This window comes from Salvia splendens, chromosome 20, assembly GCF_004379255.2.
Source record: "Salvia splendens isolate huo1 chromosome 20, SspV2, whole genome shotgun sequence".
In the NCBI taxonomy this organism is placed as follows: Eukaryota; Viridiplantae; Streptophyta; class Magnoliopsida; order Lamiales; family Lamiaceae; genus Salvia; species Salvia splendens.
In genome coordinates, this window is record NC_056051.1 from 3,394,364 (window position 1) to 3,455,311 (window position 60,948).

General features: G+C 35.3%; 6 protein-coding genes, 2 long non-coding RNA genes and 1 pseudogene across 11 annotated transcripts; 6 read left to right on the forward strand and 3 right to left on the reverse strand.

The window, feature by feature from the left end:
• Positions 1–331: 331 nt before the first annotated feature.
• On the forward strand, positions 332–2,570 carry LOC121781996 (WAT1-related protein At1g43650-like). The gene is made up of 7 exons (XM_042179695.1): positions 332–537; positions 637–702; positions 774–890; positions 985–1,210; positions 1,303–1,461; positions 2,059–2,210; positions 2,300–2,570. The coding sequence occupies exons 1-7, from the start codon at positions 338–340 to the stop codon at positions 2,418–2,420; spliced, it is 1,041 nt and encodes a 346-aa protein (XP_042035629.1). The 5' UTR covers positions 332–337; the 3' UTR covers positions 2,421–2,570.
• An 11,913-nt stretch (positions 2,571–14,483) lies between these two features.
• Positions 14,484–16,595, forward strand: LOC121781186 (WAT1-related protein At1g43650-like). The gene is made up of 3 exons (XM_042178902.1): positions 14,484–15,447; positions 15,527–15,678; positions 16,306–16,595. Exons 1-3 carry the CDS (start codon positions 15,136–15,138, stop codon positions 16,469–16,471), a joined length of 630 nt encoding a protein of 209 aa, XP_042034836.1. The 5' UTR covers positions 14,484–15,135; the 3' UTR covers positions 16,472–16,595.
• Positions 16,596–26,461: 9,866 nt separating this feature from the next.
• Positions 26,462–27,980, forward strand: LOC121782779 (replication protein A 70 kDa DNA-binding subunit D-like). The gene is made up of 8 exons (XM_042180727.1): positions 26,462–26,582; positions 26,664–26,748; positions 26,828–26,952; positions 27,049–27,133; positions 27,249–27,366; positions 27,475–27,635; positions 27,739–27,859; positions 27,957–27,980. The coding sequence occupies exons 1-8, from the start codon at positions 26,462–26,464 to the stop codon at positions 27,978–27,980; spliced, it is 840 nt and encodes a 279-aa protein (XP_042036661.1).
• Positions 27,981–29,747: 1,767 nt separating this feature from the next.
• LOC121782323 lies at positions 29,748–30,972 on the reverse strand. Its single transcript, XR_006046294.1, has 3 exons — positions 30,736–30,972; positions 30,520–30,632; positions 29,748–29,790 (listed from the first exon to the last, which is right to left on the reverse strand). It is a non-coding gene; the product is annotated as an uncharacterized LOC121782323 (long non-coding RNA).
• A 1,681-nt stretch (positions 30,973–32,653) lies between these two features.
• LOC121782781 lies at positions 32,654–36,809 on the forward strand. Its single transcript, XM_042180729.1, has 4 exons — positions 32,654–32,754; positions 32,838–33,760; positions 33,857–35,002; positions 35,146–36,809. The coding sequence occupies exons 1-4, from the start codon at positions 32,654–32,656 to the stop codon at positions 36,807–36,809; spliced, it is 3,834 nt and encodes a 1,277-aa protein (XP_042036663.1).
• A 2,662-nt stretch (positions 36,810–39,471) lies between these two features.
• LOC121780822 (tubby-like F-box protein 8) lies at positions 39,472–43,439 on the forward strand. 2 transcript variants are annotated; one of them, XM_042178457.1, is made up of 5 exons: positions 39,472–39,624; positions 40,357–40,767; positions 40,906–40,993; positions 42,067–42,199; positions 42,536–43,439. In XM_042178457.1, the coding sequence occupies exons 2-5, from the start codon at positions 40,420–40,422 to the stop codon at positions 43,242–43,244; spliced, it is 1,278 nt and encodes a 425-aa protein (XP_042034391.1). In that variant the 5' UTR covers positions 39,472–39,624; positions 40,357–40,419; the 3' UTR covers positions 43,245–43,439. The 2 variants fall into 2 exon arrangements, with proteins under 2 accessions (XP_042034391.1, XP_042034392.1); XM_042178458.1 differs by having other exon boundaries at positions 39,615–39,733.
• Positions 43,440–43,575: 136 nt separating this feature from the next.
• LOC121780823 lies at positions 43,576–44,103 on the reverse strand. Its single transcript, XR_006046098.1, has 2 exons — positions 43,855–44,103; positions 43,576–43,714 (listed from the first exon to the last, which is right to left on the reverse strand). It is a non-coding gene; the product is annotated as an uncharacterized LOC121780823 (long non-coding RNA).
• Positions 44,104–49,526: 5,423 nt separating this feature from the next.
• Positions 49,527–55,279, forward strand: LOC121783005. 3 transcript variants are annotated; one of them, XM_042181035.1, is made up of 10 exons: positions 49,527–49,670; positions 50,777–50,859; positions 51,007–51,219; positions 51,295–51,419; positions 51,492–51,659; positions 52,150–52,434; positions 53,385–53,657; positions 54,082–54,369; positions 54,471–54,761; positions 54,900–55,279. In XM_042181035.1, the coding sequence occupies exons 2-10, from the start codon at positions 50,786–50,788 to the stop codon at positions 55,091–55,093; spliced, it is 1,911 nt and encodes a 636-aa protein (XP_042036969.1). In that variant the 5' UTR covers positions 49,527–49,670; positions 50,777–50,785; the 3' UTR covers positions 55,094–55,279. The 3 variants fall into 3 exon arrangements, with proteins under 3 accessions (XP_042036969.1, XP_042036971.1, XP_042036970.1); XM_042181037.1 differs by having other exon boundaries at positions 54,088–54,369; XM_042181036.1 differs by having other exon boundaries at positions 53,388–53,657.
• A 3,308-nt stretch (positions 55,280–58,587) lies between these two features.
• LOC121782814 lies at positions 58,588–60,654 on the reverse strand (annotated as a pseudogene).
• Between the last annotated feature and the right edge of the window lie 294 nt (positions 60,655–60,948).

The following is a 60,948-nucleotide window of genomic DNA, read 5'->3' on the forward strand; positions in this document are numbered from 1 at the left end:
GTAAAAGTAGATGCACCACCTCAAAAAGTTAGGTCGTTTGACGGTCAACATATTTATCATTTTTAGGCAGTATCCGAATCAGAATCCACATTTCACATATATCTGCGTAACATATCCGGCACAAGATTTTTCTTTTGAAAAACATTTCACCACGTTCAACAAGATAACATCGTGATATGTCTGGTGAAACAAGACACGAGTCTCATTAAGACGGATGGCCCCGACCAAAGAATGGTGGAGTGTGGTGAATTGGATGAGGGTTTTCTCTCTCTATATATACCTCAAAGCTCATGGTTCGATTCCCACACACAAAAAACCATAAAGAAAAGAAAACAAAATGGGGAAATTGAAGTTGGTGAGTATGTTAGAAGAAAATAAAGGTTGCCTAGGAATGATATTGGTGCAGCTTGCATATGCAGGCATGGCTATGTTCTCGAAAGCCGCCATCGATCGAGGAATGAACCCTTACATCTTCGTTGTTTATCGCCAGGCGTTTGCCACCATAACCTTAGCTCCATTCGCATTCTTTCTCGATAGGTTTATTTTGTTTTATTTACTTATTTGTTTCACATTTTTTTACCTAAAATTGTTCATCATCTAATGTTTGTTTTTTTACCATCCTCTTCTTATTTAAAGGAAGAACCCTGATCACCCTTTGTCGTACACCCTAATCTTGAAGATTTTCTTGAGTTCTTTCTTCGGGTATAGATGATTAAATTTTTTTTTTCACTTTACATTAATTTAAATAGTGTACTAATTAAATTTAATTGCAGCATAACTTTGAGTTCTAATCTATACTCATATGCAATAAACTATGTCTCCGCAACATTTGCTTCCGTCGGCATCAACACAATTCCGGCTCTCACCTTTCTCGTCGCGGTTATATTTCGGTATATATAATATACTTAACATAACAAAATTACACAATTTTATATTTTTATTAGTATTTTTTCTAATAATTTTGTTTTAAAAAAATGTTACCAGATTTGAGACATGTTCGATCAGAACTTCAGCTGGAATAGCAAAATTTGTTGGTTCGGGTTTGAGCTTATCGGGAGCAATGGTGTTTGCCTTCGTAAAAGGGCCTCTAGTTAGGTTGATGAAATGCTCAAATTCAATGAATTCTAAGGATTCCAATGAGAAATGGGTGCAGGGTTGCATGCTTATGCTTGCAGCCAATTTTATTTGGGCATCATGGTTTGTCATGCAGGTTAATTTAATTAATTTTACTTAATGTAAATTAATGCTATAGTTTGCTTTAAAAAAAATTTCACTAATTAATTAATTTTTGTGTGTAATTAGGCTCCTCTAGTGAAGAAGTATCCATCGAAATTCCGACTGATAATGTTGCAGTGCTTTTTTAGCTGCACACAATCATCAATTTGGGCATTGGCTATGGAGAGGGACATATCAAAGTGGCGACTTAAATGGGATCTCAATCTTTTCTCTGTCGCATATTGTGTATGTCTTCGTAAACCCACCTAATTTTGTTTTTAATCATTTAATTTTTTAAATTAAACCGGATCATCGCACCACAAATAGACTAGTTAATAGCATATGCACATATGATCATTTTAATTTACAAGGACAAATATATGATTTATGTCATATAGTAGTAGTATTCCCATATCCTATAAAAGATGTCTCACTTTTCTTTTTAGTTTGTACCACTAAAGACGTGACATTTCTATTTATAGAAATAATTCTCTCATAATAATATAAATATTATATTTTCTCTTTTCACCTAACACACAAAACAAAACTTCCTAAAATTTTGTGTCTTTCCGCACGTGTGACATCTTTTGTGGAATGAAGGGAGTAATAATTTTTAAATAAGCACGTGTTCAAATATTCCTATTCCTGAAGAAGGGTGTTTCAAAAGTTGGCCACATTTCACTGTGGAATTTCCACTTTCAACATGTGCACAAGTACCATTCAATCATATAACTCAAATAAATATACTACTTATGTAACCAATTGACTGTTGAGATGGAGTGTTTAATTTATGCAATTCTTTATAAATAATGGAAAGTAAATGATTAGAAAAAATGGGTGCAGGGAATAGTAGTGAATGGAATAAGCTTTTGGCTGCAGCTGTGGGCAGTGGAGAAGAAAGGGCCATTTTATGCAGCTGCATTCACTCCTTTGATTCTCATCTTCACAGCTCTCTTCTCTCTTTTTCTATGGAATGAGATGCTCTATCTTGGAAGGTTCATATACATACTCCTATGGTTTTTATATAGTATTTCCAACAATTCTTCTTAATTAATTTGTTGTCTTATGATTTTATTTTTTGCAGTTTTTGTGGAGCCATATTACTGATAGGGGGATTGTATTGCGTCATTTGGGGGAAGAATAAGGAAACCCAAATCAATGAAAACCAAGATAAAGTTGATGCAAAAGAGGAAATGGTGGTGTAGTGCACTAATATATCATGTTGATGTGATGTGATGTGCATTTGCCCCATTTTTGTTGATGTTACGTACCACCCTTCCCCTCATACTATATAATTTCTCCTCCCTATATATATTGGTGTTTGTGGTACTTCTTTATTTATATAGGATGTTTATATATGTCCCTCTTTTTTTTTCCTCGAAACTAAGAACCAAATTAAACTACTCTTATTTTGATTATGGTCTTGATAAGGGTTTTAATCTATACAAAATTAGATTTAAATACAGAAACGCAGAACAATATCATACGTATGACACTTTTAGGTCATAGTTGGTTAATTTTTAGGTCATGCTAACAAAGCAAGACCTAAAATGATCTTAGCATGACATCAAATCCAAATATTATAATATGACCTAAAATTGCTTAATTATGACTTTCTGTGTTTTTGGTTAATTATTGACCATTAGATCATCTAATCCTAGGGCAAAGATTTAGGCTGCATTTCTGGATTTAAATGCATTTTTATTTTGATCATCTCTCATATATATATATGTAAATCGATTCAATCGATCATCAGTTCACTGCCAAACCGACCCAGTCTTTACAATTTTAGTAACAGTTAATATTTCAATGATTTTTTGTCCAACCGGATCAAACAACACAATGATTTATGAATGAAAAACGATCGAACTAATTTGTTTGGTCCAATTTTAAGACACTGCTACCTACTATTAAGTCAGACAGATAATTCAAAAATTATCGTTTGAATTCTTAGGCTGCATTGAAGCTAGTTACTACTCCATTCATCTTCCAAAGATAACCCTTTTTTTTGTTATTTTAGTTCGCCCATCAAAATTAATCAATTTTTTTTAGGTCTCATTATCCAATTACCTACAATTAACTCTACTTTCTACTCTTTCTCTTTCATGTTTTATCAATTTCTCATTAAACCTACCTTGTGACATGACCAAAATTTCTTTTTCCAAGAAGACAATGGAGCTCTATCAATGACAGTAATTTACGAAATAACTGGGCTGGTGGACTATATTGGATCGTATAGTGAAGCCCAATAAGAAACAGATGCTCCAAATAAGGAAGCCCGTTTTCCTAGCCCAATTGATGCTTGTTGTTAAGAGAATCGGGTAGCAGGGTTATAAAATACTCTGTGAAACAAGTGTATTTTCTCATCAAATTCATAACGGTCCTACTTAGCTTTCAATTACTAAAATTTTAAATAGTTACTAAGAATAAAATTATGTAGTTTCCTGTAGTTAAGTATTAATTGATCAAACATATTTAATCTGTGCAGATTAATGTTTATATATTTATACATAGAGAAGATCTCAATATATTTAATTATTTATACACATTATACATATATATAACGTTCAAAATCAATTAAAAATTTAAGATGAAAACAAATTTAAGCAAAATTAAATATTAAAAAGGAAAAAGGGCAATCCTACTAATATCAGATCAGATGCATAGGGAAAGAAACCTGAAATTTTTAAAAATAAATCAAACTAGATTAGATTATTTTTAAATAAAAAATAAAATTTTATTTTGAAAATAAGGCAACGAAATTCCTAAAAAAACGGAGAATTCGTTTTCCATCTACAACCCTAAATTTAGGTATTATTGATCTTGGACTTTAAAAAGAACCATCTTTTTCTCCCTCTGTAATCTCCTCCCCCACTCTCTGGTACGTTGCTCAGTTTTCTTCCTCGACTTAATTTTGCTGTGTTTATATTTCTACAAATGTTGTGATTTTATTTATTGAATTTGTATAATAAATAGTTATAGACCTCCTAAACCTTGCAAACGGAAAAAAAATTTAGTTAACTAAGCAAAAAATGTAGAAACGAATTAGGGTTCTCTATTTTGTCAATTGTGGGGCCCGAAAGGAAATAATTTAGGCCAATATATTTCTTTCCTTGTGAGATATGTTTCCTAACTATAATTATGGTTCTTTTGTTTATAAATAGTGGTGCTCATTCATTGTAGAATTCATTCGAAAAGTAGTTTATATTTGTGATTGTCTGTGTTTTTTTGATATATTGTATTTTCCTATCGGATTAGGGTTTCCAATCGCAATTTCAATTCGCCACGATGTACATTCTAGCAGAGCTGAAAGTCCTAAACAACGATTTCGAGCAGGCAGAGGCACGTGTCGGCCTATTGTCACGCGAAAAATTGGAGCACGAACGACACCTCTGCGTTGCCAAGAGACTTTGATAGAACTTGAGGTTCTATCGATGCAAAAGAGCACGCGTACGACGGAAATTGATCGGAAAATATGATAAACACACCTAGTTGAAGTGCTAGGGTTTTGAGAGCCAAGGGTTGAGAAAAAGTGTTTTTTATTACTTTAATTCTCAAGACTCGATCTATGGGAATTCTATAATATATAGAATTCCCCCTGCTTGATTCGGACTTACGACTCGGGAAAGAATCAAGAAGAAAACCCAAGAAGATTGACACTAATCTATCCTAAACATAAAAGATATCGTTCAAAATAAAGAAGCAATAATAATTAAGTAAACTAGATCTTCTCTTCCTTTTTAGTGTGATACGTAGTCTCCGTATCGGACTGATTTGGAAGCTTCCCTTTTGGGCCTTTCTTTCCGTCCACTCTTCTTCTCGACTTCCTTGCGTGGCACGTCTTCTTCCGCTTCGTCCGGCAAGCTACTCGTCGGACTTGGTGATGGCGGTTGGATCATGCATGACGTGGAGTCCCTATCAACTCCCCCTCCCATGAAAATCGCCTTGTCCACAAGGCGAAGGTTCGGAAAATGCTTTCGTAGTAGCTGGGACCAGATGACTACTTCCCCAATACACCCAACGATAGCTAAAGGTCCATAGAAACATCGATCGAACATCGCTGCCACAAGGTGCTCGAGATGGTGCGGGTCATATGGACGGAGGATGAGTATAACATTGTCTCCAACTTGGAACTTTCCAGCAGCCAATAGGAAAACGGTTTGAACTCCCTCCCAATCTTCATTCGGACAAGGATCGCAAGCTCTACATGCCGTCGAAAAAGCATGACGCAGCTCTATAACCCCATCTCCAACTTGGATAACCTTGCCATATTTCCTTACTTTGACATTGTGGAAATCCCTCACAAGAACAGCCCGGCAGAGCATTTGTCTGTCCTTGATTAAAGTAGTTAAGGGAATATCACCATCTACCATATGAAGCTCAATCATAGCAGCTGCTACCCTGTCCCGGAAGAGCATAATCTTCCTTTGCGATAAAATGAGAAAATATACTACCGAATATGGGAGTTGGAGACAAGATAGAGGCAGTGGAGGTAACACTCGGAACAATCTTGATGTCTGTGTACCACTACTATCCCAGAAAACATCGATTAGTAGTTCATAAGTCACCGCACTCGGCCATAATCCATTCAAATTACTGGTGTGATGAACTTGCTCGTGGCAGAATTCACCCATTTCTGTAAAGGGCAAAGGACCTCCAGCATTCCCACAATTCGAGTTATTGTCCCCTGGCACCCTAATAGTTCGAGCTCCATTACCATGAACACAAGTATCATCCCCTTTTTTTTGAAATCCATCTCCAGAATTGCTTAAATAAGAACACATCTCCAAAGCTTGAGTGTTACAGCTCCCACAATGCCTCCAAGTCTCATAAATATCACATTCATTTGAAGGAGCTAACCAAGTAACATACCAGCTCTTCGTCTCATTGTTCAACTGGGAATGCAATAATCTCCCCAAATAAAGCAAGCCTATATTCAGCAATAGCTCATATTTGTTGTAGCATAAAGCATCAGAATGAACACTCACCTCACCAAACTCAATGAGGCCTAGAGAATGCAAATCTTGTACCTTAAACAACTGAAACTTGAATAATATCCCAATACGAGCAGTTACGAACTTCAAATCCATAGAATAATTCCCTAGAACACCAGAACTGGTCCTCACCTTGTTGAAACACGGAACGCACCAAACATAACTTTTCCCATGCGCATCCTCATGAGACCTATATTCACTTGTTTCTCTCATATAAATCGTGTAGTACGATGGATCACATCGCTGACGAATAGCGTTCGGAACCTTTATGAAATCGTCTCCGGGTTCAGCCACACAATTTCGAAGCATGATAGGATTTCCGCCCAATAGAAGTGCATCGTCGCGCGGGGGGATCAATCGGGCATCGTAAATGAGTGCTTGCACCAATATGAACAAGTGTAGACCACCGAAACAAAACAAATATGGTTGATTTGGCCAAGATTTCATAGCATTCACATAGGAAAGTGTAAGACGTTCCCCATATTGTGGATCCTTTACAGGTTGTGTCAGATTAATAGGACGAACAACTCCATAACTGGGGCCGCGTGTGTCGCTGGGGACAATATCGTCCACCGATTCCAGCACGGACAAGATTTTCTCATGAGCAACACCAGAATCCGCTGCCACATCAATCACTATATTTTGCAACACATTCGTATTCCCTACCGCTGGAGGTGATATTCTCAACTGAGAAAGTGAATCAGTGCAGAAATCAGCCTTGGTAAGACACTCGTCGTCCTCAATATCGTCGGCTGTGATGACGCCATAAGTAATATTCAACGCCTCACTACCAAGTTGGTCAATGAGACTGTCATTCGCGAGTTTTATATCCACAAAAATACTGTCCATATCACTTTCATTGTTCCCGCTATCCATGCTCATACACCCATTACCAATAAGTTGCTTGGGACCTCTCCCGTTAGCAATCAAAGGTTGAACACCAAACAAATTGTCACAAAATTCTGGTGAGAATACCTCTTGTGAGACCTCCTCATGTCGCTGCGGTGGTGGGCGATCAGGCTCCCGGTCCGCGACTGGGGGCGCCATTGTGTGAATGGGTTGTCGCTGATCTGGGCCGGTCCATTTCGTCCTCCTAAACAGGGAGGCTGTCTCCGCGTAGGGATCGTAAAAGTCGGGATCGAACCGCTGCTTTACATCCAACAATAAATCATCCCAGCTCTTATCAGCATTATTATCCGTCCAGTCTTCCAACCAGTCTGACGCCGGGTGATCAAACAAGTATTTCGTAAGATAAAGGCGATCAGATAGAGGCGTGTAGCAGTGGTTGTAGTACCTCTGTATATTACGAATCCACTCGACGACGTTCTCACCATCGAAACGAGGAGCATCAAAATGAGGGCGAGGGAAGGCCACTGGCACCACTCCTGTCGGCGGCTGTGTGAGCGACGTAGGCAATCTCCACCCGCTAGTGTCCGAAGGAAAAGCATGTGAGTTAGGCGGTTCGATCGTAGCTTTGTTGCTCGCGTAATCCTCATCGAAATTTGGGTCAAAACAATGCTTGACTGCCATCAAAAAATCATTCCAGCCCTTTCCCGTGTTGTTTTCCTTCCAATATGTTGCCCAATCGGACGCCGGTGGGTCAAATAAGAACGTGACGAGATAGAGGCGATCAGATTCTGGAGTATAAGAGTGATTGAAGTAGCTCTGGATCTTGTGAATCCAATTAGAAGCATCCTCACCTGTGAAACGAGGCGGCTCCATGCGAGGGCGGGGACTTGACTCCAGAGTGATGGTCGTCGGTGCTGTAGTCCGAGATGGCGGTGGTTTCCACACATGCTTCGCTGCCGGCGTCTCCGTAACCGAGCGATCTGGCGGTTCTTTATGTTTGTCTACTCGAACGTTTCTACTAGAAGCCAGGAATTCCAGCTTCCTAACAATTGATTCAGAACCAAAAAACTTTGGCAAGGGTGGGGGCTTCGAAACCATCAAATCCGGTGCCATGGTTATCGTGTGTTGAGGGAGAAGAGTAGTCAATGAAAGCACCAATTGATAGAACTTGAGGTTCTATCGATGCAAAAGAGCACGCGTACGACGGAAATTGATCGGAAAATATGATAAACACACCTAGTTGAAGTGCTAGGGTTTTGAGAGCCAAGGGTTGAGAAAAAGTGTTTTTTATTACTTTAATTCTCAAGACTCGATCTATGGGAATTCTATAATATATAGAATTCCCCCTGCTTGATTCGGACTTACGACTCGGGAAAGAATCAAGAAGAAAACCCAAGAAGATTGACACTAATCTATCCTAAACATAAAAGATATCGTTCAAAATAAAGAAGCAATAATAATTAAGTAAACTAGATCTTCTCTTCCTTTTTAGTGTGATACGTAGTCTCCGTATCGGACTGATTTGGAAGCTTCCCTTTTGGGCCTTTCTTTCCGTCCACTCTTCTTCTCGACTTCCTTGCGTGGCACGTCTTCTTCCGCTTCGTCCGGCAAGCTACTCGTCGGACTTGGTGATGGCGGTTGGATCATGCATGACGTGGAGTCCCTATCAGACTTCTTCAGCAGAACGAACGAGACCTCAAAGCGTCCAAGTGGACCCTGAGAGACAAGCTTTTAGTCCCGTTGGAGGTAGAAGTGTTGGAGCAGAGGCAAGAAGTATCCGAATGTAAAAGACAAATACAGCAGAAGAAGAGAGAATTCAAGGAAGCGAAAGATCAGGTGGCGGCGATTTTCAAGAAGCTGTCAGCCATCCGGGGCCGTATGATTTTGGAAGGGTCTGTGTATGTTGGATCGGTTAAAGATGTGGATTTTCTCGCTGCGCACAAAGAAAGACACGGCTTATACTGCGATATTGTAGCGTTGGATTATGCCGTGTTGGCGCGTGCCAAGGAGAAAAAATTGAGGTGCAGGATGGTAAATTAGATGTTGTTCATAGTTTTTGATTGTTGGTTGGATTGATAGAGAATCCACTTTGCTTAGATTTTACAAGTTTTTATGTTTGATGTGATCTTGTTCTTGTTTTAGGTTTTGATTAAGAATCATTAATAATAGGTTGATTTTTTTATATATTTGGACAATATTTTATGGAGAGAGGGAGTACTAGTACTCATACATTTAGGGCTTTCTTCTTTTTATTTGAATGACTACTTGTGCAGGATTCTTGCAATTCTTAAGAATAATACATCCATTGTATTATTATGATTAATTAATAGGGAATGAGTAATATTTTTCGATCAAGAAAATTTCACTTGAAAAATAACAACGAAAGCAATATACGACATATTTCTATATACAATATTCAAGTGAAACACATTTTCTTAACCAAGTATCTCTAAAACCTCTATTGTCTTGCGGATATTGTTTTTCAAAAATTTTGATTTTTGTTACGTTGATTTTAGATGACTGTGATACAAAGATATACTAACCGGATGTAATATAACTCAAAGAAGAATGGAGAAATTAAACGGAAATATACTGAATTGAAATTACAAAGAAGAATTCGAAACAATAAACCGTAAAGATGTAAGCCGAGTCGAGGAGTCCTCTTTCCGCAAGACGAGATACGCCCCGGTAGTGCTCACGGTTTGGCGTGTCGTCCCCAAAGATAAAACGACATATTTCTATATACAATATTCAAGTTTTTATGTGTGCCATGATGGTTTGACTGTAACCGCCGGGGGTTATTGACTGGTGCACTATCCATTGGGAGTTGAAGAGACACGACGCACCTGGACATGCTACACGACGGGATACACCGTGGACCGTCGGGACCTTTTGTCTCCCGTTATTCGTCGGGGTCCAGTGGGGACCTTTTGTCTCCCGTTGTGCATCGGGGTCCAGCGGGAACATGACGTGGACCAGGACCCGTAGGGGATAGCGTGGAGTTTGGGGTGGTCTAAAAAGAACAAGTGGGGCTTGAACCACGCTCAACGACCATCTCCAAAGAACAGCCCAAAGACCACCCAAAGACCAATTGCCAAGATCCAAGGCAGAAGGCACAAGGCACACGGAACCCAACACCCAGCGCCCGGTGCACGGGGCACGGTGCATGGTGCGCGGCTCGCGGCTTGCAGGCGGGCGGCAGCGGCGCGCGCGTGCGCGCGTGTGGGCTCTGTCACCCGTCTTGTTCCACTATAATTATTACACATAATAATTCATCTTATTAAATACTTCATCAAAGAGGTTTATCATCCCCGATGTGGGATAATTAACACTTAGTTAATTAATCCCTTAGTTTTTCCTATAGCTCATTTTTAGCTTTATTGTGACTAACTTTAATATATTATTTCTCTCACCGGGAATCGGATTTGAGAAAATGAATATACTACGGTCATCTACTCGGAACGTAGATCGACGCTATTGCATTTAATTTCACAAAATTAAATGTCTTGTAACATTTATTATTAGTCAAAGTCGTTTGACCAAGCACGATTCCAACAATCCCCCACGTGAGTAGAAATTGTCAAATGCATATGTATGCAGACACAAGCTCAACCCTCAAGAGGTATGTAAGCATAAGGATAGGTAGTTTTTGGCTTTGAACCATCCATAGTCAACACCATCGGATACACATGCGGACTAGTAGCGCTATGCTTTGAACTATTCCTCCACGGCGTGCACCGAGACAATGATGTTAACACTTAAACACATCAACCTCATCCGTTCTCACGTTTTGTGTCCATTTCAGGCCTTGGACACCACTTTGGATTCATAAGTGTATTGTTTGAAGCGGCCCCAATTCACACTTACATAGGTGATTCCTCATTAAGTATCTTGTCATACTTGGTCTCATTGAAAACTTCATCTCAACGAGATCCTTTAGGGATCATTAAAAGTCATAGACTTAACCTCACCACTAGGCAAGTTTTTCAACACTCTATTGCTCTCTAGGGAATAGATATAGATGAGTGTTTCACACGAACTCTCATAATTTAGTTTCCCCATTGAACCAAGTTCTTGGGATCTCCAGTCATCATGGCTGGGTTACCACTATGACAATTCTTTAGTTTGTAGATTTTAAACCCATTCACTCTAACAATTTATTCATTTGATCACGATTTAACCATATGGTTAGCGAATCCGCTAGATTACCCAATGACTTCACATAGTCAAATGTAATCACCTCTTTTGTGATCAAATGTGTCATGGTATTATGTCGTCGACGAGTATGTCGAGACTTACCATTGTAAAAGTCATTATTTGCCCTTCCTATAGCAGCTTAGCTATCACAATGAATCAACATTGGAGGCATCGGCTTAGACCACCATAGAATATCATCAAGGAATTTCATAAGCCACTCGGCTTCCTCACTAGCTTTATCTAAAGCTAAGAATTCCGATTCCATGGTTGATCGGGCTATACATGTCTGTTTCGTAGATTTCCACGAGACAGTACCCCCCAATAGTAAAGACATGTCCACTTGTTCAAAGTGAGTCTTTGTTATCGAATATCCAGTTCGCATCACAGTACCCTTCAAGTACCGGGGGGTATATCGAGAATTATAGCCCATGATTTTGAGTATATTTCAAGTACCTCAAAACTCTTACAAGAGCTTTCCAATGCTCCTTGCTTGAATTGTTCGTGTAACGACTCAACTTGTTCACTACGCAAACAATGTCAAGTCTATTGCAATTAGTTAAATACATAATGCACCCAATGACATGTGCATAATCTTCTTGTGCAACAGGCTCGCCCTTGTTCTTGCTCTAGTGAACATTGAGCTCTATAGGTGTCTCAGCCGACATGCTATCATAGGCGTTGAATCTCTTTAGTACTTTCTCAACATGATGAGATTGTGTCAAGATGATTCCTTTGAATTAGAATTTTTCATTCCAAAAATCACATCGGCTAGACCCATATACTTCATGTCAAAGTTTCTCTTTAACATGGTTTTCGTATAGTTAATCACTTAGGCGTTACTACTCATGATTAACATGTCATCAACGTAGAGACACACTATAACGTATTGGCTGGCACACAGATGATTGAGATTGGATCAAGTTATATGGAAGAGATAACTGAACCAGATGGACCAGTTAGCAAATGTCGTTGCCACTTGATCAAGACGATCTCGCTCTCGATCACCACCAAAGTAATTTATAAACTCCCAATTTTGCACTACTTTAACAGTAAAGCGGCAAGTTCGGGGTCGATCCCACAGAGAAGCTAGTGTATCAAGTGAGTGAGTAGTGAACAGGGGTTGGTTGCTGCCACGCTTTACTTTTGGGAGTTTTTAATTACTGATTTTACGCTAGACACAAAGTAAATAGTAATCACAATGACGAAAACAGAACAACTTCGATTTTATACTCAGCATCCAAACGAGTACAGCGAATATGCGGAATGTAAAAAGCTCGAAACTTTAACTACAAAGCAACTTGAAATTAGACTAAGCTAACACTTCGTAAAATATGAAAGCAAGTAAAACCGAGAAGATCCTCGGCAGGAAACTTGAGATAACGCCGACAGATATCGAGTATTCTGTAGCGCTCACTTTGGTCGCCCTTTAACTAAACGTTTCTCTATCTAAGCTATCTAGAGAACTGAACTAAACTAAACTAAAAACTAAAGACGGAAAGGTAAAAGCTCCCTTCAATGTCATGGGTGATCCATGTATCAATAAGTACGCCCACCTCCATGGATCCAATGGTTCCTGTCACACGAAACGGCCTAGACCGGCTGTTCCCGTTCAAAGAGTGCAAGTGAGATAGGTCTGCGTGATAACATGATCGTCCAGCAATTGGCACTCGGTATTCGGGTCTGTATCCTCATCATCCTCTTCCCCCCCACATAGCACAACAGCTTCACCGCACATACATGTCCAGGAACATATTTCTCGGGACAATGCCAACATAATCCTTTCCTCGATCTTTTAGATTTTTCCGCGAGCGATAATCTGATCGGCATGACCCTCGAGTTGGTCGATGGACTCCCAGACGGTGGCGAGGCAGAGCTACTGGGTGGTATACCCGCCGGGTTCCGGGAGTCCCGGCTCAGCCATTGCCGTTTCGGGGGTGCCGAGGCCTGCTGCGCCCGGTGCTCCTGACTTGCTGCTAATCGCAGGGCTAGCGACATTGCTTCTGCCAATGACTATGGTTGCAGTAACTCCACCGTCTCCTGTAGCAATTGTTTAAGACCCTCAATAAAAATTGGGATCAAGGACTCTTCCGAAAGGCCCTGTACACTGTCCAAATACCTCTCAAAGATGTTATGGTACTCTGCAACCGAACCAGTCTGTACCAACTTGGCAAGCGGACCCGTATAATTCTTAAAACTCTGAGGATCAAATCTGTGTCAGACGTCCTCCAAAAATTCAGGCCAAGTGACGTAGGGATTGTTTTTCTGATAGTTAAAGATCCATTCTGCTGTCGGCGGTTCGAACAACATAACTGTGTAATGCAATCTGTCCTCCTCGGGCATAAGTTTGTGATTAAAATAATACTCCACGCGGGATATCCAGTTTGTTGCATTAGAGCCGTCAAAGTGCGGCGCCCGCATAGTTACTCCCGTGTTATCATATCCACCCTGTCGAAAATTTGCCTGCTCCCTATGTCGAGGGCTGTCCCAGGCCGTTGGGCGGCGGGGAAGGGGATCCCCTCTCAGGCGCGACGTTGGTAGATCCCAACTTCCTCTCGGCGATATGAATCACGCCTTCTCTGTATATCACGTCGCCCACCCCGTGGTGGTCTCCCTCCGCGATAACCGACTTGATGTCTAGGGTTATAACCCTTTGGCGGTAAATAATTATCGCGATGTAAACGGTACTCACGATCGTCGAAATCATCATCCTCGGCAGAGAAATCGTCGTCCTGCATGGGAGGACCCTCTATATCATCCATCCGTCGGTCGGAATTATTCATATGCATCTCCAGTTGATCGAAACGTGACATAATCTTATCAAAGCCCTGCGTGAGAGGGTCGGCGTTCGCCTCCCCTTGGGGCCGTTCCACGTCTCGAATAATATCGCGCGATTGTTGCCGCGGTTGTCCAGCGGTCTCGCGATTCCCACCCCCAGATGGGCGGCGCGACGATCCCAGCCCTAATTCCGTCGCGTTGCCCCCAGTTAGCTGCGGTCGAGACGGGCTATTGACATCCAATACATCCATGAGTACAGGATGAAAGCACCGCTTGTTAAGCGGCTCCTGCCCTTAACGTGAAGATTCTGTCCAATTCACCTAAGTAACACCACGATTCCGGCGCCTTCGTCGAGAAGGTCGGCGGCTGAATTCGGTTCTGGCGCGAAGAGCTCTCTTCGTCGGCAGAGGATTAGGGTTTCAAGAGTATTACGCAAATAACTTGGGCAAATAATTCTTCATTCATTGAAAAGACGGAACAATGAATAGCCCTTTTATAATCTATGGACCCTAGGGTTGGTACGACCTATGCTAAACATCGGGAAATAACCAACAAAGAAAACCCGACGGAGCTTATAATACGCTCGACTCAAATAAGAGAAAATAAATAAAATTACCATATTGACTCAATAAAATACCAAAAATAAATAAATACCAAAAAGACTCAAACTAACTAAGGAGTCGGTTGGGAGGCTTCAACCGATCTCTCGGCCTCAGATTCCTGCTCGACGCTACTGCCGTCATCGGCGCTTGCGTCTCTCTCTCTCTGCCTTCCTCCTCTGGTTCCTCCCCCTCGGCTGGCACTGTCGTCGTCTGGTCGCCAGCCGCCTTCTCTGCTACGTTCTCCGTCGATGGGGTTGGTGCATTCGGAACATACCTCCATTTTTCTTTCTTCAATTCTTGTTTATTTAAAATCATCAAATTTGTTGCATAAAATTATAAAATATGGATCTTCAATTAACGATCATAGGAAAAAAATAATTCAATGTACTATCAACTCCATATGTGTATAATGAATATCTTGATTTGGGATCGAAAAGCTGAGAATAACGAAATGGCATGGATTAGCCAAAGTATTGGGCGCCATTTTAGGCATCTCCGGCACCATGGCCTTCACCTTCTTCAAGGGCCCACCTCTCTACTCACAATCAGCCCACCACCTGTTCGACGAAAAGCCTCACTCAAACCACGATTGGATCAAAGGCGTTCTCCTCGCCATCGCCGGCCAACTCTTCTACGCTATGTGGATCACTATGCAGGCTCCTCTCCTCAACCAATTTCCCGACAAACTGCGCCTCACGATTCTGCAATGCGCCTTCAGCTGCCTCTCGTCTACGGTCTACGCCGCCGCCATGGGGAGGCATCCCTCCTCCTGGAAGCTTCGATGGGATATTGATCTCTTATCCGTCTCCTATTGTGTATGTGAATTTTTGTTTTTTGATATAATCGATTTTGTGTCGTTTAAATAGCTTGATTGAAGAATGTGGAATTTTGCAGGGTGTGATAGTGACAGGGCTGAGTTATTGGCTGCAAGCTTGGGTTATAGAGAAGAAAGGGCCGGTTTTCAGCGCCATTTTCGGGCCGTTGGCGCTCGTTATAGCTGCTATCTTTTCCGCTATTTTCCTCAATGAAACTCTTTACATGGGAAGGTTAGTCGTTCGACCAAATGTGTCGTCATAAAACACAACTCAGATACACAGGCTATTACCTATGTTGTCAATTGAAACATAAAAATGAATATAATAATATCTCACATCGGTGTACACAAAGAGCTTAATACACTATATAAGTTTCATGGGTCCCTCCTCTTATCATCAATTGGTTTTATGATTGAACCCATGGATTTCTATCATGGTATCAGAGCGGGAGGGTGTTGGCAATTGAAACATAAAAATAAATACAATCGATATAAAAAAGTCCAACCTCTCCAAGATTCACCTTCCAACCCCTCAAGGTGAACCCTTCAAGGTGAATCTTGGAGGGGTTGGACTTTTTTATGATCGATTGGACAATCGGTCCAATCTTTTTTTCTTTTTAAACACAATACGTAATTATATCATAAGTTCATGTACAATTGATGATATTTTTTTTTCCAAGAACCGCAAATGCGATAATTCATAGAAGTTTACTCTTAATAGGAGTTATTATCATGACACCTTATTGTAATATTTTAAATAATTTCGCATCTGCACATTAAAAAGTGTGCATTTTTTTCTTTTTAAACTTGCTTACCATTAATATAATTTGATGTAAGAAGAAATGGATTTGTTTTGCAGTGTTTTGGGGTGTGGATTGCTGGTGGGTGGGCTTTATAGTTTCTTGTGGGGTAGAATTAGAGAGGCCCATATCCAAGCCCAAAAAGTTTTGGATAATGAAGCCCATCTTGAGACCCCAGCTGTGGATGAAGACCAAGGGCAAGAGTTCCTTAATGTTCTCTGTTAAGAGTAAAGGTCGTCGATGGGTTGCACACGCATAAGAGGTGTCTTGCTGACTAGTTCACACATATAATGAAATGTAAATGGGAAGGGACGAAGGGAGTATAATTTTCGGTTGGGTAAAAAATGAGAGGCCCTAAAAGTTAGATAGTTACATGTCATCATGCATACTATTCAGATGATTTGATAACACCAATATGATTTGACAACTCTAACATGATTTCATCGAAGCCAGAAACACAAAATAATTAGATTGGGTAAGAAATGTGAGGCCCCAAAAAATAGATAGTTACATCCCATTATACTATTCAGATGATTTGACAACACTAACATGATTTGATCGAAGTCAAAAACACTCAATAATTAGGTTGAGTAAGAAATGAGAGGCCCCAAAAAAAAATAAGATAGTTACATCTCATCATACTATTCGGATGATTTGATAACACCAGTATGATTTGACAACACTAACATGATTTGATCGAAGCCAAAAACACCAAATAATTAGGTTGGATAAGAAATGAGATGCCAAAAAAAGATAGTTACATCCCATCTGTGCAATCTATCTGTAATTTGCCAAAACTTAATGCGCATGTGCATATAATATAAGCTTAAAAGATAGTTTCAACTAATTTTCAAAAGTAAATGCAAGAAAACGTGGAGCACAAACAAGATTTTACTGTAGTAATAACAACAAATTTATGCCCCTCCCCCCTCGATCTCATTCTCTCTGCCCGCCTATATCTCTCTTCTTCGTTTTACCCAATTTATTTGATTAATTAATTTCATGTGGGCTAAGATCACTTTAAAATACTAGCTATTAAGGAGTAGTATAACACACTAAAAAATTAGTTAATAATTACACATACTAATTAATACCATTAACTTTTCATTAGTGTAATTATTAATTAATTTTCCGGTGGATCATACTCATTTTTCACAAGCTATCAAAAACAGTATGCAATTTTATTTATTTTGCAACATTTGTTTTATTTAAAAAGTAGTAACATATTATAGAATTCAATTAAATTTATAATTAAAACACTTATAAATTTTGACCATGCTATACACCTAATATGATTGATAAAGGCGAAAATTTCACGTGATCTATAAATTGTAATATGATTGATAATGACAAGAAATGTTTCATGTGACTAAATTGTGCTCCTTCAGTTACACGATAATACATCTGACAAAGTCAATAAATGTTCATGTGATCTGAATCTGAATTGTAATATCATTTCTTATTCTATCAATACTTTTGTCATCTGAGACTGAAATCAATCTAAATACTATGTGTGTGTGTGAGGGGGCTTTTGTATCTCAAGATTTCAATGCTTATTTATTTGCGTGTGTGATGTTGCAGAATCACCACAAGTTGAAAAGGTATGTGCTTTTCGTCTTCTTATTCTGTGGAATTTTATAGATATTTTTGTATCTTAAGTCTTGAGACTCAATTCATGGTGATTTGTGTGTGAGAAAAAAATCAGTGTTTCTTCCTTGTTTCTTAGCATTTTGATGAACTTAGAAGTGTTTATGCAGAAGGGCCATGGGATTCCAAAATGCATCCTTTACTTGTTTTGCTCTTGTGCAATTTGTATCGTTGACTTTGCAAAACACAGTGCTACAATCTATGACCAAAGTCAAAAGTCTAGAGAAGAATCTCAAAGTTACAAGAATCCTTCGACACAAACACGACCATATGACGACAAAACACATTTGTACACGAACATTATGAACTAGAACGAGATCACATTCTCAACTCCAAAATTCTTGAGTGAGAAAAGGGTAGGAGTGTAATTCATGATAGAGACCATGTCATTCTCTAAAGTTCCATCCATGAGCACATTGATTTGCCGAATAGTTCTCGTCTTGTCAGAGTAACAGATGAGACACTCATTTTCCATTAACATCAAAACATCACCATTTTCAAAAAGTTTGATGGGATAAACATGCGTCAAATACCAATGAACGCCAAAACGAAGATCAAAATCAAGACTAATCTGGTACTTTATGGTCCAAGATTCCTCGACTTTATATTCCTTCATCAACCAGATGACAACTTTACGATTCAATATGTAAGCCAGAACGAGGCAGTCCCTCCAAACATTCAACATCACAACCCCAACTTTAGAATTAGACAGAACGAGGCCATCTATTGTGGGAGCAGAGAAGATGTTAAAACGTTCCGTTTCGAGATCAAAAGCACCGATCATATAGATATCAGCGGAATCATATAGTATCCAATGGAGGTTGCCATTACATTCGACGTACGCATGGAAATAATATCCGTAACCAATAGTAGGGCCGGTTTCAACGCGCCTCCACGTTCCTGTTCCGAGGGTGTATATACAGTGAGGGTCGTGTCGAGACCAATTAACACAGATGACCTTAAATTGCCCACTTATTTTGCTCACACCAAATCCAAAACTTGACCAATCCGGCGCGGAGCATTCATCAGGGCAGCAGATCGCAATATATTCACGAGTTATCGGATTGCATATGTAAATGTGAGGCTCTAGCGATGAGTGTAGAAGAAGCAATCCGTTACCTGCCCGAGATTGATGTATTGATGCTGAATTTTAATGAGGGATTTCGAGATCTGTGAGTTGGTGGAGGTGAAGAGCGTGGCTCTCCACATCGGCTTCGAATTCGAAAATTGTGCATCGAATTGAGTTGTTCTCCGCCGGAATCAAGCGAGCTAGGGCGGGTGGGGTTTTGATTTTGGATTTGGGGAAATCGTCGGACTGGATCAGATTGAGCCATTGTTTGCAGACGCATTTGCTGATTGAAACGCTTCGGAGAGGGAGGAGTGAGAGGATGTTGGTGGCGAGTTCTGATGGTAGATTTATGAAGAAATTATGCTCCATTAATGGAGGAAATCGAATGCGTGTATAAACTGACGGAAGAGGAAGAAGTAGCCGCGGCGCTGTGTGAATAAATTAGGGATTTGGATCCAAACCTATAAATTAGGGATGTATGATTGTTTGATCATGCTTTTATAATTTTTTTATATATATAATTTTATTTATGAATATCTTGTTATTAATTTTCTAAATAAGTTCATATAAACAGCACATACACTAATTAACATTTCTTAAAATATTATTATAAAAAATAAATTAAATAATTAAACCAATAATTTTATATATTATATTAAACAATTATAAAAATTATACTACCAAAATTCAAACTTCCTCCAATCCCATAAAACTACTTTTCTTTTTTTATACCTTTTGGTATGTCCCATAATAATAGTCCACTTCTATTTTTTGTAACATCTTTTTCTTGGGCTTCATTCTCTATTAACATTTTAATAACGTTTTTCTTTCTACATCTTTCATATTTTACCAATTATGCATTAAAACACGTGCCATCCTAAATGTCTCTATTTTATGGCACGGATAGAGTAATTTATCCTCTATAAATAGAAAACACATTTGCTATAATTTTGTATGAAAAAAATCTCATCTTTTCTCTAGATATAATCATTTTTTTGCTATAATTCGTACTATTTCAATTATTGTCCTTTATGTATTTTGTTTGTTTGTTTTTATAATTTTAATTTGTTATTTATTGTGCTTTTTACACATTTTGTAATAAAAAATAATTTAAATAATAATGCTATTGTCAAACAATAATATAAAAATAAATGTATAATGATATGATTAGGTGATGATTGTTAAATTATACTATAAAAAAATGTATATGATTTAGTTAGATTAATAATGATGTAGAAGAATAATAGTACTAATTTAATATTGACAAATAGGAGTAGTTGGTTAGATTTGGTTAGACGATTGCTGATAACAATGGTCTAATAGGTTATATCACCTTTAATAAGGGTAAATACGTAACTCATACTATATAATACTTATTTCACATTTATTTTATATTAGTATAAAAAGTTTGAATTTTACATCAATCATAGTATAAAAAGTTGCATTTGTATTTCAATTTAGTACATTCGACGTTAACTCTTTGTCTATGGAAAGTACAAAATGTTTCATTATTGTTTCATGCTGGTACAAAAAGTTTTATGATTGTTTTATATTAGTACAAAAACTTTCATCATTGTTTTATGGTTTGTGCTTCACATAAGTAAAAAGTTAACGCCGTTTAAATACGTGAAACTTTTTGTATGGGTAATGTATCATTACCCCTTCAATGACTATTAAAATTGTATTAATTGTGCAGCGTATCAAGGGAAATCCAAAAGGTATTACTATTGTTTGAACATTATTTTACAACCTTTCAATAATCTTGCTGCAAATGAAAACATAATGAACTAAAACATAATAACCTTTAAATAATCCAAAAGGTATTAGTAAATTTCATTGTATCACTTTGTAGTAAGAGTTGCAGAATACAAAATGAGTGGGCTGGACTAATTGAAAATACATGGGGCCAAATCATGCCTAGTTTAAAACTGGCTAGCCCAACCATTGATTTCATTGGTCGAGCCTAAAATCATTGGATCCAATTCGGTCCAAGACCAGCCCATTCTGAACCAGTAATTGGGTTTATTTAGCTAGCTTTAATTGTACATTACAAAATTAATTACTTAATTACTACTATATTCTAATTATAACTTATGAATTTTTAATCAAGGATGAAAAAAGTAAATAAGCAATTATCTATACTACTGTCATAAGTTTCGGTATTGAGATAAATATTTCAAAATATACTAGTATTTCTTCACTTGGTTCATGTGGTGAAGAAAACTTGTCGAATTTTAGTTCATGTGTTTCAAATCCGAGCTTTCAATTCACCTTTTTGAAAAGATTCGTTAACAACAATGACAGATTTAGGGAGTGTGCAGTTGACTCCTCGAATCGCTTGAAAAGTTTAATTGTTCTTCAAAATCGAGCAAGAAAACATCGTAATTATCCCTAATTATAGAAGTATTTATTTTCAATACATGTCACATAAGATTTACCCTGCTGGATAAGTTGTTACGTACATAGTAAAGGTCCTAAATCTAATTAAAATCAATTTTCAAAATACTTGCATTTAATTACTTATTATTAACTGTACATTACTACTATTTTACTTCTCTCGTTATTTTGCTATTTTATCCATGTAAAATAGGTCTCCTCAATGTGTCAAATCTATACCCCAACATCCCTTGAAGATATTTATTTGAAAATTCCATAAATTGGTCACCTTTTGCAAATCCCATAATAAATGGGTTTAAAACTTTTGATCGCAATATGATATTTAAGGACAACTAATTAATATAGATAGAGATAGACCATCAATTAAAAGATTGATGGAATTCATTATTCATATTAGTGTTGATTTCTATTCACAAGTCAAATAAGGTGTTTTTTTGGAAAACAGTTATTGAGATAGGGGATCATTTCATATTTCTCCTCAAAGTCTAACTTCATTTTTTAAAATCTAAGGTCTCTTTCTGAATCAACTTGCCCCCAATATTTTGCATTTTTAATGGGGCATTTTGTTAGGTTCACAGACAATATCCAATCAGTTATTATTATTTATTTATTTTGTGTATTGCATGAAAATATACATGTGGGCTTCTATTTGATTTCGATATGCATGTAGCTTACCTAACAAGACAAACATAATGTGAATTGCAAAAAAAAATTGCAAGTAGAAGAATTGACTAAATTCTTGGTATTTTGAATTTCTCAATTAGTTTGACCTTCTCAAAAAATATTTTGAGTAAGTTAATTAATAAAATCAATATTTGAATGATATACTTTCTGAAATTTTCATTATTTACTTAAAAGTGGTCATGCGCCATTCATGAAAATTTTCAGTGGAGCAAACAATTTTGTCAACCCTACTAATAATATTGTTTTGTACCTTTCAACAATACTTGAATATTGATATATTATTTAAAAATAATATCAATATATCAATATTCAAGTATCGTCTATTGACTGTGACATTATTTTTACGAGTATCCATATCTTAAAAATATTTTGAAATTCTTTAATTATAAAAAATTGAAGAAGGAACTTTTCTTGCATGTCACAAAATTAAGTGATAATATTGATGGTTAAATTATATTTAAAAAATTCATCAAAATATAGAGTAAAGATATTTATAAAAAATATGATTATGTGATAAGTTTATTAAAAATATATACCCATCAAGGTATTGAGGGTTTTTCATTCATAAAAATTTGGAAATAGTAAAAATGTACTTCGAATGATATTAATTCATAGTTGACAAACCTAAAATGATATTTTCAAAGTTCACGGACCTAAAATGATACTTTGACATAGTTCGGGTATCAAAAAAGATTGTTCCCTCTTTTTTTAAAATAAAAGCTCAAGTCTTCTCGATTAATTAATTAATCTTGAGCCGATATACAAATTCCTCGATCAGATTACGAGTATCTAACTGGACAATAACAGTTTTTAAATGGCCTCTAAGAAAATTCAAGAATGAAGTTTAATAATTAATTCAATGACCTCCTCAAGCTTGATTTTTTTTTTCAAAAGATACACAAAAAAACACTAGATAAGTTCGATTTCAAAATTCCTTCAAAATAGAAGGATGATTCAAGATTGGTCGATTTAATTGAACATTGTTAATGGTGTAGTAGTGGTAGCAATCTAGGAGGAGAGAGATTAGGAGATTCAATTAATTTCAAGAGAAAAAGAAATTTCATTTATTTATTTTTAATTTCTCTTGCCGAAGTGTTGAACCACCATGTCAACCCTGTTAGTTAGAAGATAAATTTTATTGCATCCACACCATAATCCTTTACTCTTTAGCATTATTCATAATCTCTGATAAGTATACTGCTAGTAATAAGCAAAATACAAAAATTTCGCAACAAAAATGAAAATTATATAATTATTGAATGAAAGAATACATATTCATATAAATATAAAAGATACCATATTTTAAAAAAATATACCACACCCGTTCCACAATAAGAGTCACATGTGGTGTGGGTACGAGTTTTAAGAAATGTAAAAAATAGTGGATTGGAAAAGTTAGTGGAATATATAACCCTGTTTTTTTATTGGTTTTATAATAAAATGTAAATGAAGTGAGTTAGTGGAATGTGAGACCTAATTACCATTTATGGTAAAAGTGAAATGCGAATTTTATTATGGGACGTACCAAAATAACAAAATGTAACTCTTATTGAGGGACAAATGTAGTATTTTCATATCCCATATTTCAATAATCACATAATATTGATTATATAAGATTAATGATTATGTATTATTTATAATTAGAAGTTAACAAGGAATTTGAGATGTTTTTACTGTGAGCAATAATTTAAGATGATTTTAGTAATACTCATAATTGTCCATCTAATTAAGATAATTTATGCAATCATGTAATTGAAGTAAATTTAGAAGTATTAACCAAGAAAGGCTGGAGTATAAATACTAAATTCCATGTTAGAGCGATAAATAATGTGAATTCCAAATCTATACTAATCTAAAGTGACAGTTTGTTGAAAAGTCAATATTACCCTTTTTGGCGGGAAATTGTGCTGCTATTGTGATTACCCTTTTTGTCATTTCTCCATATGGCCAACCATTGAAGAGCAGGTTTTCAATTATATTTTATATTCAAATTTATTTACTTAAAACAGTGTTTAATGTTTAATACAATTGCAAAGCTATCTAGGTAATTGTTTACAAGTAAATGGACGGCTGATTGGCCATTCTACACTGCAACCAAGAAATATGCAATGTTTCCAAAGCTGTAAATTCTTTTTAGGAGTATCATTTTGTAAATATCTAATAAAATTCCAAATGTGTTACTATGACAAATTAAGAATACATCTATAATTAAATAACACACATAATTTCATTCGTTTAGTGTGTTATTGTACAAAAAACAGTTCACCAAGTTAGTATTTGTAATTATAAAATCTGATATTTAGTATTATTTAGCACTATTGGGAAGAGCATCAACTCACAAATTAGAATATGAAATATGAAATATAAGACACGAGAGATGGAGAGATGGAGAGAGGAGAGAGATATTGAGAGAGAGAATACAAGAGAGACAGAGAGAGGGAGAGAGAGAGGAGACGGCTTAATATCTAAATATATCTTTCTTGCTAAGCAATTTTTTTGGTATTAAACCTGTTTCCAATGCAATTTTTCCCTGAAAAAGTTGAAGAATAGGTCAGTACAGTGCTATATGTAATTTGTAGTAATCTTGCAATATATTCTATCCGCAAATAACACAATTGAAGAAGGTTCCTTAATTTATGGTTTGAAAGCAGTAGGATAAGTATTCTGGAAAGTCATGTAATTATCTTGCTATAAATATTCTGGAAAGTAATGTAATTACCTGATAAGTAGTATAAGTATTCTGGACAGCAATGTAATTACCTTAATTTATGGTATGAATTGCTTCTCTTCCTTATGAGAATTCATAACCTGTGCATAAAATGGAGATATTAAGGTTGGAATTAACTGTATTTGAATTTATACAATTGTATAGTGCACACTCTATACTGATAGGAAGATAGTTAGGTGTATTCTATTGATGTTAGAAGTGTACTTAATGATTGGTAATTTGATACAGAAAGGGTATTATGATACTTATTCGAATTGATATACAGCTAATATTATTAATGAAATATGTTACCTTTTGATATGCATTGCTTGGCCTTCTCCCAACCTTTGTAGACTTGAAGAGGTTCTTATGGAAGGATCCATTTTCAGAACTTTAGCAGCCTCTGTGTAGGTAGCTTTCTTTTTGAATGGCTTTATCTCTATCTTTTTCTTGTGGAGAGAGTGGTAGGCGGCTGCTTTTTAGGGTTGTAATCAAAAGGTTTTGAACTCCTGCAAAATTGGATTAGTTTAAGTAGAGGAAATACCAATCAACACAGTCATTTATTGGGCAAGGCAAATGGACCATTCAATTAATTTCATTTACTGTGTAGATCGTTTTCCAAGACACAACTGCCAGTCATTTATGATTCTTATAATTAATTCGTGTAATGCATTACCTAATATTGCTAATTCATTTATAACACTGTTTTATAGTTTTTATACCTATTTGATACATACTAAAATATTATCTGGTATATATTTTTAATGAGATATGTGAATGGTTTTCCTAATCATTCTGTTTTTTTTTGGAATATGGATTGGTGTACATGTGTGCAGTGCATGGTGGTATCCTTGCTCTATAAATATGGCTAATCACTCAGTTTACACATAAGTTAGCTACACACTTTTAAAAACTTACATCAACTTCTTCTCACAGAGCTAAGCACTCGATTTTTGGTAGTGCTGTCTTTCTTTCATTCTTTTACATTCAGTAGGAAGAATGTTAGAAATCTAAGTATCTTAACATTTTGGTAGTTATTTCTTTCTTTCATTCTGTTAAAATCAGTAGGAAGTATGTAGAATAGAAAAGTGTTTTACCATTTTTGTGAAAGTTCCTCTTCAAGTCCCTTTAGTTTCAACATATAGCTCTCCCGTTGTTGCATCTTTCTGCTTGCACAGATTACCAACCTCATCCCCTGCATTTTTTCTGCAAATAAGAGATTATATTGTTATTGGTTTATGTCAATGATAAGTGGACTAAGTGTTTAATCTGTTAGTACAGTCCATCTCCTGACAGTATTTCATGTTTCCATGTAATTGAGCAGATTGTGAAGAAATGTCGCCTTTTGTAACATGCTTAACTAATCTTTCCAAGGCAATCACTACCTCAACCATCAAAGTAAGATGTATCCGTAGGTATGAAGGGGTTCCCGAAGATAAGAATGATAACAACCTAGAGTGTGTGTTGCATGATATTGAGGTATCATCTTTTGTTTACCAATGAAGTAGGCTGTTATTGTAAACTAAATGGAACTAATTACTAATGTCTTGTGTTATTACAGGGGACAAGAATACAAGCATCATTTACTAATAACATCATGAAAAAGCTGGCCTCTCCACTTAGGGAAGGTTGTGTGTTTTATATTAAAAATTTTTTGGTGCAGAATAACACTCTAAAAAACAAAGCTACAAACCACCAGTTTAGGCTGGTGATGAATAGCTACACTGAGGTGTTTGAGGTTAAAGATTTGACATTTCCTAGAATGATGTTTGCTTTCAAGCCATTCCCTGAAATTTCCCTATTGAGACAGTATGATGACACAGCTTTTTTTGGTAAGGATTTAAATTCTATGTTGTAATATGTTTGTTTTAATACTCAGTACATAGGTTTATTTCTGATTTATTATTTTACAGATGTTATTGGAGTTATCACTAATCCAGGAAAAGAGGTCAAGCAATCTAAGTACAGGCTTATTGAGATTGAAATCAATGATGAACAGTAAGTTGTATGAAGAGTTGTAAATTAAAATTCTGTACTTGGATTTGTCTGAAAGTTAACACTTCTTTTTTGTGTACAGGCATAATAAAATATTTTGTACAATTTGGGAATCAAATGTTGATTCTTACAAGGAAGATTTCAAAAAGAGTAAAGGAACCATTCCCGTTGTTATTGTTCAAATTTGCAAGACTAATTTATTCAGAGGTTTCATTTCTCTTACATTTGTCTCTTTGTTGTTTGTTTTTCTTCATTGGTTATCTGACATAAACTGTATTCCTAATCTGATTTTTTATGTATTAGGTGAAATGAGAATATCGACACACTTTCAAGCGTCGAAGGTTCTAATTAATCCAGAATTAGATGAAGTTACTGCTTTTAGGAAAAGGTATAAGCTATTAGGTGTAATATAGTTCTCACATTTTGTAAGATGAATATGTTCTACAGCTATGTAGTTATTTATTTTCTTATTGTCAACTGATTTTTGGATGATATTTTTATAGAATTGAAGGTGATGAGAGATTTATTCCCTATGGTTCTTTGGGTCAAGTTGGACCATTCATTAGCAGTGAGTTTGAAAATCTTACAGTGAAGTCTCTTGAGGATTTAGAATGTCTAGAGGTATTAAATACTTCTTTGTCCAATTGAAATGAATAAGTTTACATTGACTTATTTTGTTAATTAAACTGTCTTACATTAGATTAGTTCATTTCTGCCAATTATTCACAGGATGGTTTATATTGGGTTTTTGGAAAGATTGTATCTGTGGAAGCACATTATGATACATGGTATTACATGTCATGTAAGACCTGTTTTAAGAAGGTGGAGGCAGAGGATAACAAGTTTAACTGTTCAGTATGTAAGAGCACCTATTCCCATGCTTATAGAAGGTATCATAGCATTAATTTTATATTTTAGGTTTGTTTTGCAGCATAGAACAGAAACTTTATAATATTTGTTAAGTAACATATGTTAAATTTTTATCTTATGTAGGTATAGATTTATTGTCAATATTGTTGATGATACAAGCAACACTTCACTTTTAGTGTGGGATAGGGAGGGGATCCAACTGATAGGAAAAAAGGTTTATGAATTCATAGGGGCTGATAATCAGGTTTGTTATTTACAATGTTGATATTATGCTTTTATTGTTTATGCTTTTATACTATGATAGCTTTTACTAAAAACACTTACATTACAGATTTTGCCAGTGGAGGACATTGCTAAAGAAATAGCAAAGAAGCTGGTGGGGCAGAGTGTGTTGTTCAAGCTCCAATTCAGAAATCAGTTGGAGTATTACAAATCTTATCCACATACTGTGAACAAAGTATGCAATATTCCTCATGTTGTTGAGAAGTATACCCCCCAACTGCTTGGTTCGCAGGAAGTTAGGAAAGAACTAAAGTTATCTGATCTAATTTTTGGTTCTGATCTTCCAGAGGTAATTATATTTTGTGTTGAGGTTTTGCTTTTTAATAATACATGTTGTTGTTGTTGAATAATGTCTGATTATATTTCTGTTATTATTTTTATTTCAGGTATCTCAGAAAAGTTTTGTTACTCCGGATTTGTCAAGTGTAACAAATGAGATTAATCATGAACGCAACATTGAAGGCTCTGTTAAGAGGTGTTTGGAGGATGATTTTAATTGTTGTGATGATATTGTTGGCTGTCAGAAGAACAAGAATCAAAAAGTCAGCAAGGAGTAATAGATTTTCAGTCATTTTAGGTGTTTTGTGCCATTGATGAGAAACATTTTGATGTCATGGCAGAGTGGAATGCTCAGATTATCTATTTTGGTTTTAGTTTTGTTGGCAGAACAGTTATATGAGCATGTTTTGGTCTTCTTGCTTTACTTTAAAGATCTTTCTTTTGCTTTATTTAATCCCTTAATCCCTTAATTCCAAGTGTAGTTTTTATTTCAGCATGTGCCATCGAAGTTTACATCTTTAATGAATCAATCTTAAGAGTAACTGAGTCACTAATAACAAAATTAACTAATGATACTTTTTCATCCCATGCACTATTAGAGCTAAAGCAGTGAAAAAAATGTCTATATGAGATAAAACTATGAAATTAATAGTGAAAGTCTAAGCTTCAATCACCAACCTGTTTTTAGTTATGGAATTAAGTTGCTTCTCTATCAGCCATGTCTATCATTCTTGAAACTAATGATATGAAACCCCTTTGATTCAAAACAGAAAAACCTGCAATATCAGATGCAGATTTTTTAGATTGAATTTCAGAAGGCAACTTTTAAAAACTGAGTGAATCACATCTGGCAGTGCTTACATCCAATACATCAAATTGATCTAAACTATCCCTGCATTCTATGTTTTCACCGTAAATCTGATGTGATTGAATTTTGTAGTTAGTTATATTTTGTTTAAGGACAAAATTGGTACTGATTATTAACACTGTGAATCAAAATCTTGAACAGATTATTAACAATGTGACATATTTTACACTGTTACATATTTGACAAGCTTTGTAAGGCTTGCATAGATTGGTACTGATTATTAATAAACTTATCACTGCTGCACTTGCATAGATTCTTGAACAGATTATTAACACTGTGACATATTTTACATGCTTTGTAAGGCCAATATTAGTACTGCATCTAAATTGGATGTAAGCATTGAAGAATTTGGTCCAATATTTACAGACAAGATCAGTTACCTTCCATGTGGAACAGTTAAAGAGATTTCAAGATATGATTGTACAAAAGTGTTAGGCATAACAACATAAATCTCATTGAAGTTTATGTACTTATATGCTTATTAACCCAATATTTGTAGTGCATCACAATTAGATGTAAGCATTGAAGAAGTGAAAGACATATGTAAAGACAAGATCTGTGAAATTATCATTTTAACCCATTCGGCAGGGTGAAAGACATGTAATACAAAAGCAAATGGCATAGGAACATAAATATCATTAAAGTTTATACACTTATCTGCTAATCTCCGCAAGTTGTAGCCATTTTTGTGTTTATCAATCACGTAAAATGTGATTTTGATTTGGGGCAGTTATGCATTGCATTTCCTGTTGAAAACAAGTATGAAGTAACATATCAAATTGAGCCCATAGAGTTCACAGTATCTGGATAAATTTTAAATATTTTGGGGAAATATAAATGATATATGCTGATTTTGAAGTTATTTTTTGATTTTTTTTGTTACAAGCCCAACAGGAATACCTAAGTTATCAAATGTAAAGCCCATTTTGCAAGGTATAGGGTCCTGCATAGCTTGGATGAACTGAAAGGTCATCTTGGGTTATGTGGAGTTCTAAACCTATAAAATATCATCTTTTCCAGTTTCCATTATCTCTCACTGTTTTCTTAAATTGTATTTGTTTTGAGATTCATATTATACTATAATCTGTGCAGGTTTCAATTAACAGCTCTGAAGCAATGAAGAAATTAAAAAAATCAGTAAGACTTAAGAGTATGGTATCTGAGAAGTTAACTATGACAAGTTCAGGTACATATTTGGTGCAAAAGACCAAGTTCTCTATTTTGACTGGAATTTGACACCCATCTGATTTTTTTTATTGTCTTAACTGCCTACTATGATTAATGTTTACACATGCTTTGAAAAAATAATTGATTTATGTATGTTGAAGATGCTATACGTTTTTGAGACAATTTTTTAAAGCCTATTATGAATGCATTCGAATTTGGTGGCAGATCTGTGTAGGTTTTCACCAATATGTGACAATAATGTACAGAAATCCAAAATAGATAATGGCTGGGGAAAGGATTTTAGTTACCTTTCGCAGTTAACATCCTCTGTTAGGTTAGAAACCTATATTCGATGATGAATCGACGCCAACAATGTTCATTTTGTTGCCTCAGATCTGGTATTGTACAGATGAATAAATATCTGCCATCGATTAGAAAAACAATGAGTGTTCTATGATAACAGATCGGAAATGTAAATCAATTAATGATCTGTTAAACTTCATGAAGCAAGAAATGGATTTTACCTTTATTTCGTTTGAAATCGAAGTTGGTGTATAGATTTGTGGAGAAACTCTTCGATTTGTACCCTCAAATCCGTTTAGGGCTTTCGAGAAGCAGTAGATTTGGAGAATGGCGTGAAACTTCTTCGTGGTTGTGGAGGATGGAACAGATCTGCTGACCGGAATCTTAGGGATACCCATGATATTTGGAGTACGATTGTGGTGGTATCAAGGAGGCATTTTTCGTGGTGGTGGAGAAGGGATAGGAGAAAGTGGTGGAGGAGGGAGAGAAGACAGCGGTGGAGGGGTGTAAAGCGGCGGATCTGCGAGCCGCTAGGGTTTCCCGTGTTTGGTCGGTGAAGGCATTCTAACACAAACTCTGAATTAACCCATTTCATTTAATTCAATAATGTAATTAGTTTATCAAATGATATAGTTAAAAACCTAAGTTAAGATTACGTAATATATTTTTTAAAATAAGATATTAGCATTAGTTTATACTGGATTAAATGTAGGCCAAAGTTTGGGCCTGCAATTTATTATTTGGGTTGTTTATTAGTTTACAAATGGGCCATTCTCTTAATTTATTTAGACTGATAAGTTATGGATGTAGAATAATTTTTGGGCCTGTTTTTATATAATGTATTTAGATTAGATAATAATAACTTGAGAAAAAAATTAAATTTGTAATTGTTATATTGATTGTAATGAAATTGTTGTATAGTAAATTTAGTTACGTCTTGAATCATATTTTGTTTTGTTTGATCTTACTATTTTTTTGGTCTATCAAATGTTGGTATATTTGTTCAAGATCAATAGGTATGAGTTATATTGTTCTTCATCAACCTAATTCATGTATTGTGAATTATAGTATTATTTGTAGTATAGGGTTTAGAATATGAGTTATGTATATTTTTAAAATTAAAACATTGTAAAATATTGATGATGACTTCTCTTATGTATTAATGCATTTTTTTAGCAAATATGTGTTTCATTGTTGTGTTCAACAAAAAGTTCACGTTTTAATGAAATAAATTTTTTCAGCCTCTTATTTAATTTACTCTTTGTTATTTTTTTTTATCTTTTATTTCAATTGGGTTTTTTTGAACAGAATTTATGCGTATATATTATATTTTTTAAAGTGCAGCATATATGGCTATCCTGTTTTAATATAATATAGATATTTATATATAAATGAATAACTTCTTGACAAATAAGTACTTAAAACTCTTTTTATTATTTTGAGAATTTAATGCAAATTATTTTATGGTGAATATTGAATTATATCTCTGAAACATATTGTATTGTATTCTAACTTACTAATTTTATTACATTTTTATGTAGTTAATGTTGGTGTATCCGTTCAAAGTTCAATATCTATGAGTGATGGTGTACTTGATCAGCCTAATTCGTGTATTGTGAATGATAGTATCATTTGTTCGTCGATCGTAAATCAAAATCGAGGTATTTAATTTTTACATCTTAAAAAAAAAGAATTATTAAAATATCATGCTTTTATTGTTGTATACACATGATAAGGTTTAGGGAATTATTATTTTTGAAAAATGTATATTTTGTTAAAATACTATTTTTATATTGAACAGAATATTGGGATATCGGGGATGCTATATTAAATTGTTCACATTGTGGTGCATTTTTTTGGTTCGAGGAACGTCTTGGGAAACCAAGTAATGTGACAAATCCAAGATATTCGGGTTGTTGTATGAATGGGAATATCCAGATTCCTAATATGATACCTCCTCCTCGAGTATTATATCGGTTGATGTTTTCTAATGACTCGAAAAGTACTCATTATTTGAAAAATATCCGATCATATAATTCGATGTTTGGATTTACCTCTATGGGAGGTAAAGTTGATAATAGTATCAACACAGGTCATTCTCCACCCACTTTTCGTTTGCATGGCGAAAATTACCATTTAATGGGTAGTCTATTGCCTGAAGATGGTTGTATTCCAAAGTTTGCCCAATTGTACATTTATGATACGGAAAATGAGATTAATCGTAGGATAAACTCTGTGAGGTATGTTTATTTTCTTATGAAGACAATATAAATAATTTTTTGTTATGTAACTAATTTGTGTTGAATTAAATATTATTTTATAGGGGGAGGAATGATTTGAATAATCTGCATTCAGAAATAGTTGTTGATCTCCAAAAAATGTTGGATGAAGAAAATGTTTTGGTCAAATCCTTCCGAATGGTCAAAGACAAGATTAATGAAGAAAATCATCCAAATGCCAGTTTAAGATTACTTGGCAAGAGAGGTAGGGATGGGAGAACTTATAACCTTCCTACTGTTTCCGAGGTTGCTTTGCTTGTGGTTGGTGATTTTGATGAAGCTTTGGGTGATAGAGATATTATTGTTGAAAAACAATCAGGCCGATTGCAACGTATTACGGAACGAAGTCCTTCTTATCTTGCACTTCAGTATCCACTTCTTTTTGCTTATGGTGAGGATGGTTATAGCGAAGATATTGGTTTTTCAGATAGTTGCACTTCTTCAAACAAAAGAAAGAAAATTAGTCCGAAAGAATATTTTGCATACCGGTTGCATGATAGACTGAATGAGTGTTCTGTTATTTTGTACGCTCGGCGATTATTCCAGCAATTTGTTGTTGATGCTTATACTATGATTGAGACTGGTCGTCTAAGGTTCGTACGCACACAACAGAAAAAATTACGGGCTGAAATGTATAATGGTCTTGCGGAGGCTGTTCTTCGAGGTGAGACAGATGGTTCAATGCATGGTAAACGAATCATTTTGCCTTCAAGTTTTGTTGGTGAGGCAAGATATATGATTCAGAATTACCAAGATGCCATGGCAATTTGTAGATGGTTTGGTTATCCAAATTTGTTTATTACCTTTACTTGTAATCCGAAATGGCCAGAGATTGTTAGATTTCTTGGTGCCAAGGGGTTGAAACCGGATGATCGACCCGATGTTGTCTGTAGGATTTTTAAAGTGAAGTTGGATAATTTGATAAGAGATCTTAAGACCAACCAAATTTTTGGAGCTGTGAAAGCAGGTTTGTTATCATTGTTTAGAAAATTATGTCTTTTCTTCTAACTAATCCATTTATTGATTTTTCTAATAAATATGTTTGTTAAATTAATCTTTGCAGTTGTGTATACTATTGAGTTTCAGAAACGTGGATTGCCTCATGCCCATATTTTGCTTTTCTTAAGCAATGAGGACAAATTACCTCAACCTAGACGCATTGATGAGATTATTTCTGCTGAAATTCCTGATCCAGCAATTGATCCTTGCTATTATGAAAATGTCAAAGAATTCATGGTGCATGGACCATGTGGTGTTGTTCGTAAATCTTCTCCCTGCATGCGTGATGGAAGATGTTCAAAATATTTCCCAAAGCAATATCTTGATGCCACAAAGTTTGATGATGATGGTTTTCCGGTTTACAGACGTAGAGATAATGGTCGTGTTGTTATGAAGGATGGTGTGCCCTTGGATAATAGATATATTGTTCCACACAACCGTGCATTGCTTATGAAATACGGTGGTCACATCAATGTTGAGTGGTGCAATCAATCGCAATCCATCAAGTATTTGTTCAAGTACATAAACAAGGGTCATGATCGTGTTACAACGTCTTTTTTCCAAACTGGTGCGGATGGTGCTAGGCAGAATTTGGATGAAGTTAGTTTGTACTATGATTGTAGGTATATATCGCCATGTGAAGCTGCTTGGAGAATTTTCGGATTTGAAATTCAATATAAGGAGCCTTCTGTTGAAAGACTGAGTTTTCACCTTCCGAATGAACAACATGTTATTTTTAATGAATCAGGTCCGTTGGACAACGTTCTAAATCGTCATACTATTCATCAAAGCAAGTTTTTGGGTTGGATGGAGGCAAATAAGATTTATTCTGAAGGTCGAAATCTCACTTATGGAGAATTTCCGACCAAATTTGTGTGGAAAACCCATCATTGGCAACCTAGAAAACAACGGTTTTCCATAGGGAGGTTGTTTTATGTTGCTCCAGGTTCTGGTGATATCTATTACTTGAGATGTTTGTTGAATATTGTTAAAGGAGCTACATCATACGAAGACATTAGATGTGTCAATGGGGTTCAATATGATACGTTTCGAGATGCCTGCTATGCATTAGGATTGTTGGATGATGATAAAGAATATGTTGATGGCATTATAGAGGCATCCTTTTGGTCTTCTGCGCATTCTATAAGATTGTTATTTGTGAGTTTATTGACATCAGAATCTATTTCAAGGCCGGATTTTGTTTGGCGAAGTTGTTGAAAATATTTATCAGATGATGTTCAGTATAACCAACGAAAATTAAGAAATGATGCAGGTATACAATTAGTTTATTATTTTCTTTTTTTATTTACATATTATTGTTTAGTTGTAGTAATGAATTATGTATTATCGTAGGTTTGATGTTGGATGACGAAGAAATTCAGAATTTTGCATTGGCGGAGATTGAGAAATTGTTGTTAAATTTTGGGAAAAGTTTGCGCGATTTCCAGGGCATGCCTTATCCAAGATCGGAGTATTTTGAATCATTTGACAATAAGTTGATTAGCGATGAGTTATGTTATGATCGTGAATCTTTAGGAAGAGAACATTTGGAATTTCTTACCAAGTTCACTGATGAACAACTTTATGTTCATGATACTATTATGTCATCTGTCTATTCAAGTGATGGAGGAATGTTTTTTGTCTATGGTTATGGAGGTAATGGTAAAACTTTCATATGGAAGTCTTTGTCAGCCGGGATTCGATCTAAGGGTGATATTGTTTTAAACGTGGCATCGAGTGGCATAGCTTCTTTACTTTTGCCTGGAGGTAGAACAGCTCATTCTCGATTTAAGATTCCCATCATTGTTAATGAAGATTCTATGTGCAATATAAAACCAGGGAGTGCACTTGCTGAACTGATTGTAAGAGCTAAGCTTATCATATGGGATGAAGCTCCGATGATTCATAAACATTGCGTAGAAGCTGTGGATAGGACTTTTAGAGATATTATGCGTGTATGTAATGAACGTAGTACGGACAAACCCTTTGGCGGAAAAACAGTTGTTTTTGGAGGTGATTTCAGACAAATCTTACCAGTTGTTCCTAAGGGTAGTAGGCAAGATGTTGTGAATGCCGCTCTTAACTCTTCATATCTTTGGAGGAATTGCACAGTTCTGAGGTTGACCAAAAACATGCGACTTTTGAGTGCTGCATCTTCTGATGAAGTTTCACAACTGAAGGAATTTTCTTCTTGGGTTGCTTCTATTGGAGATGGAGTTGTTGGTGGTCCAAATGATGGTGATGTCACTATTGATCTTCCTTCTGACATTGTTTTGTCTAATTCTGGGGATCCTCTTAGAACAATTGTTTCAACGATATATCCATCCTATATGAATCATGAGGACTTGATGAAATGTTTGCATGATCGTGCCATACTTGCTCCTACTTTAGAGGTTGTCGATGAGGTTAACCAATTCATGATGTCATTGGATCAGTCTGAGGGTCGAGTTTATTTGAGTTCTGATAGTATCTCAAACTCAGATTTGACCTCAAATGGCTTAGCTGAGATACATTCTGTTGAATTCTTGAATAAGTTGAAGTGTTCAGGTACACCTAATCATGAATTGTTATTGAAAGTCGGTACTCCTGTGATGTTGTTAAGGAATATAGATCACTCGAATGGATTGTGTAATGGCACTAGACTGGTAATTACACGTTTGGGTGATTATGTTTTGGAGGGACAAGTATTGGGTGGCCATAATGTTGGTCATAAAGTTTTGATCCCCCGAATGTCTTTAATACCATCTGATCCAAGGTTGCCATTCAAATTCCAACGACGACAATTTCCTTTGGCTGTGTCGTATGCAATGACCATCAACAAAAGTCAAGGACAATCTCTATCTCATGTTGGATTATTTTTACGAAAACCAGTCTTCAGTCATGGACAGTTGTATGTTGCTATATCTAGAGTTACGAGTCGTGGAGGTCTCAAGATTTTAGTTTGTGGAGATGAAGATGATAATAGAAGTGATGCTACTATTAATGTTGTTTACAAAGAAGTTTTTCAAAACTTATGAACAATTGGTTTGTTTGTTGGGCCTTTCTAATTTTTTCCTTTAATCTCTACTCAACTAACAGGTTCTTTATTTGTGTATCTTTATCTAACAAACTTATACTTTTTTATCATTACTCATACATCTTATTATTTTACTCCACTTATACTTTTCTCATTAGTCATACATCTTATTAGTGTGATTTAATAATAACATTAATTTAACTTCATTTTGTATAATTATTTCGGTTTAGCCAAATTTAAATTTAATATATACATATTTCAAAATTTTGGAAAGTCTAAAAGATAGAAATATAAGTAAATCAAAGTCAACTTAATTCTAACCATGTATAAACTTAAATATTTATTAAAAAATTATTTAAAAAATATATATTATACAAAGTTCAATAAATATAAAATGAAAATTAAAAACTGTATTTAATCAAGAAAGATGTACTATAAATTGATTACATAGTTTTATAAGAAGTACTAAAAGCCTACAAAATATTAAACAAAAATTTCAAACAATATACAATAAATTAATAATATTCTAAAACCCTAATGCAACATGCGATGCCTCCATCTCTCTCAAGTTTCTCTCTCCCTCCCTCCTTCCTCCTCCTCCTTAACCGGCGGCGGAAACCATCTCCCCGGCCAGAGCACCGCTCCTTCATCCTCCCTCCTTACGTTTATTTTTTTTGTGAAAACCTGCATATTGTTTTTAATTCTTAGTTTATATTCATTAGTTAAAAATCTTATGCCCCGTGCATAGCACGGGTGTGAATACTAGTTAGTTATAATATAACAGCAGAATAAAATAAAATTTCATAAAATAACATATAGGACCTCGATTCAATAAGAAAGCTTTAATGGCACGAAAAATGTAAATAATATTTACATCGATTCAGTGTGAATTCAACGACCTAATAAGGATGCTTTAATATCATTGCATCGACTTATAAAGAAAGCTTTAATTAACTTGCAACGATTCACTCTGTATAGTACAATCAGCATTATCCATTATGATAAAAAAAATATGCTATAATAGACAAGAAATGCAAATAAACCGTTACAAAAATAGATAATTATTCAAAGATAATAAAAAAATGCCCAAAATAACTTTCTCATGCATACCTTCAATTATTAGAAATGTAATCACAACTCTAGCGGGATGAATTATTTGTAAAGAGTTAATACTCTCTCAGGCCCACTCCAAGTAGAACATTTTTAATTCGGTATGTGATTTTATGCTGTAAGTAGGCTTGGGGATTCGGTCGGTTCGGTTTCGACCGAACCGATTTATCAATTAACCGACTCCCATTTTTTCTAAAATCTAGAACCGAAACCGAATCCTTAATCGGTTCGGTTCCTCAAGGAACTGATCGGTTCGGACCTGCAGGTTCTTCGGTTCCACCGAAGGAACCGAAATCAACTGCGGTCGGAGAATCAGAGCAGCAATATCTGCGGTTAACGCATTAGCAGCGTCGGAATCAACAGCAGAGAAGAGTGGCTAGGAGGTGAGAGAAACGACGCTCAGAGAAGCAGCGGCGGTCGGTGCAGCAACAGCGTCGGAACAACAGCTACCGAGAACATTGGCAAGGAGGAGAGAGCAGCCGCATTGAATATCAACAACAAAGAAGAGTGACCAGGAGGAGAGAGCAATGGCGGTCGGAGAACCAGCGGCTCGGCGCAACAGCTGCGTCGGAACAACAGTAATAGGGAAGAAGGGAGAGGAGGAGAGCTGCGTCGGAACAACAACAATAGGGAAGAAGGGAGAGGAGGAGAGAACAACGACGGTTCTTTTTTTAGAAAGAGCAGCAACCGTTCTTCTTACTTAATGACTTAGGGTCTTTTACAATTTTTTTATTTTAATAGATGATTGATTAAAATGAATATAGTAAAAATTTAAAATTCAATCAACCATTACGGTTCTTCGGTTATAACCTTTCGGTTCTCAGTTAGAACCGAGAACAGCCTAAATTCAAAACTCACTAACCGAAACCGAACCTTAACCTCATTTTTTCGGACCGAAAAAATAAGGTTCGGTCCTCGGTTAACCGAGAACCGGGAACTGTTTCACCACCCTTAGCTGTAAGTATTAATTTGTGAGTAAAATAGAGAGAATAAAGTAAAAAAAAGAATAAAATAGAAAAAATGATTCTTCTATATTTATAAATGTGTAATTAAGAGTGAAACGTTAAAAAATGAAAGAAAATGTGGAACGAAAAATAACTTTTGAATATAAAATATAAAATTATAATATAACAACAAAATTATATTGTATTAAATGTATCCCTCAGCATATCTTTTGTTAAAACAATATAGTTTTGTCATCATATTATATTAAATTTTATCTTGAGGTAAATGAACAATATGGATTACTATAACATTATGAAATATTGACCAAAAGTCAAAGTTACTAGCATGATTTAAATGAAAATTTCCCATTTTATAAAAGCCAATGATGATAGTCAATAGAGATTAAGACATGATTTTTAATTATTCTGGATTCCAACAGATGCATATTGTACATCCAATTAATTTTTGTGAATGCTGCAGTCTGACTGACTCAATTGACAAATTGAAATTCATAAATAAAAGTAAATGAGGATTGAAATTAACAGCTTGGATTTGTAATTTAGTTTTTTAATGTTTTTCGTCGTTAAAAAGCAAAGCCCCGTGAAGCGGATTTGACAATGACAGGGAGTGGAGTCCGACACACAGAAGCTGTTTTCTAGAGAGAGAAACATACCTCTCACCCAAACCGCCGTGTGTTTCAATCTCAAGGAACAAATCCGCTCGCATTTTCACAACCACCGCCGTCGCCATCTATGGACCAGGTAATCCATCCATCAATATACCATACCTCCGCCTCTTCTCGCCATTTCCTCTTTTGGCTATCAATTGAAGCTATCTGCTTGTCAATGGCTGCGCTAATTCAGTGATATTGTGAGACTCCTCATTTCTTCTTCGTTTCATTTTTCAATTTTAGCACCAGTTCTGGAGTGTTTGCTTCGGATTTATTCCCCGTGATTGAGTTTTCCTACTGTAGCTGAGTGAATTAGAGGTTGGAGGAGAAGTAATCGAATAATCTGGCCTATTTGTGTGATTCAGCCTTGGAATTGATGTATTTGAGTAATTAGACTCGAGGTTATGTTTAGGAAATTAGTCTGAATTTGAACATATTTTTCCATTTCCTTTTTTGAAGATATAATCATATAGTTTTACATTTTTGGGGATTCTGTTATTTCCTGTGAAACTAGCGTTTTCCCGTTTATGGATTTACAACATTTTGGTTTTAGAATATGTTAAATAAGCGGGAAAGGGGAAACTGCTCGTTAATTAAAATATAGCGTTTGATCTGCTTTTTTGCCATTTGAGCTTCTTCTTTTGGGGAATCTTCTTTTCTTGCTTTGCGCTTGTCCTCGTTCTTCTTTATTTCCTTTGTGGTTAAGCTATAGAAAAGTTGTTTTGATAAAGACATATGGTGAACTGCTCTAGCTTCTGTGCGAAAGATGCTAATGATTTGAATTTAACCTCTGTGGCTGATAATTTCAATGCTCCAAATGCAGATAAGCTTGAAAGGGCAGGATAAGAAGTGTGTTAATTAACTGGTGGTAGTGTTACTTCAATAGATGTCATTCCGTAGCCTAGCTCGTGACTTAAGGGATAGTATTGGAAGCTTGTCGAGGCGGAGTTTTGATGTGAGGCTGCACACTAGCCACCGTGGGAAGTCTCATGGTGCTGTCCATGAGTTGCACGACCAGCCTGAAGTTATTCAGACCAGTTGTTGGGCTGGCCTTCCACCTGAATTGCTCTACGATGTGATCAAGAGGTTGGAAGAGAGTGAGAGTACATGGCCTGCCCGAAAGCATGTGGTGGCATGTGGAGCTGTTTGCCGGTCATGGAGGGAGATGTGCAAAGAAATTGTTCAATGCCCTGAATTGTCTGGAAAATTGACCTTTCCAATATCCCTCAAGCAGGTTAGCATTTCTTTATATTTTCATTGATTGTGTTATTACCTTTTGCTTGTCAAGCCTGTCAGTAAGTGATAGTTGGACTTGGTTGGTTACCTGTTGATTAATGTTTTGCTAAAAGTTTACTGTGTTTCTCGTATGCAGCCAGGGTTTCGAGATGGAATCATCCAATGTTTCATTAAGAGAGACAAGTCTAAGTTGACTTACCAACTATTTCTGTGTCTTAGTCCTGGTAAGTATTTGATAAGCATTAAGAGAGACAGTCTATTTGTACTGACAGTTTATATGTAAAACCTTGGTCTTTATGGTTTGTGACCACATGATCATAGTAAACTAGATGTATGTTTTGCATTTGCTTCAGCTCAATGTATGTTTTATTGATTGAAACTCATATTAACTTTTTCGCAAAGCTGGATATAAAATTTTAGAGATGTTCTATTAACATGCCAGTGACATCTTCTGGTGATATAAGTAAAATTGTAATCCTCGTAGCATCTCAGGTTATGCATAGTCCCACTCTGAGTTCCAGAGTTGTGACACCATTGTGATTTGTTCTGTTTTGGTTATAATTTTGCTAAATAGGAAATTAACTTTTCAAGAGATTGGAACAGCAAGACGTTCATAGTATTCATGAAAAAGTTCTATTTACATATGTTATTATATCTAAAGATGAATTAGGAGCTATCTAATGAGCCAAACATTTGTACAGTACTTTTTTTGGGTGTTGCCCTGCTGAACCATTTCCCATTTCCCTAGTAAGTTATTGCTGGAAGAGTTTTCCAAAGCTTTTTCTATCCATGCCATTGGTGTTGGCTTTTTGAGAAGCTACCAGGAGAGTTTCATTAGTACTTGAATATGAAGTCCTGTATCATAATACTCGATCTTCTTTTTATGTTTCCAAGCCTGATGATACAATTGATTAGCTAATAGCTCTCCATATATATTCTTTTTAATAAATGAATTGCTTTCCATGTGTGGGGTCACATAGGATTCTGACATGATTTTTATAGTTGACCTAGTGTTTTGATAAAGAACCTAGTTATTTCGATAAAGAAGAATTAATTGAGTTCCTGTTTCTGAATGATGCAGTTTTACACTCTAAATTTGGAGATTTTGATACCTACCATTAATTGTGGAAACCTTCACTTTTTAAATAATTTGAAAAGGATAAGAAGCTTGTAGGATGAATGCATGCTTGCTGAGTGACTAGGGGGTAGTGGTTTAAGTGAATTTGCTGTTTTACTGTACTTTATTTTACCTTTTATATTCTGTTCATCTAATTTTTTAATATTCCTATTTTTGCAGTGTTGCTTGTCGAAAATGGTAAATTTCTTCTTTCTGCAAAACGGGTCCGCCGAACTACTTGTACAGAGTATGTGATATCGATGGATGCTTATAGCATATCAAGGTCAAACCGCAGCTATATCGGTAAAGTCAGGTGAGTATATTTCGTAAGCCACAGTTTTTTTTCGTCTTAGCATTGCCACAAGCTGACCATCCAAAACTCACATTGTTTGAGAAGGGATTTGCGTAGTGCAGAATAACATTTCTAGGATTCTTATTCTTGCTTCCTTACGACATCCAGGCAAAATCTACTATTCAAAAAGCTAAAATTCACTTGGTTATTTGATTTTGTACACGGGGGGTTGTGAAGGGACACGGGAGTTGCGTTTACAGTGAATCTTAATTCATTTTAATTCCTATCTGTTACTACTATTCTTCTCATAATTTGTAGTGGTTTAACTAACCACATTTGCTACCTTGCTCTGATCAGGTCCAATTTTCTTGGAACCAAGTTCATAATTTATGACACACAGCCACCACACAACTCCAACATCTCCCCACCTGGTCGTACCAGCCGCAGGTTCCACTCAAAGAAGGTTTCACCAAAAGTCCCCAGTGGAAGTTACAACATTGCACAAGTCGCGTACGAGCTTAATGTGCTTGGCACAAGGGGTCCTCGTAGGATGCACTGTGCCATGCACACAATCCCCGTTTCTTCACTCGAGCCCGGTGGTTCTGTCCCTGGCCAACCCGAGCTACTTCCCCGCCCTCTCGAAGACTCATTCAGGAGTATTTCCTTATCTAAATCGATAGCTAGCTCAACAGAGTTCAGCAGCGCTCGCTTTTCAGACATGGCCGGTCCACACGGGGAAGAAGATGGTGGAAAGGATAGGCCCTTGGTTCTGAAAAACAAGGCTCCGAGGTGGCACGAACAACTGCAGTGCTGGTGCCTCAACTTCAGAGGAAGGGTAACGGTCGCATCAGTCAAGAATTTCCAGCTGATTGCCGCGACTCCTCCAGCAGCCGCTGGCGCCCCAACCCCATCCCAACCGAACCAGTCTGATCAAGACAAGATCATATTGCAATTTGGTAAGGTTGGTAAAGATATGTTTACAATGGATTATCGATATCCTTTGTCTGCATTTCAAGCCTTCGCCATATGCTTAAGCAGTTTCGACACAAAATTGGCATGTGAATAGTAGCAGCACAAGAATTATGCATTAGGCTTCTTCTCATTTTCGTGACCAGAGTGTAATTACTGGTTTGCCCTTGTATGGATCAGTCTTCTCATTGTTAGTTTCTTTTCCTTCAAATTCTGCCAGAGTAAGATGATTCTGTTGTATTGTACAATAATTTTTCTTATTCTTGACAATCGAAAACCGCCTTTCGCTTTACCTTGCCGGATGATTCAGTTTTGTAGATGCTACATCCGATGAAATATATTTAAATTCGACAAATGCATTTGCTCGAGTATCGAAACCCAACAGAACCTAAGCCATATAAGCTTTGTGACTATCGAAAACACAAGCATTAAAAACAACACTAAACTTGTTTGATTCTTGATTACAAAGTGTTAAATCTTACAACATGCAGCAAGCAAATGTGCACAGCTACAAAAAAAGCACAATTTCCCTAAACTTGTTCATCAGATGTTAAAACTTGTGATCACCTGAGAAAAAACAAAACAAAGCACCAAACTCATGATTCTTGATATGTCTGAAACCAGTTCAAAATAACAACAAATATGATACAACAACAATATTCAAAGTTATGTGGAGAAAAAAAACTACATAGTTCATGACAACTAACCTTTTCAGCAATACCAGTTCTCCTGCAAAAAACAAAAAGTTGTGAAGTGAAGGAGGCGGCGGCGGAGGAGAGATAGCCATGGTAATGACAGAAACTGAGAAGTGAGCACTTTGTAGGAGGAGGGATTGATCAAACTAAACACTCAAACATGAAAGCTTTTTCATAATACGCAGTGCATAATTGACTTGTATATATGCAAATTGTATGCTTCTCCATTTTAAATACAGACAAATAATGTTACACTATAGGTTAAAGATTGAGAATGATGGGGAGCCAGGGCCAGTCTTCTATATATATATAGAGATTTAAAATTATATTAAAAAATATTAGGTAAAAATAAGTGCAGCCACACTAATGACCTCAGATTTAACCTTTTCTGCGTGTCTTGATCCTGATTGGTCAAATCCCACGAATTTAAATAAACTTTGCTGCATGGGATTTTGCACTCTCAAATGAGTGGAATCTATATCTATAGCTAAATTAATTAAAGTAGTAATCAATGCTTTTTCTTAATTATATCTTCAGTCATGCTTTTCTTGCTTTATGGGAATTTGATACCGAAATCTCAAAGCGCTCTCATGCTCTCCACTCTAATCATCTTTTTTTTTTCTTTCAATTAAGTTATAATTATCTTCAGGTTGTGTGTTAGAATATTTTAATTTTAAAAAGATGCTTTTGAGTAGCAACAACTAGTATTTAGCATAGTTGACAATTATGCAATAGGCTATGTATGTAGATTAGGAAAAATTATGAAGCTTGTAGTTATTTCAACACCTATAATTATTTGAGAAAATAAATAGAGATAATTGAGTAATTTATGGGCCAGCAGATTGAAATTTGAGTGATCATATCAGAAATAAACCATCTTTGCTAGGTGGTTATTATATTAAAATTTGTGGTCACAATGGGGCCCACTAGTCATGTATTGATAAGGTGGGGGCACTAAATTAAATTTAATGGAATCCAAACTTAAAAGTGTTTAAATTAAAACTCAATTATGTTGTGTGTGTGTGTTTGTTTTATAATATGATGTAGCAATATGTGAAATGCATAGATTGCAGTTGGCTTCATATTGTGACCACTTAGAGTTAGAGCCGACATTATAGTAGGAAAATAATTATAACGTTAAAAAACAATAATATCGTAACATTAATAACATTTTGTTTGTTTGTACGTTGTTAGCCAAAATAAACATAATTACTTAATCCTAACATGTTTGTTATTTCGACTGGACCCAAAATTAATTAAATTTGTAAATTCAGGCTTAGCTCACTTAATACCTTATTTAAAATCATATTTTAATTAGGGCACAATTCTTGGGAAAGGACCTAATCTATTCCATTTCTCTTATATATCTGCATGTCTTCCTTTTCTTTCTCATTGACTCTCTTTTTCTCTCTCAAAACAGAATCTCTATGTGATTATCTAGGATTATGATTCTCAAGATTATATTTTTGAAGATTTTATACTAGTACTTTATTGAGTATGATTCTTGTATGTATGATTTCTTTCCGCTAAGAATTTAAAATAATGGATTGTATAAAAATAAAATTTAAAATTGTGAAGCGGATCGAAATCAAATTATGGTGGATAAGCTCTCATGTCTCATCATAAACAGATTTTACTAAGAACTTTTGCTTACTCTCAACTGAAAAAATTGCTAGCTCTCTGTTCTTACCCTTAATTTAAAGAGAATAAAAAATTACAAAATTTTAAATTTTAATTACAACTTTATTTTAAAATATATAATGAGATGTTTATATTAATGGACACTAGTATGGAGAAACAAAATTGTGTGAGAATGGAATAAATTTGAAAATAAAATTGAATGTACCTTCTGGTTAAATTTAGAGCATGCATGCCAATCTAATCAAGCTGAGTATTTAGTATTTATTCTTCAATTCTATATGTTATCTCCAAATTATTTGAATCAATAAAGCTAGGCGCAGAGTGAATGATATATAACATGCCGTGGCCAATCAATATTCATTTAAAATTCCTCGACCCATCAACAATATTCCAGTATTATTTTATCTAATTATATATTTAGATGCAGTTTTTATTTTTTTTATCTAAAAATTGAAGTAAATGGGCACATATATTCTTCTATATAACAACATTACATTAGTATATATTTTCCTTTACAATAAACATTACCTTAGTGTTATAGTATTTCAAATAAATACTTTATTTTTTTTAAAATTTATAAAAATTGAAGTAAATTGACACAGTACATTTTTCTTCAATACAATAAACATTACGTCGGTGTTATACATTTTAAATTCAAGCATTATGGTATATTATGTTAATCTTAATTTATGCTACAATCGGATTTTGAAGTTCCGAGTCACTGTACTTATTTATCGCACCCTGAAATCGAAAATCCTCGATCGGCCACTAATTATTTACTTTTTTTTCTTTATGCCATGTTGTATAGTTCATTAGTTGGTCAAAATACAAACGGTTTAGCCAATAATTAATTATTATAACGAATTATTTTAATAATTAAAATGGTTTAGCTAAGGTATGAGTATTACTATAATACATAACTGAGACTACATTTAACGGGTTAAATAATTTCTTAACTAGGTTTGATATAATTATAACAAAAATATACTCTTAGTTTTATGAACAAACATGTTTGAGGGTTTGACGATTGATCCATTGTGGTTATTATCGTCGATACAATCAATGAATAAACATCGATATAACTTTAAAAAATATATAAAGTTATTTTTAGAATTTATACTTTTAATTACAACATAAAAATGATTTTCTATTGAAGAAGTTCAAAATAGTGTGTTATACAAATCTGTCTGGCCTTATTAGTTATTCATCGTTTTCTAACTTCATTTCCCTTTTAAACAAAACCAATACATCTCAATCAAATTTCAAATTAATGAATTCAAGTGAGGGGAACTCTTGCTCAAATCTAATTGGTCTAAACACAAATCGGCAGACCTCTCTTTGTCTATGTTATAAGTTTCACATTAGTATGATTATTACCACCATTATTATTACACTTTTCGTCGTCATTAATTTCCATCATAATCATCTTACATAAGTCATGGTTGTCGTTATTATTTTATAATAATAATTATTATCTCTGAACATTGAAGTTACAAAATGAGGAAGGTTCAATTTAGACATTTTAACTATTTTGAACATTTTATCAAGCCTATTAAAATTTATAACCATCTCTCAATCAAATTTTAAATTCATTTTTTAGATTATCTCGGATTGATATTTGAATTCTGTCATCCAGAGTAATATTGTAATCGAATTATATCTCATGAATTTAGGTTTAATATTGTGTTTGTTTCTCGTGTGTTCGATAAATACATTCTTTGGAATGATACTTATTTCTTTCATTTGTTTATGCTTTAGGTAAAACTTTTATTTGTATAGCTATTGTTATGACTTAAGATTGTTTCTTCTTCTGTTAAGTGTTAGTACTCAACAAGGTGCATTTGATAATGGAGATAACTAATATTATGTCAATTTAATTTGTTTCACTAGTCATTACATAATGCTTGTTAGGATAATGGACCACAAGGTGTACGTATTGTTCGTAGATAAGTTTACAAGTTTCAACAAAACACATGGTTTTATTTGGAATTTATGTTGTTCTGATAATAATGCTAATATGTAGTGTACTTTTGTTGCTCCTTCCATTCCACGTCAGCATTTTATTCAAGAGCCTATCTCCTTGCAATGAAAGAGTTCTTCCAAAGGGCTTATCTCACTTCCATTTTATTTCCACAACATCATTATATTGTTTTAATTTTTTACAGTTCTATATTTAATAGGTTATCAAATCAAACAAATAAATTCAAATGCAAAAATTTTAGTACGCAAATCTTCGATGTATTACAATATTGGAAAAAAGAATACAATAAGAACCAAAATTAAATAAAAATATTATGGAGTATTTATATTGTTGAAATTATAGGGAAAAAAATAAAAATAAATAAAAGATACGTGTAAGGGCCGATGATCGGCCTTCTTCCACAATAGAGGGCCTATCATCGGCCATCACTGATCAGCCAAGGCCAATCAATCGACAGAAGGGAGAGAGAAGCAATGGCCATTCTTTGGCCCTTCTTCCACAATGGTTGGCCGATAAAGGCCGATCTCAAGGCCAAGAGATGGGCCCAACCATAGTGAGTGCTCTAAAGCTTGAAATCCTCATAAGTACTCCCCTCGTTCCATAATAGATGTCATACTTTCTTTTTTCATTTGTCCCACAAAAGATGTCACATTTTCTTTTTAGAAAAAGCTCTCTCTCACATTAATATAAATATACTATTTTCTCTAACCACCTAACACACTGATAAGGATCCATGTAGGTTTAGATCCATAAACCCAAGATTTATACCCTTTATGATGCTTGACCTATCAACTAAACAAAAAACACAAAGTAATAACAAAAAGGATAATGTGGATCTAGCCTTCAAAAACTAGATCCAAAATGATTTGATGAAAGACAAGAGATGAAGAAGTGTGAATTTGATATTAACTAAATCCATTGATGTAGAAAACAACTCTAAGCAATCTTCAACATGCTAAATTTAATTAATGGCTCCACTAATCAAAGGAATTCACAAACCTTTGATGCATACCTATACCTGACCATACTTGATTGAATCAATTGATGATCAAACAACCTAGAAATCTAGAAATTGGATAAAACCCTCTTCAAGAGGAAACAAACTCTCAAGTATCTATTTTCAATCATTGGCTAAGGAATAACATGGGAAAAATTGTTATTTATAATTAGGCCCAAAATTCAAGGAAATGACCCACAAAATCTAAGTGCTGCGTCGTTTCACCCGGTCGGGTGAATTGCGAGTGCAAAACACCCGACCAGGTGTTCATTCTGGACTCCTGCCTTCGTTTCGTAAATCGACCATAACTCCCTCCATCGGACTCTGATTGAGGCGTGTAAGATATCCACACGAAGCTCTTTCGAAGACAAAGACATTGGTGGCAGTTTCAGAGCTTTTGGGCGCCATCTCAATAGGAAGAATGCTGATTGAAGCCAGATGCAGGTACAAACTTTGATGCACGACTTCCATGATCGTATCACACATAAAACAACGTCTCTTAAAATCATGTGCCATTTTCAAAGTGTGTCATCTATTATGGAACGAAGGAAGTACTACACATCATTGGAAATGAAAAAAGTACAGACTGAAATTATAATTACTCACTGTTGAGACTAAAGTTTGCCCAAATTTCACTATCGTATTGGAGTGTATCATTAGTGGTACATATTATCGGAATGGTTGCTACACACCTTGGTTTGAGGGATAGGCTAAATAGTGGAGGAGGTGGACAAACCATCAAAAACTACATCAAGAATAGTGTATATAAATAAAGGGAATAAATTTATTATTAAAATAGGAATTAAGTTGGATTATATAAAAGTTACGCTAGAGATAATATTATTAATGAAAAGTATCCATCTTATAATCTTATTATAACAAAAATTTAGATGTGAAATCACAAATTATACTAGTTCCATTCTAAATTAATTAATTAATTTGTTGGAGGAGTATTCTTTTTCGGAACATTCTACTCATTTTTTCTTTCAACAAAATTAAACCATACTTAAATTGGAATTTAATCAAAATTAGGAAAACTAGGCTTTAATTAATCACTTTTCTCACTCTACAGACTCACAAAGTGCCAGTCGCGACTCCCGACTAAAATTTAGTAAAGAAAACCTGAAATAGAAAGTGGAAATAATTCATACAGATACTGATGATCTTCGGAAATTTGATCTAAATGCTTGATCATCTTCGTAGCTTCTGGTATTAATTTCTCTTTCCCCTACTTAATTAAACACCCCAAGTTCCTAGTAATAGTAATATTTTTTCCATTGGAAGCAGATTTATAGTCTTCGTTTCAGTGATTTCAGTGTGTTTAATGAACTTCCTAGGTCAATAATCGGTTTTAGCTTTTATATGTTTGTTTACTGATCATCTTTCTCTGCTTTGCCCGATGCAATTTGGGCGGCTGTCAAAGTTAATCGGAATGTGGAATGAAATTTAGGTTTCTTATATGTTTAATGAAATCGATTCACATTTATCGGGGGAGTTATTTACTAGGTGAAGGTTTTCAAATTTGGAGAAGCGTTTAGGAGATTGTGTCTCTTGTTTGTAGCTGCTATGAATGAAGACTAATTAGTTGATGGAGTTGGAAGCACATAATCTGACTCATATAGCAGAATGCCATGGGTTTAGTGAATCCCTTTCAATTTGGATACTGAAATTGAAATATGTTTCCTTGAACTTTATATCCTATTTCTCAAAACTGATTATCAGACTCTGGGATTATCCAATTCAAAGCTGAATTTGATACTACATAGCACAAATTGTATGAGTGTGGAGGATAGGTACTTGAAAGGAAGAGTGTTCTACATGTTTTACGAACTCCTGATGACATTAAGTTACGGTTGTTTAAATTTATCATAAGACACACAACACATTGAATCCAACTTTATGTGAAAAGGATTTGGTATAGGACTCCATTCATTTCTGACAGATGGGTAGGAAAAGGACCTGTTTTGGTGTTCTTGTAAAACATACAGTGGATGGTTCTATGAGGAAACTATGCATTGTATCTCTCATTTTAGTTGAACTTGAATCTATTGTAAACTTCTTGTATCCCTGACCCACGACTGTTAATGCTGTTATATATATGTAACTTGTAAGACGCCCATCACCTTGGTTCTTTCTGTAGTTGAGTCATGGCCGTTTTGTTTCATTTTCTTTTGCTTGTATTTTAGGACTAGCAGCATAAGCTCATGTGTATCAACAATTAAGCATCAGAGACGATCAGGAGATTTCCTTTCTGTTTGAAAATTTCATTTCTCTTAAGAAAAATAAAAACAAAAATCTGTTCTATGGAATCCCAGGATTCAGCAATGAATGACCAGCAAAGTGACATGCGATCTGATTCCAGTGTAGTTGTACAACCAGTTGCTGGTGCAGCATGGAGGTATGTGAACACTTTTCATCTGTAACATTCAATTCCTCTCTACCTGAACAGCTTTATTCCCCTCTGTCCTGAGTTATCTAGAATAGGTTAAGACTAGGTTGTGCTTTACATAGCCTGCCTAACAACTGCTGGTTATCTTCTGAGCAGAGGGAGGTTTAGTATCCCCTGTCTAAATTTAGACATCAATGTAGCTGCTCATGTCTCCAATAAAGCATGCTTGAAAATATCAGAGGTAGCCAGTACAATGCCCAAGTCATTGTGCTTGGAAATGGTTCCACGTATTGATACATGGCCAGCATCCTTTAAAGGTTCACCACCTACTGAACACAGTATCGCGCTCTTTTTCTTCTCTAAGGGAAGGTGGGAGAAGCGAATTTAAGTACATACTGGTTTTTCCTTCATTGTTTCTCCTATTTACATGCAAGTGTTGCGCAGAGATGAAGAAGTTCTTGATAACCTGGTGGCTCATGCAATCTGCACGGACTTTGCTCTCAGATCAATGATAGGAGAAGCAGAGTTGCTACTATTTACTTCAGTTCAACTGCCACAAAACCGTCACAGTGAGTCCACGACCATTTGTTTACAAGGAATTATGCCTTTCTCTAATGAGTTTGGTTCTCTTGAATTTGCAGGATTACAGGAGAAACCTTATTTCTGGGGACTTTTCAGGGGACAGCAAGGTTCTGTTTCTCCTCAATCTGATTATATGCATGGTCAAACGTTATCTCCAAACTCAGGCTACCCCACGAGCTTTAACTTGAAGGGTTGTCCGGGAACCTTTCCAAGCAAGAACAGTCCTTGTAAGTCTATAAGAAAGGAATTAAGGAATATATCCTAGATACCATGATTACCATAGCTAATCAGGCTGTTCAACAGACATAGTGGCATATTCTTTCACGTTCATCAGTCCAGTAGTTCCTTGACTAGCAAGGATTCAGAAGGTTCCATATGAGAAAGTTGTATTGTTTAACTGCAAAAAGAGTATATGGCATCTGATGATTATTTTGTTGTAGTGTTAAATTGCTAAGTTTTTCTCACTGTTGCATTACTCACACACACTACAAACTTTACTTCTCAAATACCGATATTGTTGTATAAGATAAGTAGGATTGCAATAACCTAGAATCTAAAGCACTTGACTGTCTTGTTTGACTTTTTTCTTTTCTTACTTAAGTTACCTGTTTTAGCATTACTTTCTTCTAATAGTTGTCCGTTATATGCCGAAACACTTGATGGAATTGTGACAGTCTAATGCCACTTATTTTCTTACATATGCTATGGGGGGATTAGTAACACAAGCATCTAAAGCTGATAGAAGAGGAAGACGTTTAGATGATGCTTGGCAACATGCCAAGCCATTGGACTTACTAAGACAAAAGGCAGAGTGCCGGTATTGTGGTTTTGTTTCTTCACATGGGGGCATTTCACGCCTTAAGGCACATTTAGGGGGAGGCAGCCCTGGACTCCGCCTACCAAGTTGCGAGAATGTGTCTCTTGAAGTGAAAAAGGACATGGCTGAGTGGTTTAGTGAATGGGTAAAAAATACAAAAGCCCTTTGGACGAAAGCTATTAGAGGTATGGCTCAAGATAGATATAGCTCTGTAAGTTTCTTACCATATTCTAGAATCATAAATAATTTTTCCAAGGAAATCGATCCACTATGCTATTCATATGATATCATTCAGGTATTCCTTTTGAGTTTTAAGAAACTTAAATGTTTTGTATTATCCCTTTGGCTGATTCACCTAGTTTGCTGTCTAGACTGGTTGGATTGAGAGAGATTTCTAAATAACTGGATAGGTCCATCTATACTGATAAAGTTGCACGTTTCTTGTCTAACTTCATAAAAAATTGATGTTTGCAGCTACAAGGTTTTGAACTACGTTACTGATAAAGATCTCCGAGGAAATGTTTGTTGCTTTTTTGTGTGTGTATGAATAAGTCATATCGTATGTTCTAGGTACCGTACTATATAAATTTAGTTATATTCTGTCAAAATCTAACTTTAATATTTTCATGTTACTGTTTCTCCTTCCCCTTCCATGAAGTTACTTTATCAGGTGAAACTATCAAATCAAATTTTGATGTATCATACAGATAGTAAACGGAAGCTCCCTTTTAATAAGTCGTAGAACGGGAATGACCAGAGGGAAGATATATTGAATTTGATGTTTGAAATTATAGCAAAATCAGATTAAAGATGAAAAACATTGAAATTAAAGAACTCTGGTGACACTAGCAAAAGGAGGTGCTAGATCATTTCCAACTTATCCTTGAGATAGGGTTCCCACCCCTTTCAGAGATTACTGATAAAAGCTTAGGGTGTTCTTGCGGAATTTATATAGTTCTTTCATTTATTCTTATAACCTAGCACAGCAAAAGTAACTTAACTACTGCTAAATTACTTGCTAATGCCTTTTTGCATGTTCTAAATTTCATGGAAGCCTCAACAGCATTACACCCTAATATATTCTGTTTTCCATTTCTTTCTGCTGTATGTGCTCTGGGGTGATGATGGGTATCAGCAGAATCTGCAGGATATGTTGATAAAAGGGGAGTAGTGTCTTGCTATGCTTCCCAGGGACATGCTAAGCCAATAGATGTACCGTTTCAGCTGACAGATTGCAAATATTCAGGCAATGAATCTTTGCCTGGAGGAATTTTACATCGTAAGGTACATTTAGGTGGAGGATCAAAAATGAAGCAGGAGGATTGGTATAAGTTGTCACCTGAAATTAAAGGAAGCATGTCTGATTGGGTTAAAGATTTGGCAGCCTCTAGGATGAAAAAATCCAAAGGTATAATTTTGTAATTTTGCTACTTTCTCTTTTACTCTAGCTAATACTCCTATGACTGTCCAGGGAAACTCACTGTTCAGTATGCTTATGTTTTATTGATATTCGAGCTTGATAATATACATAATTGGCTATTTTCTCTGTCATTAGGATTTCTCCAATCATACCCTTTCAATTGAATATGAATGAACTATGAAACAAGTTAGCTCAAATCGTAGAAATTATCAACAAATTTAGGATATCTCAAATTTCCAATGCATCTTCGTAAATATTGGATTAACCTATACTATTATTATCTAGGCTAATCCTCAATAGTAAATGCTCCGTGAATGTATTATTTATCTGACTAGATTTTGGAAGCGTGATGATAGTTCATGTGATTCTGGTTAAACTTTTCCTCTAAATCTAATAAATTGTGAATGCATAGTTACAGCAGCTGGTGAACAGCCTGAGAGAAGGGGAAGACCGCTAGATGATGCTTGGGGCCATGCAAAGCCATTGGACGAGGCTAGGCAAAAGACAAGGTGCAATCATTGTGGCTTTGTTTCGACATATGGGGGCATTTCACGTTTAAAGGCCCATTTGGGTGGAGGATCTCCTCAAATGCAGCTGCAAAGTTGCCCTCAGGTTCCATTAGAAGTTAAGAGAGTTATGGAACAATGGTTCAGTGAGTGGTCAAAAAACTCAGCAGCTGCTTGGACACGGAACTCTAATGGTAAGGTTCGGAAATTCATGATACTGCAGCATTATGTGAAATCTCTACTTATCACTGATTCACCGCAAATAGTATGGTGAAAGTTCTATTTGTGTTATTAGCAACTCCTGGCAGACCTTCCAAGAGGGGCAAGCTAGATGATGCATGGGAACATGCTATGCCGCTTGATGAAACAGGAGAGGCTTTAAGGTGCAAGCATTGCGGTTTTGTTTCTAAATGTGGTGGAATTGCTCGGTTGAAGGCTCATTTGAGTGGAGGTGATCGTACGATGCAGGTGGAATGTTGCCCTAATGTATCTCCTGAAATTAGAAATTTGATGGCTTCCAGGAAAAAGAAAATCAAGAAAAGTTCAGAAGATGTAGCCCAGGTGACCTTTGCAGGCACATTTGAAGGTAAGGCTCTGTTGCAAGTTAGAAATATACTTTGTACTATGTCACCGAGGAACGAGACTTTGTATGCCTGCAGATTGAAAGACCTTGCTTCACTTGCAAAAGTAATTACTTATTCAATTGTGCTCTTGGTATTTACAGGGATCCCGAGGGCATCAAGCGAATTGCAATGTGCCGACAAGAAACGCTTTGTTCTGGAAGAAACTCTCGATGAGATCTCGAATACAGGTGTGAGAGGGAGACTGAAAAGATTAATAGAAGCAAAGAATGCAAAGGTGGAAGAGATGCAATTTGAAGTCAGTTCACTTCAGATGCAGTTAGCTTCAATGCCATAGCAGTCAGGCTAATATGACTACCTAGACCTAGTAACTTTGTATGATAAAATGTGTCAAAAGGAAAAAAAGTTTGCAAGTGTGATGGCTATTTGTTATCATTTCCCCCTTCTTTTCTTATCTTTTAGCATGTTCATATAAACTGGAGATGAGCTCTTTGTATTTGTGGTTCAGTTTCTTTTTTAGTAATCTTTATTATGACATAACAAATACTAACAATTAAAATTTCTAATCAACTAAAGGCTCCTTAGAGATAATCTATCTCTAAACTACTAATTAACAAGACTCTGTAATAATTAATATATAACAAATTACGAAAGATAATGCTAAGATAATGGCTGGTTTCTGCAGTGTGTAACTTCAGCATTTGATGAAATCTTGTTTTCTTTCTTGATCATCAGTTTTTTACCTGCCATCATATTAGTCAACTAATTTTGGTTTGGAAGAGAATCTCTAGTAATGGCATTCCCTTTTTTTTCTATTAAATTTATTTGTATTTTATTTATATAAAATGTCACCCTGACTAATTGTTTTTTTTTTATTTTATCGTTATCATAGACATTTAAGAAAATGCTTTATTTGCGCTGCTGCTGTTGGCAATTACAGAGTTAACATGATGGTTGTTCTCTTATGATTTTTCCAAACGTATTTCCAATTTTAAAAAGTTGATCAATTCTATCACAATCCTTAGCAATTTGGGATGTATTCATTTCCTTTTTGTATCTTTTGTTCTATTGTTCTTTTTAATCTCAGCCCCACGATTTTATCATCCGACGGTTAGATTGATGCCACGTGTCATTTAATAATGCAGATTTTCAGTGGAATAATGCACACCGACTAATAATGCACCATTATAGTGTAATAATGCAGATTTTCAGTTGAATAATGCACACCGACTAATAATGCAAATTTTTCGTCAAATAATGCAGATCATCACAACCATCCAATTCAAGGATCCAAGGGCTGTGATTAAAAAGAACATTGGACTGAAAAGCTGCGAAAAACTTTAACACACCCCTAACAATTTTATACCCATCCTTGTTAACTTTAGTAGTACGTAGATTTTTTTCACATTTTTTGTTGAGTACAAAAAAATTATGTTCAAATATTACTACTAATATACTTATACATAATTGATTTTTTGGTGTAAACATGTCACAGCCTAACCCATCATGTCACTATTAAAGCGTTAGTATGAAGAGTGTATGAGCTGACCTAAAAGTAGAGTGATTTATAACTTAATCCAAATGGTACAAGCTCAAGTTACTTGTGATGCGACGTTTAAAATTTTCTATTTATTTAACCATAAAACGGTAGAATGAAATTTCAATTATAAAATTGAAATAAGTTGAAAAGATACTTGTAAAATTGATCATTTTTTAGAAATTAGGGAGGATTGAGATAATTACTAAAGATTAGGAAAAGTATTGCTAATTCTAAAAGTAAGAATATATTACTTAATAAAATCTATAAATGTCGGACTAACTCAAATAAGAATGTAAACTCTTTTTTTTATTGTCGTGGTTTTCGACATATATATTTGAATTTTTATTACATCGAAATAGCCATTTCAGGTATTGTTTTTTTAATATACCAACATAATATTAATAATTTCACTGGATAAGACTAGGAGATCGAATATTTGGGCTAATTATTCAAATATTCGAATAAAAGAATAGAGAACAAAATAATATTATGAAGATTAGGTCAGTTTACTAAATTTGCGGCGGTCAAAATTATGAAAAATATTAAGGCAAAGGATAAAGTGAAATCATGCTTAAGCTATGAAGCTGTCAGCAACGCCACTTGTTTTATTTTATACAAATTCACCTCAGCTAGCCGATATTTTTCTGTTTCATTTACTATTTTTTTCTTTGAAATTGATTTTTCTTATTTGAGAAGAAAGATAATGAAGTGAGATTTGTTTCTAAATAAATTTTCTTCAAAAGAAATTTAACACTCTCCTTGATAAGAATTGAGAACCAAAACAGACTACATTAGTTTTGGAAAAACGTTTAATAATTGTATTTAGGAATGTCAGTGCACTGTGAAACTCGTTGGTTGACCTAAATAACTCGTTAAATTTAGAGAGTTAGGGTTGAATATTTTTATAACACGAGTAGCCTGTAACCTGAGTTGAGCTGACCCGAAACTTGATGAGTTGGTCCAATGGGTTGCACCTAGGTATAGCTATTGTTTATTGTTTTATCTTGTTGGACAAACACTTTATTAATAATTTTCACAATATAATAAATATAAAAAGTAACTTTTCATTTTATAGTATTAAAATAGATATTTTTTAGATTTTATCAATATTATTAATATATTTTAAAACATGATTTAAAATTTTAAAATATGTTTATATTCTATTTTTATAAAAATCTAAAATTATTATAATCAGTCTTAGAGTTGAAACATATGTTTTAAAATTATGATAATTAAATGTATTACATTCTATAAATATGATTAATTTTCATAATTATGTATTGGATTGATCATATATTAATTTGATTATAAACAGGCTGATTAGTTTGATAGACTAGCCCAAAACCCGAATATTTAAAGTTTGAGTCAAAAAAATTCTAACCCAATAAAATTACAATCCGATTAACCCGCGATCCAAATAATGTTGGCCCGAAAACCACTGATGTGGTTGACATCTCTAAATTTAGATTACATTACCTTGTTGTGTTGATAACCATGAGATTATCGAGTTTGACGAGAAACTAGTACAAAGAAAAAGAAATTTTTCAAAAGGGCAAAATATACATGGATGCATTCATGCATCTTGCAATGAATCCGTAAAAGATTAATTTGTTTAGTAAAATAACAAATCACATGGCCGTTGAGTGTATTTAATCCATTAATTCGAAACTAATTATACACGTCTCCGTGTATTAGGTGGACCGATAATGGCCTTAAATATATTTTAGTCTTTGTATCATCTAGCACATAAAAGTCACACCCAAGCATCATCCACTTTTACCTTTCAATTAATTATTTCATTTTTATTTGTTAGTACTATGTTTTCTTCCTAAAACAATTAATCTTTCTATTCCCAATTTTGAGCATTCTCATTTAAAAGCCATTTTATTTTTATTTAAAATTCTTGATCTAAAATGATCTCTATCTGATTTTATCATAATTAGAATATGTTTCACATAAAAAAGAAAACCTCTGAAATTTATGTATTGGTCCAAATTGTATTAGTTAAACGCTAAGAACTACAGGCTCATATTTCTTTGCAATATATTGATAATATTATTTAAAATAAATGTCAACAACGTAATCCACGACAGATAGGAACATTGATGATGATGTCTGTATCATTTTTTAATTTTTATTTTAAAAATTATTTACCATGTCTTGCTATATATTAGTGGCCTGTATTATTTAGGCATGTAAAACAAGAAAACTGTGTTTTAGAGTGGTAAGATAATTTTTGTATGAATAGGTTTAATGATAGAAACTTTTGTACAAAATCTCACACAGAAGAATAGATAATTTGACAATTTTATGATGACAAAAATAAAATTTTCTTTTTGCTTGGTTCTTGGGGGCTTAAGCCACCCCTCAACTATTGCTATGTAGTCATTAATTACAATTACATTTTCATGGAACAATTGGCTAGGCACTATTTCATTCGAGAACACTCGCATAAACACTATGATTGTGCACATATAGACGATATTCGCCGAATGCAGAGGGTTAGGGTAGGTCGAGGTCCCGTCCCATCAGAATAATCATTTTTTTTTGCAATAGTCTCTCGCGAAACTTTAGAAATTGATGGAGCTTTCCCCAACAAATCTTTCTGGTTCCGTCGCTGTATACAAACGATGAGGCTATCTTCATACAGCAAACAATGTAAAAAATAAAATAACATTGTAAAAACACAACTTGGGTGCTTATTTTAAAAAATGTGCTTAGAGTTTTTTTAATTGGCAATGAAAATGTATAATGTATAATTGCATAAATAAATATAATCAGCTAGCCGCCGTATATAATAAATACAGATCTATTAATGGACATCAAGTAGAAAAAAACACCAAAATAAAACTTTATGAACCCATAACTCTTCTAAAAATATAAATTGACCGAATTAGGCATTTATCAACAAGAAACAAACAAAAGAAAGGTCAAACAGTGGTTCATCCCATGTCACAAACCCTAGATTTCATTCAATTTTATACTACAATTCATCGTTCACTATACACATACATATAATGTCTACTCTCTTTGTTAAAATATGACCAATTCTATGCTATTTTTTTAATGTACTACTACTAAACATTGGTATCTACAAGGACGGCAAAATCGGTCATATTTTTTCTTCGGAAATTACAATCCAAATGTGACAAAAAAAATTGCTATCATAAACTAAGATGATTCCAACCAAATCCAACAAAGACCAAAAACCATGTATTTGAGCCACAAAATAAAATGGCCCACAAAATTCAATTTTCAACTGTAAAAGAGGTGTAGAAAAATAAAAATCAATAAGAATTAAATACCAACAATGAGAGTCGGGCCCCACTTGCTTAACACAGCCACGGATTGAAGCGCTAAATCCAATCCCTACGGTTACCTTTTCCTGCAGTTCCTCCTGCGGTTATAGGTCAAACAAGCTGTGGAAGAGCTCTAGAGTGTTTGGAGAGGGCGTGTTTATGTGTGGTGAGATGAAATTAGTCGAAGGGCTCGGAAAAATGAAGCTATTTTCCGGAAAATTCCTACTGCTATGCAAAACCGGGCTCAAATCATGGAAGAAATTCAATGGATTGTAATTTTCCGACGAGATGTTGAAGAAATTAGCCGGGATCGGGGGAAGAGCGCCCGGATTCGGCGACAAAATGCCGGGAAATTGGCCGCTTCTTTGAATGATGGGATCTATCTCGATCCCATCGATCATTTCCCCGCCCGTTCTCCTGCCATCTGACGTTTTTGTGAGCTCGATGGAGGCGAAACGGGCGGCGGGGGACACTGCGCCTCCGCCTTCTGACTGGAAGGCGGAGGCGGAGGAGGGTGACCTGGCGCTGGGGCCGGTCAAACGCTGGACCAGCGCCATGAACTCGTTAGGGTTTGCATGGATGATTTTGGGGGAGACCGTGTAGATGATCACGGGCGGCCTCGGCGCCTCGTGGGGGGCCGGGTGGGGGTGGCTCGCTGCCGGATTGGGCGCCATGGGCGGTTTTTTTTATTTTGTGGGAGTCTTTTCGGACTCTTAGGGGGGCGGGGCGGGGGCCATGGAGCTCCCGCCTCGGAGACGGGCCAGAGGAGAAGTCCGGCATGTCCATGTCGGCGGCGACGGCGGTGGCTGCGGTGGCGGTGGTGGAAATTGTGGTTTGGCAATGGAAGTAATAAATGTTGGTTGGTTGGGTTGTTGGTTTGCAATGTGAGGAAAATATTTATATTAGGTTTGTGGGTGAAATATGTAAGCAAATGTTAGTCAATGTGGGGCTATTATATATAGTATGTGAAGTATTAATTATTTTATAATTATTGGCAAGTTGTGGAGTGATTGTTTGGGGTTTAATAGATTTGAGGTACCGATTCCGAGGTGTAGTAAATGTTTGAATTTGTCAAATATGTTTGAGGAGGGAAAAGTAGTGTTTTATTTTTTAAGTTGATGTTTCACAAAATTGAAGAAATATTGAGTAGATGTCGAGATCAACTAGATAAAAGATTCTTGTTTGGCTGCTACTACCACTCCAATTATAACATAATCAATGAGTCGTTTGTAAGTTATATATGCATGGTGAATTTATATATGTCCTTTTCCAGATTATTTTAATTTTCTAAAAATATTTATTCACAAGTTTGATGTATTAACAGTTTAATACATCAACTAGGAGTACTAGTTT

Coding starts and splice junctions, on each gene's coding strand:
- LOC121781996 (XM_042179695.1), top strand. CDS start 338: ATGGGGAAATTGAAGTTGGTGAGTATGTTAGAAGAAAATAAAGGTTGC. Junction 538..636: donor TTCGCATTCTTTCTCGATAG/GTTTATTTTGTT, acceptor TCTTATTTAAAG/GAAGAACCCTGATCACCCTT. Junction 891..984: donor CTCGTCGCGGTTATATTTCG/GTATATATAATA, acceptor AAATGTTACCAG/ATTTGAGACATGTTCGATCA.
- LOC121781186 (XM_042178902.1), top strand. CDS start 15,136: ATGGCCTTCACCTTCTTCAAGGGCCCACCTCTCTACTCACAATCAGCC. Junction 15,448..15,526: donor TCTTATCCGTCTCCTATTGT/GTATGTGAATTT, acceptor GGAATTTTGCAG/GGTGTGATAGTGACAGGGCT. Junction 15,679..16,305: donor GAAACTCTTTACATGGGAAG/GTTAGTCGTTCG, acceptor TTTGTTTTGCAG/TGTTTTGGGGTGTGGATTGC.
- LOC121782779 (XM_042180727.1), top strand. CDS start 26,462: ATGAATAGCTACACTGAGGTGTTTGAGGTTAAAGATTTGACATTTCCT. Junction 27,134..27,248: donor GTTACTGCTTTTAGGAAAAG/GTATAAGCTATT, acceptor ATATTTTTATAG/AATTGAAGGTGATGAGAGAT. Junction 27,636..27,738: donor TATTCCCATGCTTATAGAAG/GTATCATAGCAT, acceptor TATCTTATGTAG/GTATAGATTTATTGTCAATA.
- LOC121782781 (XM_042180729.1), top strand. CDS start 32,654: ATGGGTAGTCTATTGCCTGAAGATGGTTGTATTCCAAAGTTTGCCCAA. Junction 33,761..33,856: donor TTTTGGAGCTGTGAAAGCAG/GTTTGTTATCAT, acceptor TAATCTTTGCAG/TTGTGTATACTATTGAGTTT. Junction 35,003..35,145: donor GCCGGATTTTGTTTGGCGAA/GTTGTTGAAAAT, acceptor GTATTATCGTAG/GTTTGATGTTGGATGACGAA.
- LOC121780822 (XM_042178457.1), top strand. CDS start 40,420: ATGTCATTCCGTAGCCTAGCTCGTGACTTAAGGGATAGTATTGGAAGC. Junction 40,768..40,905: donor TTCCAATATCCCTCAAGCAG/GTTAGCATTTCT, acceptor TCTCGTATGCAG/CCAGGGTTTCGAGATGGAAT. Junction 40,994..42,066: donor ATTTCTGTGTCTTAGTCCTG/GTAAGTATTTGA, acceptor CTATTTTTGCAG/TGTTGCTTGTCGAAAATGGT.
- LOC121783005 (XM_042181035.1), top strand. CDS start 50,786: ATGAATGACCAGCAAAGTGACATGCGATCTGATTCCAGTGTAGTTGTA. Junction 51,660..52,149: donor TCCAAGCAAGAACAGTCCTT/GTAAGTCTATAA, acceptor TGGGGGGATTAG/TAACACAAGCATCTAAAGCT. Junction 54,370..54,470: donor TTGGACACGGAACTCTAATG/GTAAGGTTCGGA, acceptor TTGTGTTATTAG/CAACTCCTGGCAGACCTTCC.